This window comes from Leptosomus discolor, chromosome 21, assembly GCF_034619465.1.
Source record: "Leptosomus discolor isolate bLepDis1 chromosome 21, bLepDis1.hap2, whole genome shotgun sequence".
Lineage (NCBI taxonomy): Eukaryota > Metazoa > Chordata > Aves > Leptosomiformes > Leptosomidae > Leptosomus > Leptosomus discolor.
In genome coordinates, this window is record NC_141411.1 from 4452211 (window position 1) to 4522178 (window position 69968).

Sequence of the window (69968 nt, forward strand, 5' to 3'; positions counted from 1 at the left end):
TCACTCAGGCTCAGAGGTGGGAATACAGAGGCACCTTCAGGTCAAGAGGAACACATGCAAAAGGACGGGGAGACATCCAGCACCCTCGTTGCCTCTGAGAGGTCAGGCTACCGCCGCCAGCTCCAGCGCTTTTGCTCAACACCTAAAGCAACAACCTGCCCAAAAGCCGAAGGCAGCCCATCTTTCTGGGGCAGGCAGCAGTACCTTCCTCTCCTGCTTTCCCCACGTCCTATCTGCTTTCCAGAAGAAAGCTTGGACCGTCCTCTCCTTGCCCAGCGGTAAACAAGCACAACCACCTCCTTATCCCAGATCACAGGGACAGAGGTACCAGCAGGAAACCCACCAAACCTCCCCAAAACAGGCAAAAACCAAGCCTCTTCAAAGAGCCACCTACCTTGCACACCAGGCTGTGCTGTCCCAAGGGGGAGGCTGGAGCCAGGGAGAAGAACCCTCCTTGCAGGAAGGGCAGAGCTGCTTTTGTTAGCTGGCAGCTCCCTAATTAGCCCAGGTTGGTCTTGATGGGGAGGGTGGAGCTGGCCCTGCCTCTGAAGGGGGAGGAAGCCCTGCAAATTCCCTTCCTTTCTGCTGCATCCCTCCAGCCTCAGTCCGCACCTTCTGGAAGAGCAAACGAGGAGGAATCAGCCCTTTCTGGCCCGGATCCTGCCCCAACCCCTGAGCATCGGTGCAGCCTGTGCCCCAATGCACTGTGCCAGGGTGATGCTGAGCTCTCCTCTCCCTGTCCCATCCCGTCTCACAAGGACCCCGTTTGCAGCAGGATGGCCTGAAGAGGAAGGACACCAAGCCCTGTGCTGTCCTGGAGCATTTGGCCACCCAAAACCTTCCCCATCAGCCAAAACCAAGTCACCTGCTGGAGCCTGGAACGAACAGTCACCAAGAGACAGCAAACGCTGAGTGCAAAACCATGGTCTTTTATTAGAAATCTCCTTGTATAAAAATGATCATGCTCTACACAGTCATCGAATAATTCATAAACATCCAGGCACTGAACTTTGTTTTTTTTGTGTGTTTTTGTTTTTTGACTGGTCAGTACATAAAGCAGACATATTTCAATCCATATGGTCATCACATACATTAATTAACCACCTATAGAAATCAGCACTTTGAACACAGTCTAGGTTTTATTTTATTTTATTTTGTTGTCTTTTTTATTTAAATTTTATGTATTTTTATTTATTTTTCCTTTCTGCAACATAGAGAATTTGGTAGGATACGGGAGAGAGAGTGAAGAGGGACGGAGGAAGACGGAGGAACGAAAGAAAATGGAGGATTAAAAAAAAAAAAAGAAGAAAGAGAAAACAGAAGGTTCTGCACAACCACAAACAATCTCACAAATTCCAGAAAAGGGAAAATGTTGGGTGTCTTTTTTTTTTTTTTTTGCCAAGATACAGAAAAAAACCCCAAAGACTTGCCGAAGTCCGTCACCTCTTCTCCATAGTACGTCCCCCCCTGCTCAACTGTTCCTCTTCCTCCATGGGGAGGCATGCATTGTCACGGTGGTCGGTGGTTTGGTTTTATTGTTTCTTTATTTATTTTTTTTTTTTGCTGCTGTTGATTGCCATCTTCCCCAGGGGCTCTGCCCAGCAGCCCCACCAGCAGCGTGTGTCCCCCCCTGCTGCCACCTCCCCGTCCCGTCCAGCTCCCCCTCCAGCGTCCTGCGACGAGCGGTGCGGCTCAGCTCCCTCCCGTGTCGTGGCATCCGCAGGCTCCCTCTGTGCCAGGCAGTTGCGATCGGTGGAGCTAAATCGCGTGGTTGCTATAGCTGACGTAGGTCTGTTTGGTAGCCAGTGCTGGAAAGAGAGACAAACCTCACATGGATCATTAATGAAGGCCACCCTCCCTTTCTGGCTCTTGTCCTGTCACCCTGACCCAACAATCCTGCCAGGAGATGCTGGCGGGGATGTGACATGGAGTTTGCTCACGGGTCCAGCCAGCGCTGGTGCTCAGGATCATTCCCTGAGAGGGCACTGAGCCGTGGCAGAGGGGCTGAGCCCCACAGCAGCTCCTGGGGGTTCTCTAAAGACAGTTCATCCCAAAGAGAGACCTTGGGACATGACATGAGCCATGAGGAATGTGCTCCTGGGCTCCCATTCACTTCCCCTTTCTTACAGACACACCCACGGGTGCTCCACATTCCCAAAAGCTCTGCTTGCCCCAGCCCTGCAAGAGCACAATTTGGGGTCCAAGCTGGGCACCCCGCACCCCTGCATGCCGCTCCACGGTAGCTGAGCAGCAAGTCCCTCCATGAGGATCCCTGTGTCCCTGCTCAGGTGCCGGAGAAGCAGGGCACATACGCTGCTGCCACCTTCCAGCTTTCCCAGATGCACCAGCCCCTGATTTTTGGGACAACACCTTGAGATGGGGTCGAACACATTGAGGAGAGGAGGCAGCAACAGCTACAAAGCCACCACGGGTCCCAGACGGACACCAGGGAAGCCGCAGCAAGGCCCAGCACCAGGAAAATGCCAGACAGCAATAAATCCTCCTGCTCCCCGCAGGGCTGCACCGCTGCCTTCGGGCTCGGAGGCTGCAGCACGTCACTTGCTTTTAGCAGCAGCCACAGCTCAGGGAGAGGTGGAAGCAGCAGCTTGCAACGCCCCGGCTTGTCTCCGCGCTTTGGCCAGGCGTGATGCTCTGCCGAGATCCCACCATGAGGTTCCCAAGTGCCACAGGGCTCAGCAGACACACGGACGCCCTCCAGCCAAGGACACGGATGAGCGCCGGGACACAGAGCAAAGCCCGAGACACCACAAGCAGCACAAACGTGTCCTCTGCGAGAAACCGGCACCACACAGAGCGGCCGGGACGCCCGGCAGCTCTCCCTCCATCTCGGTGCCTCGCTGACAAATGAACCTTGCTGCAGACTTCAGACTGGTATTCCCAGATAACAATTAGATAGGCCATAAGAAATTAGAGCTGACAGAGCTATTTGTTAGCTGCAATGTTTTCATAGCCAATCTGCCCATATCAAAGCCCTGTGAATTATTTATTCTGTTGTTTATTTAAGGATACGTGACCTGCCAGTGACAGAGTGAAAAACAGCCCCTCGGTCCTGCGCTGACAACCCTGCCGTGCCCCCTGCCCCCAGCACTGATGCCGTGCCCGACTCCCCGCCTTGGCACACCTCGGAGCGTGCTGCCAGCCCCGTTCACACCGAGCTCCTGTATTCCCCCTGCGAGACACATCGGAGCAGGAGATGCGGCAGACGGGAGGCTCAGCTCTCCCTGCTCCCGGCACGTAGGATCCTCAGAGGCTCCTGCTGTGAGTCCCACGGGGGACAAGGATGCTCAGCGCAGCCAAGAACATATGGGAATGTTTGGGTTCAGGTCCCAGATGAGGTGATGGCTGCATCTGGGCCTCTGAGCCCCACCACGAGGGGATATTGGCCCTTTGTGCCAGCAAAGCCCCAGCCAGGAGAGGCTGCAGAGAGACATGGTCACATATGCACGGTGTCACAGCCTGTGACACCAATGCCATGGGGAGTCTGGCACCAGGCGGCTCCCCAGTGCTCCCAGCAAGCCTTTACCATAGGGAGCCCACAGATACCCCCAGCCTTACATGGAGCATCTCTTGCACAGACAAAGTGGGAGCGACAGAGAGATCCGCATCTCCTGCCGCGTTGGGGTAGGGCCATGGACCACACAGATCTGTGATGGCAGCTGACAAAAGCCACCTCCAGCACAGGCAGCGAGGGGGGTCTGACCGTGCAGCTGCCCTTCACAATGCAGATAGGTAGATGAAAGAGTCGATTATGCAGAGAGCCTGCCTACGGAGAGACATCGCGTGCAGAGCTACCCTCAGCGAGAGCCATTACTCAGAGCGACGTGGATACAGCGGTTATACAGAGATGCCAAGGGGTATTAAATAGCTCAGGCTGGAAAGAGAGCAAGTGTGGGATTACAAAGACAATCACGGCTTTCCATGGAAATGCTGTTTGGTCTCCATCCCACTGACGCTGGAACGCAGAAACTCTGCTGGTACGTGAGGAACATTCGTATTTCCACGGGGTTTTCTTCAGATTTAGCCCAAATGGGATTTCCCTTCTCAAAGGACCCCAGCAGCATTGGCTCCAACCATTTCTTCCTCCTGCAAGGCTCTGGTTTTGGAAACCCAAGCACAGAACAGGCACGCACCCACTTTCCCAGGGTTTCCTGAGCTCCCAGCATCTCTTCCCAGGGCAGACCGGTGGCTCTGGCCCTGTGTCAGCCTTAGCTCCAGCCTGGCCCCTGGGTGGGCTGACATTAGGATCCTTCTCCAGATGTTTGAGCAGATTTCCATGTGCCCCAGAGGGCACCTCACCTAGCAGCAGTATGAGCGTGTCTCCAGCATTATTTCCCTTGCCACCCACCCAGCAATTCCCATGGGATAATGCAAACCGGCCTGCGGAGCGATGGGAGCACCAGAAGCGATCCCGATCAGCGGGAGGCAGGACACGTCCTGTCTCAGCTATGTGGCTGTGGTGATGGAAAGCCACGTTTCTTGGGTGGGAATAAATTAACAAAGGGGGAATCTCCCCTGCCTGCAGACAGGAGATGATGCTGTCCCCTTGCCAAGAGCCAGGAATGCCTGCTTGTGCCCCAGCTGGAGCACAGGTAACTGGAGCAAACCTCCCTCCCTGAGGTGGCTTTGGGCACGGCAGGGAGCAGAGTGGCCCCCAGCCTGTGAGATGCATCCCTTCCCATGCTGCCCTCGCTCCTGGAGCGTGGTGAGCCAAGCCGTGGAGCAGGAGGGAGCCGAGATGTCCCTTTGCCGAGGAGCAGCACTGCCCACATTGCTTGCGCCCACTAAGGACAGCACGGCTACAGCCCACCAGTGAGCCAGGGCTTCGGGCTTCCCAGTACCAGCTCGGTCCCCAGCAGGACCAGCTCCCCAACCCCGTGGAGAGTCACATTACCTTGTGTTTCCAGATTTTCGCAGAGCTCTGATTTGGCCTCTCCATTGGGGCGGAAACCTCCCTTCTGAGAGAACTTGTTGGACATGGTGGCCGCTGTCACCACGGCCTTGAGGCTCCGCTTGCGCTTGGGGACGTTCTGCTCCGGGTGGAAGAGGATGATGTAGACCTTGGGCATGTAGAGCATGCCCAGGGACACCGAGGCACTCAGACTCACGGAGATGGTGAGCGTCGTGGTCTGGATGTACATCTGCAAGACACAAGGGTGCGAGCTGAGACCCACCACGGCTCTGTAGGATGCAAGAAGGGTCAGCTGGGAAAGGAGGAGAGTAAACAGGGGAGCATGGAAACATTAGGGTTAAATAAATGAAGGGATGGGGAGCCAGGGTTGGAAACATTGGCGGTATTGGACCTTAAAACATCAGACTCGACTTTTTGCATGGGTCAAGGTGCACCCAGAGAGGCCTTCAGCTCACTTTTGCTGTTTCCCCACCTGCAAACATGGGGAGGCAGTGCCATTGCCCTGACCCACGTTTCGGGGCCCTGGCACAGCCTGCCTGTGCCCAGCCCCCCCCCCCCCCCCCAGCACTCACACATGCTCCAGCAGCAACCTGCCAGCACCCCAACTCAGAAGCATCACCAAAGACGGAGCCCCTGTGCCCTCTCCGCCCTCCCTCTCTCCTCCCCAGCACTCGCAGCAAGCTCCACCAGCCGCAGGGCAGGAGCTCTGATGCTTCAGTGATGGGTGCAGCAAGGACACCCACTGCCAGGGCCTGGCCCGGGGCACCCCCCGCTCCCCCATCTCCCTTCAACAGGTAATTCCCATTCCCCAGCTGGATCCCTGGGCCGTTGTCATGTAAGTCACATATTACACACCGACGTTGCCTTTCTGCAGTCAAAACTAATTTCACGCTCACTGTCCAGGACTAACAGTGACAGATGTTTTGCAAAATGAAAGCCCATTAATCTGACTGTAGAATAATCCATTTTTCTATGAAAAGCGTTTGGCAGGCTCCTCACAAGCCGGGGGCATCCGAAGCAGGAGGCAACGGGAGGCAAAGAGACCCCCTCCCTCCGCCCATCCCCACCTCTCATCCCCGAGCAACACGGGAGGCCGGGCATACAAGTCCCTCCTTGAGCATCCCTGCTCTGTCAGCATCCCTGCTCCTGGCACAAGGCTCTGTCCTCTCCAGCAACCTCTCCTCTACCACGTAGCTCACGTGCCGGGTCTCTCCAGGTTGAGCAGGGAGGGGGCTCTGGGCCTTCAGGTGCCTTTGGACGCACCTTTTTTTTCTTTTCCAGCTGTGCTCAGATGTCAAGGCTCTTTTGCAGGCTGCTAACAAGGATTTAGAAGGAGGCTTAAGGCAGTTTATGAACTTTATCCCATGCCTCAGTCACGGTGTGGCGTCCAGGGTTTCTTCTGCAGTTGTTTCCCATGTGGGATTTGGTGCCCTGCAAGGTGGCAGGACCTGGAGGAGCCAGGGGAAGCCCAGGGGCTGCAGCATCAGCGAGGGCAGGGGGTCCCCTTCTCCCCAGCTGCACACACTTAACCTGGGGGATCGTTTTCTGGAGGCAGTAGAGCAAAAAGGTGACTGAGGACAGAGGCTGAGCACAGGGGCTCTGCACTGCTCCCTGGGGAGAAGGTGCATAGAGGCAGCTCCATCCCACCAGTGAGAGCTGGTGGGAGGCAACAGCTCCCAGCCAGGGCTGTCATCCCACCCCAGGACCTGCAGGTCCCAGGTGCGACCATGCAAAGAAACATTTCGCTCTGTTCTCCTGCTTCAGAAACAAACACACAGGCCCAAAAGCGTTTCAACTCAACCCAAAAGAAAAAAAAAAGCAACAAAGCTTGCTCTGAGTCAACTGAAAAGTTTCGTTTGTCCCCAGAATAAAACCTATTGCTGTCACATGCGCTGGTTTGTTTGTTCCACCTTCTCTCTATATGCATGCAGAGTCAATCTAGGCAGTTTTTGGAAATAAAAATGTCATTTCATCAAGGAAAGTCAAAACATAGCTCTGTGCCAGAATATCTGCGCTTTTTTTTTTTTTTTCCCCTTCCTTTTTTTTCCTTGCTTGCCCCTCCCCCCCCCCCCCCCCCACTGAAACTCTCCAGACACTGCCACAAGTGTCCTGGACCACAAGGACGAGACTTCCCAGGAATGAGGGCAGCCCTGGGACCCCAGGCACCCCAACCCTTGTCCCGGGGACCGGCGCAACGCTGCTCAGCACCAGCGTGACACCCCGTGGGACACAACTGAGGCTGAGCAGCCCTTCACCTCCCCACCCTCCTGGTCCTCAGCAGATGCCTTTTGGTGGAGCCTCACTTTTCAATCCAGCAATTTCCATATTTCCTGCCTCCCACCCGTGCCTCGGGACTCGGAGGCGTTTTAGTGAAGAGGGAGAGAGCAGCTGAGCTTAAGCTCAGACAAGACGTCTCCGTGCACGCTTCCCCCTACATGCCTGGGTCAGGGCTCCATTTCCCAGCACTGTTGGGGACAACCTTCCACCAAGACCCCAGGTGGCACCATCTCCAGGCTCCTCGTGCTCCCTCCTGTCTCTTAGCCCTCCTCAAACCCCTGCCGCACTTTTGGGGTCTCAGAGGGTGGCCGTGGCCACCTTCACCCTAACGATGCGTTTCCCAGAAAGAGCCCCATGTTCTGCAGCCCGCACTAACCTCAGCGGCTTCGCACCGCGCCGCAGCAAGCCCCTTTTCAGCTCAGAGAGAAATATTTTTAGCCTGGAGCCTAAACACAGCCATGAAGCGCGGCACAGTTAACCTTTTGCCACATCAAAAAACGACCATTTCTCACGATTTTGGTTCCTGCTCTCTATAATTGGTTTCCAACACAGGACTCCACTTTGCCCCTCCGTTAATGACACTTGAGGTTCCTCCAGAGCCCTTGGAGGTGTGCGCTGCAGTTATCAAAGAAGTTACAGCTCCCGGTTCAGCAGCATCCGCTGCTTCGTGGGTAGGATCAAACACAGCCTGTCTCTGACTCCGGACGATGACGCTGCGCCAAGGGACTGCAGTAACCCAAAATGACCCAGCACAAGTCCCCAAGCCCAGCGCTGTGCTCAGCCTTTGCCCCAGGGCTGGATGAGCCCATGCTGCCCCCAGGGAGCAGCCCAGGCTCAAGGCACAGCCGTGCACAGCTTGTGATTGTCCCAAAGCAAATCTCTGCCATTAATTGGCAACCCCCACCTCTAAATCCACATTTCGCCCGGCTATGAGAGATTTCGCCCTGCCATGGGTGCCAGGGAAGGGAAAACCTGCTCAACCCTCATCCGGCACTGCTGAACAAACCACTGGACAGTCCTTCTCATTCCTTCTTCTTTTCCCTCGCTGAAAGCAAATGTGATAAACAGAGAACCAGACAATGACACCACTGTTCAGCTGCCGCCTTATCAGTGCAGGAAATTGTCTCTTTCTTTAGATCCTCTGTTATTGCTATTTCTGTAATCCGCTGGGATCGGCAGGGATAAGAGGTTCTTTTCAGAAAAGGCTTGGGGGACTTGTTATAATAATACGCCACCTCCATGCAAAGTTGTAGGCACGAGGTAAAGCAAAATAAAATAAAAATGGAAATTTTTATCCAGCTCCTCCGGACCACCTTGGCTGTAGGCTTCGGACCACCTTGGCTGTAGGCTCAGACGGGGTTGGGACAGAGATGCCGAGCGGAGTTTGGAAGCGTGGGTCTGCCCCTTGGCATCCTCAGGACTCAAGCGAAACTCCGGCCGTCCTCTATGGGGAGAAAAACAGGCCAGCTGATGCTCCGGGCTTTCGTTTTCCCAGGTGCTGACCCTTCATGGAGTCCAACAGGGCCTCAATCCCAGCAGCATCAGGGTGAAGGCAAGGAGATCCCTCCCTGCAGCAGCCTGGGGATGCCCCACCAAGCATCCCAGGCAGGACCGGCACCACCATGGGGTGATGCCAATGCCAACACCCTCAGTTTTCATCCTGAGGACATGCTCAGAGCCAGATCCTCTGTGCAGGCTGAGTAACAACACCTTTTCAGCCTTTTTCTCCCCAAGACTGCAAACCAGCAGCTAAAGCATCGAGGCAGTACCAAGCACCTGATTCCTCTGGCTGCCTCTGAGCGCATCCATCGCCCTTCAGCCACAGCCTGGAGATGCTCAGAGCTCACATCCCACGGCGGCACGGCCGAGCACCAAGCTGGAACGCCACAGACCCCTCCCCAGGACGGCTCAGCAGACGCCGTGGCAGCGGCAGGCTTTGAGAAAGAGAGCTGCGTCCAAGGGGAGTTGGGAACATCACTTTTTCCGCCTCTAATCAGCTTGTTAGCAGCCTAATAACAGAGAAGCCCTGCACGTTACAAGCCCCCGAAGTGAGGCACAGCCTATTGTCGAATTGCTGCTTGACAGCCAGCTTTCGGCAGCCCTAAATTATCCCATGACAAGCTGCAGTGAAGAGGTGAGCAACCTTGCGCATAATCTACAATCATTATCATTTCCATCTTTATTACCCACAGTATGCCGAGCACATTAAGGAGGCTTTAAGGGAGCTTTTGTTTTGCAATAATTTCTTAAAAAACCTGCTTTCTTGTTAGTATCTCCCCTGCCATCTCATCAAAATGGAAATGCTGCAAAAGGCTCCATTTATTTCCTTTAATTCTCCTTCACACTTCCAGCCAGCGCGGGCTAGCTTGGTAGAGACTTTTTGGTTGAGTCAAGGTTAAAGCTGCCTGTGCAGACCCAGCGTCCTCGAGCTCTGGGGTTTGATGCTCTGAGCAGAAACAACTCTCCAGGACAGATCTGAAACGGGTGTCCACAGCAAAAGATCTCTCAGCAAACCACCCCTGGCCCTTTTGCAATAGGTGTTTCCAAAAGCTGCAGCGTCAGCAGCTCAGCCTCACGGGGGACACACTTGGGGGAAATTATTGCAGTCGTGATGGGTCCGGAGAGGGAATCCAGGCAGTGGGTCACCCCGAGGATTTCCAGGGAACAGCAACACTGAGGTTTATTTGTCACAGGCAGTTCCGGGCTGGCAGGCGTGAGCTGTTTGCATTTAACATAAATGCAATTCTTGTTTTGGCTGGCAGGCAAAGAGGATTTGGGTCTCATTCATGAGATTTTTCTTCTTTGTTCTCACTCCCTCTCACTTGAGCACGGAGCTTCATCCAGGCTGGCCTCAGTCCCACGGGTACCAGCATGGGGACCACCCTCCAGGAGCCGAGGAGAGGGAGGAGGACAGACAGACGGGTTGTTTCACAGCACAAATCCACCTCTGGGATTATCTTGCCTGGCCTCCTCTACGCCGTGTGCGAAGTCACGTTCCGAGTCACAGGGGATGCTCGCTCCCCAAACCCCTCAGCGAGACGGAGCCGCTCCGCTCCCCCTCACAGCCCTGTGCCACCCTGCCCGCCGCAGCCCGGCCGAGCAACTTGTTGTCGGTGCCGTGTTGCCAAACACACAGGTGTTAATTAAAAGCACAGCGGAACGGTAATCGAGTGAGAAGCCACAAGGTGCCGCATGCCCCGGCGAGGGAGGGGATGCGCTGAGGGGTTGCTCTGCTCCCTCTCCTTTGCCCTTGCTCTCTGCTGCTTCCAGCTCTTGGGGATTTCGGAGGGCAGGCGCATCTCTTCAGCCTCCATCACTGACTCAGCACTGGGAAAAGGAGCCGGATGGGCAGTGCTCGGTCACTTTTCCACACAGAAATGGTTCTCGTGACACCACGGACGTGGATCTGCCCTGGGGACTCATCCTCCCCCCGCTGCCCACAGCTGCCCTGTCCAGAGAGGGGCAGCGGAGCCAACAGGGCACAGAAAAAGAGAGGGCAAGGGAGGAGTGAAAGAGGGAAGGGCAGAGCGAGGGAAACCGCAAAAAAATGGGGAAAGGAAAACGGGGTTGGAGGCAGTGGACTCTCTGCTCCCCAGTAGAGCGAGAGGTTTGCAAACCAACTCATCCCACCACGATTCCCAAGCTGGCAGGACCGCAGAGAAGCACCCCTTGCTTAGGACACGTCAGCCTCTCTCAGCCCCCTTTCCTTGCAGCCCACAGGGCCACCAGCCAGACCTCTCCCCTTCTCCCTTACCTTTTCCGCCGACTGCGACGTCCCAAAAAATATAGGGATGAAGGCTAACCACACAATGCAAGTAGTGTACATGGTGAACCCGATGGGTTTGGCTTCGTTAAAGGTCTCCGGGACCCCGCGGGTCTTAATAGCGTACACAGTGCAGGTGACCATGAGAAGCATGCTGTACCCGAGCAAACAGATGAGGGAGAGGTCCGAAATGTCACATTTGAGGATGCCCCGGGCAAAGTGGGGGTTTGTAGTCCGCTGGTCCTCGTAGTCAATGACAGAGTGGGACGGGTCCACGATGAACCAGATGCAGACGCCCACGAGCTGCAGCGAGATGAGGCTGAAGGTGATGACCAGCTGGGAAGCGGGGCTGATGAACCGGGGGGCACTCACCGACTTCTTGCCCTGCTCGAAGATGCGGTAGATGCGGTTCGTCTTGGTGAGCAGGGCGGCGTAGCTGATGCTCATGCCGAGCCCGAGGAAGATGCGCCGCAAGGAACACGTGCTCAAGTCGGGCTCGGCGATCATGAGGAAGGTGGTGGCGTAGCAGAGGAAGATGCCCGTCAGCAGGACGTAGCTCAGCTCCCGCCCCGACGCCTTGACGATGGGCGTATCGTTGTAGCGCACGAAGGTGACCACCACAAAGAGGGTGGCGATGATGCCCACGATGGCGATGAAAACAGGCACCACGGCCCAGGGCGAGCTCCACTCCAGCTTGATGATGGGGATGGGGGTGCAGCTGGTGTGGTTCTCGTTGGGCCGCTCGTTGAAGTGGCACCGCTTGCAGTGGAACTCGTCGAGCTGGTACTGGTAGCCGTCGCAGCGCTCGCAGTGCCAGCAGCAGGGAATGCCCTTCACCAACTTCTTCCTCTCACCCGGCTTGCAGGGCAGGCTGCAGATGGAGCTGGGGAGCTGGCTCCCACCCCCCGGCCACAGCATGCTCTCCACCTGCGGGACGAGATGGCACCAGTCCCACTGATGCTTGAGCTGGGCATCTGTCAAGCATCTCTGGGGCACAGGGGGATGCCCTGCCTCTGCTCATGGATCCAGCACATCCCGTGAAGGACCCCAGCCCTACCCAGCATGGGGACAAGGAGGCGGTGAAGCTCTCCGTTGGCCTTTTGGGAAGATTCAACACCAGAAACCCAAAACAAAGTTCCTCCTTCCCTGGGAAAACCCCCTCTGCTCTGTTCTGACTTCTTCCCTTATCAGAGCTACGAAGTTGGATGCCCAGAGCCCGTGGCATATGGTCACACGTGCTGATGGTGTGTCACCACGGTTGAAACATACGTGCGCAGTCAGGGGACACCCTCCCCTCTGAGCCCCCCAAGTTTGGCTGCCTAACTTTGTACCCATGGGCTCCCTAGCCCCCAGCCAGGTTTCCTACACCCAACATGGCCTCAATGGGCACAGGAGAAATCTGCAGGACCCTCCCCTGGGCACAGACCGTGCATGGCCACACTGCAGGCACCAGCCAGCCCCCAGTCTTACTTTTAGGTGGAGGTGGTCAGTCCATTGCCCAATGACTTTGTACTCGGGAGTGGAGTTCCTGATCTGGTACTGGTAGATGTCATAACGCCCCGGCGCGTCACCGTTCTCGTTGAACGTCACGGGAGTCCCAGCGATGCCTGCAAGAGAGGGAGGGCTCAGCACCCGCAGCACCCAGCAGCACGGGGTGCCCTGGGTGACCATGTTGAAGGGGGCTCTGGTTTGATGCTTCCCCCTTGGCCTGGGGTTTTTCACACTGCTGGGAGTGCAGCAAGCTGCCAGGACGATGCCAGCTTGGCATCAGGGTGGAGGAAGCAATTGGGGAAAAGAAAAACAACCCCAAACCCAAGTGCTTATGTTATCAACCCACCAACCCCTCCAGGAGCTGGAGCTCACTGAGCAATGCCAGGCACCAAGTGCTGTTACACCAACCGGTTTACTGCTTCTTTTAAGGAGGAAAAAGTAGCTTTAAAGTTAAATCAAGTCAACTGTGCAGATAAACACTAATGAAAGGAAGGAAAAGAAAAATCAAGCAAGAGGGAAAAATAAATAAAAGAGACACTGCAGAGGAGATCACAGAGTGGAGATAAATAGAAGTAATAAGGAGGACAAGACAGAAAATGTTTATTAAGGAGATAAAGCAGAGGAAAAGATGCATTTCCAGAGGAGATCTGAAGACATGGCAGCGTGATTCAGCGGGACCTCTGCCAACCGTGATGTGAGGAGGCAGGAGGGGGGAGAGGGCAAGGGGAGAGGCCAGGCAGGCAGAGCAGCAGGGTGAGGGCAGGGTTGCTGCCGGGTTACTCTCCACAGGCTCCCAGGAGATGGGGAAGCTCAGACCTCCCCGTCTGCTGATCTGCTGCAAAACTACCCCGTCTCTGCACCCAGCATTTGCAGTGTGGTGGGTGCCAAACGGTAACATAAATAAATTATGGGTGCCGCAAGGGACAACTCAACCCAACCCCACGGGGCCGTTCCTCCCCACCACCCCGGGGACGGACAGACCTGAGAAGTTGACGTTGCGGATGTACTTGAGCAGCTCCACGCCGTCCACCGGGTCCATCCTGGGGCACAGCCCCACCTTGCCAGGGCACAGGTTCTTGTGCATGTTGTGCAGAGCGTGCCCCATGGCGTAGACAGCATCGATGACAAACTGAACCTTCCCCTCCTGCTCGTACGAGGAGTCCTGGCCGATTCGTTCTCGGTCTGTAGGCACACGTAAAGCAGGGCTGCCATCTTCCTGCCGTCCCAGCCATTTCCCCACAGGGACATTTCTGCTGCAGCCAAACCTTTACAAACAAGCTCGCTCTGGACAGAAGCACTTGGAAACTCCAACCCCATTCCCAGCCCACCAGCCAGCCAGGGCACCTCTTTGCCATCGGGAAGCTTATGCCTCCTAGACACGGCCCAGGAAGGAGCAGCAGGGGCAGAAATGCACCTCAAACACCACCAAACTCTTCCCAAAACAAACCCCACATAGCAGATGTAATTTGCAGTGCCAGCCCAAGGCATCGGCTGGGTCTGCACTGTCAGGGCTCAAGGCTCAAGCCTCTCCACCAGCTAAGTCCTGCTGTCACCTGCATGTCTCTTGTCCTCAGGGGTCAGGAGGGACAGCTGGGGAGGATGCTGTGGCTCTCATCCCAGCCCCTGCAAAGGTTTGGGGTACACGGCCTGGCCTCTGCAGGCAGGAGGAGGGTGACGTGCAACCAAGAAACATATTCACTGGGGAAACACCCAACCAACCTCCCTGTAATGTAGTTCTGAACACGTGGGTGCTGGCACACAGCTGTGCTTCCAAGAGCCCTTGGAATGTCACATCCCAGCGCCATGGGACATCCCCGTACTCCCAGGTCCCCCAGCGGGGTGCGGGCTGGGCTGTGATCGACGCCACATCCTCACCCCCACGGGCTGACCTCCTTTATCACGCAGGATATTAGGAGCTCCCACCAGCTCAGTCTATCAGCGGCATCAAGGGACCGCCCAGGGAACATCCATCACTGGCTGCCTGTCCTCCATCTCATTCCTGAAGCCCCCTGTCACCCTGCTCCCCTCATCACCCCCTGCCACCCTCCCACCCCACTGACCCCACAGCCCTTTGCAGCCTCCCCGGCCATCCTGGCTTGCAGGATCCTGCAAGGATCTGGTAATTACCAGCGACAGCTGCCTGCCTCTCCTGTCATAACCGCCTTTAATGGGACTAGAAACATGTTAATCATTTCGTAAAAGACACCGATTTATGTAGCACGCTGTTAATTACAGCTACGAAAGCGTCTCCCGTGAGGCGCCGCCGCAACGGAGAGCCACGGCCTCTGCACCTCCATCACCGCCTCTTCGGCACGGCCAGGCACCCCACCAGGCCACAGCTCCTTCGGCAACAGCGAGTGGTTCTCGGGGAGCCGAAGGCACGGCCTCCACCCTCCGGAGAGGCAGCAGCATCCTAGAAAGCCATCCAAGGGTGTCCAAAATTAATTCTGGCTCCACCATGCACGGTTGCTCCCTGATGCAAGGTGGGGATTCACGGCGACTGTGAGGGACCAGGGCATACAGCCTGTGCAGATGGGGACAGAAAAGGCACAAGCAAGCAGCAGTTGCTGATCTCCTCCTTCCCTGCTGCGGGAAATGGGACAAAGCCAGCACGGGATGCGGAGCAAATCTCCATCGAGTCGGGACGGCTCCGAGAGCCGTGCGCCCGGAGGTCCCTGTGCCGGGACAGAGAGTGAAACGTGCTGCTGACAAGACACTAAAGCAAATTGATAGCAAACTGACCGACAAGAAAAGATGATATCAAGGAGGAGAATTTATAGCCCATCCTTCAAAGTTATAAAAATGCTTTTGGACTACATGGGGATTACTCATGCGAAACCCGTCAAGTTATCCTTTCTTCCACATTATTGACAAGAGCTATTCATCTTCTCCCTCAACTTCGGGCCTTTCCCCGCATTCATCCCTCAAGGCGCAGTCAAGCCACTCTATCTTGTCAAGATAATTATCCATTAAAAAAAAAAAAGGTGTAATAGACTGTTCAGGGGAGCTGAGCCTGTGGGGATGTCCCAGCCCCGCTGCCACCCCTGGCACTGTCCTGCCACCCCGCAGAGGCTGCTGAGCTCAGGGACACACAGGATGCAGGACTCGTCCCTTCCCAGCTTCTCAGCAGGCACCTTGAATCCCACACAGGTCCCAGCAAGTAAAATACAACCTGCCGTGATAATACAGGCTGCAGAGCCTGCATATTCCTCCCAAACATCCCTCTGGCTCGCAGCGAACAGCATCAGCCTGGCGTGGTGGGGAAAAAACAGCTCCAGTGCCAAAGCTGAGCCGCTGCAGATAAGCAGAGGTCTCCGGGCTGTCCGTCGGGCACCTTGCCCCAGGCCCCAGATGGTTTTTGCAGACAGGAATTAGTCTCGTGCACAGAGAGGGCAACATGGAGCAGAAAGCCGAGGCTCATTCCCGACATGGAGACAATAAATCTCTGACAAATTCGCAGTATATTAGGGCCGCAAAAGGGATGTGACCCCGCTGATTATAATAGCAGGGTCGTGCATCGTTCTACAGGGCCGCTAATTAATTTTCAAGTGCGTGATGAGCCTCCGCGGGCACCTCTCGGAGGACGGACGCAGCTATCTTCTCAAGCGGTGGATGAGACAGGATTAGCATCAATTCCCATCACATCGCCGGGGCCGGCTTTCGGCAGGAGTTAATCAAAATCGCTCACAGTGCTGCTCCAGAGAGCTGGGGGATGGTGTTGCCTCTGAATCTCTGTATCTCGTGCACCCAGCACAGTGTTTTCAGGCTGGGTGAGCCCCGCTGGGGAGCAGGGACTGTCCCCCCACGAGGGACGCTCGCTGCAAACACCTCTCTGCAACCAGGGCTTGAGCTGCCCTCGCAGCGAGGCGGGCAGTGCCCGTTTGCCCAGCCGGTGGATCTGAAGGAAAGCCGAGCAGAGAGGCATTGCCAGGACACCCCTGCCTGCCCAGACCCGGCCTCGATCAACAAGAAGCTTTTATCATTTTAACTACCAGGCGAGCAGAGCAAATCCTCCCCCCCCTTGGCCTGGCTGGGGCACACTGTGCTGGAAAACAGCCAGCACCACAAAAAAAAAAAAACAACTTCCATATTAAGAAGAGACTGGAGAGAAGCAAAACAGAAAGGGAAAAGATTATGAGGAATCACAAATAAAGAAGGAAAATCAAATAAAACTCCTCTCCCCCCCGCCCACGTCGCTGCTCTGCATCTATCCGCAGCCTGGTTGGGCGGAGGTGAGCACGCAGAGAAATCCCCAGCCCTGCTTCAAAGCAGAGTTACCATCCAGCCCTGCCAAACGAAGGCCATTAATTAGCTCTCCTGGAAAAAAAAAAAAAGAGTAGCCCGTAGGGTCTGGGAGCATCCTGCAGTCCCCCTGCGGGTGGCAGGTGGGGGGACGCAGCCCCAAGCCGTGCCTTGTCCTCCTGCCCTCGCCACCCCACCGGCCCAGTCAACCCAGCACTGCCATCGGCTCCTCTGTCTCCGCTCGCAGCACCCCAGCACCTCCCCATCTGCATCCGCACGTGTGCGAATTATTAACAAAGCAGCAGCCGGCAGGATCCTTTCCAGCCCGGCTTGGCTGGGTGCGAGCAGGGGCTGGGTCCCCTGCAGGAGCCTGCCCAACGCGGGAGGGTCAGGGATGCAGCCCGCCAGAGGGAGCTTGGAGGTGGGGAAGGATGCTGAGGAGATCCTACTGCAAAAGCAGCTGGGAGATGGGTCCTGCCCTGATCCCAGTCCCAGCAGGACAGCCTGGCGATGGGGTGCGCAGGTCCTGATGGGTGCTAGGGCTGGCTTTGGGGAAAACACGAGCAGCTGCCAGCAGGAATCACCCCAAAACCTGGTGCCCACCCCAGCCCTCGCCCCTCACCTTCCTCCCAGTTCTCCCATAACGCGATCAAGAGTCATAAGCCATCCTGTTTCGGGGGGGGACACCCTTCGGTTTGGTCTTTGAGATGCAAAAGCAAGCAAGGCTGGCATTTCTCTGTGCATGTTGAGCTCTACCCCCACCTGAAGCTCATGGGGAGAGTCAGTACAATTCCCTCTAGAAAACAGCCCCGAACAGGACATTTGCATAAGCCATGCAAAGCAGGAGCACATGGATCTGCACAGGCAGGTTATTTGCTTCATCGTACATTATTTCCCCTCTCCGTTTATCTGCCAAGCAAACGTTCAGGAGACAATTTATTTGCTGACAAATTCAGATAATTTAAAGACAGTTCCTAGGACATTTGCCATGTCGTGGTTTCAGCTGCCTCCACTAATACCCTGGCCCTGAAATATCGCTTCTTTAAATGCTACATTACTATGAAGAGGAAGAGATCAGCGGTTTGCAGGACCTGCTCATGCATTTCCTGGTGCTGGGGATTTCTTGATGCTCTCGGCTACCCAAGGCCATGGCCACGGGCAAGTTTTCTTGCATGCCCTGGCCGCTTACCAAGCTCACACCTATGCATTATCCACAAGACTACTTGTGGAAGCTCCAGCACTGGAAAGACCTTGTGGGGGCAGAGAAGTGTCCCCAAATCATCAGCTGCCTGCAAGGACGAGGACATGGAAGCACCATCACCCTCATCACCCTCATCCTCAGCGCTGAAAGCCAGAGGAAAAAAAAAAAAAAACAACAACTTTCATGATCAAACTTTCCAAGCGCAGCCAGGTCCGTCTGCCTGCCAGCACACCACGGCTTCCACAGACATCCCTCCCAAGGGGACGGGGGGGACACACAAATGTCCCCAAGCCCTGCCACGTCGCAGCCTGTGAGCCGCCACGTTGTTATCTGTCTTCAGCCAGTGCCAGGCAAGCAGTAAATCTCTCCCATCTCTCAGTAAACATGTCACCTCCTTGAGCCTCCAACCATCACCTTGGCAGCAGTGCTGTCAGCAAGACAGATCCCCTGGTTGCCTTGTTTACTGCATTAATCCCTACAAGTCTCTTTTAGCTGAAAATGGCTAAAAAAGCACAGTGAGGGGCGAGGAGGGGGCCTGGGATTGGGCTCTGCCAGGACGAAGTTCCCTGCCTGGAGTGGCCAAGGGGGACACCAGCGGAGACACGGGCAAACGCCGCTCCAGCACGTGCCGCGGGGCGATCAGCTCCTCTCGGGGCACTCCTGCACCCTCCCGCGGGGCGCCCGGCAGCACCCTCCCTGCGGGCATGGGCACGAGGTGGCTGCAGCCTCAGTGCTGGCTAAGCAAGAGCCGGATCCCGACCCTGCGCCATCAATCGGCCGCATTTCTCTGCAACCAGCCCAGCTTTTAGCCCGCTCAGGGGAGGTAGGAGCTGCTTGCAAGGGAGCAAGGACGCACCGGTGGCTTCATGCCTTACACGGGACTATGGTACTTCTGCCAAGCACACAATGTGAAAGAGGCAGTTGTCCAACTGCTGCTGGCTGATGCAGAATTCAGCCCCAAATCCCCCCAATCTGGGAGGTTTTGTACCCGCAGAAGATGGAGCCAAGGGAAGGGAGATGGGCAAGAAGCGTGCGCGAGAGGGAGCAGCCCTGGGAGCTCCGCGCGGGGACTGTGCCTTCACACACAGAAAGCAAGCAGGCTCCACGCTTCCCTGGATCACACACAGCACACCAGGATGCAAGAAAGTATTTTTGTACAACGCTTCTGTCCAACACTCCTGTCCGCTTTCAAATGAGCCACTGCCATCACGAGCCCAGAGGACACCAAGTACCCACACAGGCGAGCAGCTCTGCATCACCCCCATTCCCCACGCTGCAGAAGCACCAGCTTTTCTCCAGCCTCCCCCAAATCCCCAACTGGTTTTGATGCTCTGTCCAAAAAAACCATGCCCACAACCAAGACCACCATGCACAGAGCATTAATTGCCACGTAGTTGCCTTGAGCTGGGCTGGCAGCTCTGGAGCAACAAGGACACGGATGAGCTAAAAGGCCATAAGGGGAAAGCAAGGGAAGCCTTTCTGACGCCTGCCCTAGGCTCTCTGCCATTGTTTTCACGTCCCCATCCACCCTGTGCGATACAGCACCACGTGCCCACAAGCCTCTGCTTGCCCGCAGCATCCCCACAGCTCTTACTGGTGCACTTCTTGATGCTGCTGCCCTTCTTCAGCGCGTGCCGGCTCAGCTTACAGTGGAAATTTTCCTCCCAAAACTCAGCAAACCAGATGTTTCGGCGGTTGTTGTCCAGCGTCCTGCTGGAGAAGTAGCGGTCGAAACCTGCCCAGGGAAAAAGGGGATAGAGGGAATAAACCTCTGGAATGGCAGGAAGATGTTTCACATGGCCCAAAACTCCCCAGCCAGAGGGGAAGGAGTGTCTCGTGAGCGATGGGGTCTAGGGACACATAAGAACGTGGAGGGTTTGTTTCCGAGATGCCGCTTGGGCAAAGCTGGAGGCTGGAAAAGCCACTCAGGGAAGACCCGCTGCAAAACACAGAGTCTTCCACAGCCAAAACCTTGCAGTTAAGGGGACACCACTGCAGGGGACAGCTGACCCGGGGGGAGCTGAGGGAACCCCCTGAGCACAGCCCCTTACCTTTGACAGAGACCCGCTTGGGCAGGATGGTGACAGAGCCCTCGGCCACCTCCTCCAGGTGCAGGACCGGGGAGATTTTGGAGCCCCAGCTGTCCGAGCCCATCCAGATGAAGTGTCCCGTCTGGTTCGCCCTCTTGGCCGCCTCCAGCACCCTTCTGTGGAGAGACCCAACAGGCGCTGGCACTTGGTGGCACCGCGGGGCCGGGGCACCAGCTTCACGTCCAGCCTCGTGGAAGCGGGGACGCTGGCACGGGGCAGGACTCAGCGCTGTTTGCATCTCTGCACCAGACGCTCAGTCGGCACCAGGCACCGTGCACGACCCGGTGCACATGGATACGTGAGAGCAAACCGCTCTGCTCAGCTCCCGCACCCTCCGTCCGCCCCAGCCCAGGCACACAGGCTGCTTCTCCCACCTCATTTGCATATTTGCTGACTGATAACTGAATTTCCCCCTTAATTACCCAACATTAGGAAAAATAAAATCAGGTTATGCCGCAGCAGGCAGGAAAAGCAGCAGCGCTGGGGAGCGCGCGTGCGCTCTCAGCTCCGATCAGCATCGCAAGCCACGGGAGAGAGCCAGCCAGGGCTGCCAGTGCCCAGGCTAGAGCTAAACTGGGCTCTGCTGGGCTCAACTGGGCAGCTGAGCAGAAGTGGGGAGCCAAAGGTGCCACCCGTCCTGCCGAGCATTGTGGCCAGACACTCAGCCACACACGCTTGCATGCTCCACCAGCGCCAGCCAGTTCCGTTAGCAGGTGGATGGGAGCTTTCCTAGATCCAACTCTCCAGGCTCCTTTTTTCCCAGGGCTCGTTGTCCCCTTGGGGGCTTGCGTGAGTCTCCAGACCCATGGGAGCGGGGCCCAGGGCAGCTCCGTCTCCTTGTACAGCGAGGAGGCAGGTTTGTGACTCACCCCCCGCCAACGGGAGCCGATCAGTTCAAGTCCAGATGGTGTTTGAAACATAATAAGGAAAAAAAAAAAAAACATACAAATTGAGCCAAGTGGAGACAAGAGGAGAAGAAGCAGGCTCCGAGCACAAGCAGCATCTCCAGCTGCCCGCGGTCCTCATGCGGGGCAGGATCTCCCCGGGGCAAACCAAGGACGTCCCTGTGAGATCGGTGATTTACGCAGATTTACTTTACATCTGAGCCAGGCAGAAATTCGAGCAACAACCGTCTCCAGACCATCTTGCTCGGCAGCGTGGCCCCACATAGCTCAGGAGAGGCAGCACACCATCCTTCCAGGCTCCGCAGCCCAAGCTGGCACGAGGGTCGGGACACGGCAGTCTGCAAGCCCGGGCTAAACCCACGCTTACCCGGCACGAGGTGGGTGTGTGTAAACGGCTGTTCATGGGACGTAATCCTGTTTGGATGGGTAAATGTTTACAAACCCCAGTTAATGGGGCTTGCCATTTACACAGCGAGGTAAATCCCCCGTTTCTCACCACACACCCGCATAAATGTCAAGTTTGCAGACATTTCTATTAAGGAAGGAAAAAAGAAACTCGGAGCGTTTGCACATCTGATGTAAACTGATTTAAAATCACAGTTTACCCACATTTACATAATGTTTGCTGATTAATAAATTAGATACTTAGGAAATCAGGGGTAGTTCCATGTGAATCATTCTGCTCCATAAACAACAGGAGCTGCAAGACATCGCTTCGCCTGCAGAGCAGCTCATCGCCTCGAAGCATGGTTGAGTCCCCAGCCCTGCCGGGCAGGCAAGGCAGCAAGGGGGAGTCCCCAAAAGGCCCCCGCTGGATCTGTTCCTCTTCCATGCTGGGGGCTGAGGCTGCACAGCAAAGCAGAACCGGAGCCTGGATCCTGCACGGCCGGTGCTCGGCGAGGCCCCACGCCAGCTCTGACCCAGCCCATGAGCAGCGTGAAGCAGCCGGGTCGTGACAGCGGGGGTTGCCAAAGCCAACAGAAAGTGGATTTGTCCTTCTTTGAGCTCCGTGTTGCTGTGGTTTGACGACAGCAATATGCCAGGCGGCCACTCTGAAGTCAGCTCTGGTGGGTCCCTGCTGCAGACACGTCCCTGCCACGCTCCAAGGTGCATCGTCTCCCCGTTGGAGACACGTCCCTGCCACGCTCCAAGGTGCATCGTCTCCCCATTGCAGACACGTCCCTGCCACGCTCCAAGGTGCATCGTCTCCCCATTGCAGACACGTCCCTGCCACGCTCCAAGGTGCATCGTCGCCCCGTTGCAGACACATCCCCGCCACGCTGCAAAGGCAGCTGCGCAGGCACAACCCGCTCCATGTTGCGGACACCACGTTGCACACCACAGGCACGGTTGGCTCCCGTTGCAGTGCCCAGCTCCTGCCATTGGCATCCCGCACGCCCCGGCCAGCAGCACGCACTGAGAACATGTCAGGCTCGGTGCGGGTGCCCTGAAGTGCATTCCCCCCCCCAGCCTCCCCTCCCAGCCAGGCCAGCCCCTCCGCACCTGATATCGTCTTCGTTAGCGAAGATGATGACAGCCCTCGCATGGGAGGTCTCCAGGAGGCGGCGGATGATCTTGTCGAACTCTCCCGGCTTGGGCTCCCGTGGGATCTTGACAGACTGGGCCACGCACACCCCTCCTGTGGCAGAGAGAGCCCCAGCACTGAGACACCCCTGGGGGTCCCCAGCCCCTGGGGACAACCCCTCTCCCGTGGCTCCTCAGCCAGCCCCACAACAGGCAAACAGGGGTCTCCCCAGCTCACCTGCACCCCAGCCACAGTGAGGGGCTCAGCACTGCACCATCTCCTCAGCCCACCACCTCCAGAGCCCCCTGGCCCCGACCCAGCCCCCCAGGACACGTACCCAAGCCCTCCCCTGACGCCTCCTCTGCCAGGTCGCTGCCTTCACCCTCCTCTCCCTCACAGCTCAGCCCTTCTGCGCCGCCTTCCCTCCCATCCCGCATCTCCGTAGCTCCTCTCTGCCTTCCACCCACTCCTCTTAGTACCTGTCACTTCAAGCCACAACCACATCACGCCCCATCCCCCTGACAAACACACGGTCCCATCCCAGTGGCTCATGGAGGTTTTCCAGCCAGACCAGGGCTGGGTTTTGCAAAGGGCTTTGCACACGCAATGGTCAAATACTGGCAAAAACAGCCTGTGGGAAGAGAAGACAATAGGCTGCAGCCCCAGCATGAGCCCTTCACCCCTGACACGGCAGCCTGGCCCTGCAAAGGGTTTTATTCCCATCCCTGCGGCACCAACTAAGCTCCCAGCCCAGCTTTCCACAGGGCGATTGCAAAAGCAGTTAATTAAAATTAAAAGAGACAAGGGGAAGCTGGCAATTGGAAGCGTCCCCACACACGGCTGCTGGGCTCCCAGCCTCCGGCTCCGAAGAGCCAGAGCCCTCCTGCTCCTGCATTTTTGCAGATGCCAATAAAAAGAGAGATCGGAGAGAAAATTAAACATTGCAGGACCTTCTGGATGTAATTGATGGTCTCAATTTGCATAGTAAATGACACGGCTGATACCTTGCCTGCCACTAAAAGATCCCCGCTTAAGCAAAGGTCAGAGTAATTAGCACACGGTGGCAGGGAGAGATTTCCCAGCTTACAGCCCTGGAGAGGAGCAGGGGGAGGATGGGATGGGGACAGGCACCGAGGCGGAGGCCTCTGGGATGGGAGAGTTCACTCCCTTCCACAGGGCTGGAGGAAAATTGGCGTAATTTTGCCCCATGCAGCCAAAGAGGGGAGGGGGGGATCTGATGATCTGATGGGTGCTGAGCACGCAGCAAGGGATGGGGGTAACAGCATCCCCCAGCAAATACCCGCTGGCCAGGGGAGCCTTGCCCCAGCCCAGCCTGAAAACAGGGCTTTTCAGGGAATTTTTTTTTTTTTTCCCCCCTAAAACCCTTTCAGGGATTTTCCTTCCTAGTAGGAAGAAATTGGGCCAATTTGCTGTTTGTTTCCCATCTGGGGAGCCAGATGGATGGAGAGGAGGGAGTGGGATAAACAGAGTCCCGGACAGACAGATCAGCCAGGCAAGACGGGCAGCAGCAGGCAGGGCTGGCAGGACAGGCACATCCCTGCCTGGGGGGCACTCGACCCTGGTCACCACTGAGCCCCCGGCCAGGCCAGGGTGGCACCAGCTGTGCCACCAAAGACAGCGGCTCAAGCTAAGGAGCTGGTGCAGCTTAATTACAGTTTCCATGGCAATAAAAGGAGAAAATCCAACAAAAGCAGCGGTTTGCAAACACCTGAACCTTCCAAAAGGCCCAGCGCAGAGTCGAGCGGGTGCGTGCACACGCGTGTGACAGCTCAGGGCTGGCACAAGCACACACCCGTGTGCCACCAGGCACCAACATCGCGAGGCTCCCGTGCTGCGTGTGCTCTGCTCCGGGCTCGCGTGAGCGCGGGAAGGCACACACCGTGACACGCACCCCTCAACATGCGTGCACACACGAGTGTGCAACGCAGGGACACGGGGATTCCAGGCGTGCGCATGGCAGCTGCAGCACTGGCCCTTTCCCAGCACAGCCAGACCAAACCCAGCTTCAAGATTTCCCTGGGACAGCAGCAAGGCTTTGCATTGGGGTCCTCCACGAGTGTTTTATTCCCCTCGCCCCAAGCAGCAGCTCTGAGCATCGCCAGGATCCCGTGGCACTTGCAGGAGCAGCAAGTGGCGTTGGGTGAACTTGTGGCAGGGACTGTCTTCTTGTACGCATGGGAAGAGAAGGTGGCAGAGGAGACGGGCCCATAAATAAATAAGAAAGGAAACTAAATCGATGGCAATTCAGAAATGACCACATTACTCGGCAGCTCTGTTAAATCAAACTAACAAGGAATGTAACAAAAAAGGGATACGGGCAATTAGGACGTAATGAGGACCTTATTAACGCAGCGGCTGGAGAGCACAGAACATGTGAGAAGGACGTGGCCAGGCCAGCAGGAAGGGAAAGTGGGGATGGGGACCCAAAAAAGCAGCTGGATGCCAGGAGAAAACTGCCCCAAGGATGGACACAGATGTCTGCAAGCCCTGGCTGCACTCCCCGGGCCCTACACTTTACTACAGCTCTTCAGGGCTCTCCCAGCTTAAAAAGAACACAAACCCAGCCCAGGTAAAAGCCCCCGGTGGGTCTGGGAGCCCCACATTCCCGCAGCACCCTCCTCCAGCCCGTACACTGACAACACTTCTTAACGTTTTTATCTTCTCAATTAACAAAATCTTCTTAATAATGAAGAAAAGAGGTCGGGGGGTCAGGGGAAGGTGGCTGGGGTGGGCAGAGCTGTGTGTTTTGGGGCAGCCCTGCTCACCTCCAGCAGCCCTGGCTCTCAGCGCCTGCATTATTCATTGCCCCCGGGCACCGCAGTGGGCAGGGGGATTTGCCGAGCGATGCTCCTACTGTCTTCACACAAAAATCCATTTAGTCAAAACACTCCTTTAAAGCAAGAAATCAAAGTGAGGAGGCGGCTGCTCTCCCTCCTCCGGAGCGACAGCGCAGCATTGCTCCCTGACTTGGGCCACGGTCTGACTCTGGGAGAAGGCGGGATGTGAAGAATGGAGACCCCTTTCCTCCTCCAGCTTTGGGAAAGGACTAAAAAGAAGCAGGAACAGTGGAGAAAGCCTCCAGGACCAGGGCAGCATCCCACAGCCAGCTGCTGGAGACAACTTAGAGACAGGCACCCGATTGAAAGACACTCAGATGAGATCCCATGCATGCCATCACTGATGGATGGCAGCGTGGGATGAAGGGCGTTTGCAGCAAGAAACAGCCTTGAAAACCCAACTTGAGCCCATTCCCAAACCTCCCGCAGGCTGGGGCAGCAACCAGGCACCCAGAGCTGCAGCCCCAGGGTCCAGGAGCACCTGGACCTGCTTTTGGCTGCTGGCCCAAGCCCCCACAGCCCGGTCGCGTGGTGGCAGAGCCAGCAGCTTCGCAGGGAGGCTGCTGGGAAGAGCCGAGGATGAAATATTCAGCAGCTTGCATCTGGGAAAGGGGAGACCAACAGGGAGAGTGAAATGGTGGGGACATAAGCATGCCCGGCGCTGCACTTGCAGCCCTTGCTCTGCCAGAGCTCGCTGTAACAAGCCCACCCCAGTTAATAAGCAGCGGCTGCCCCGTCCCACCCAGGCGGGTGGCTCGACACCGATGCTCGTCAGGGCAAGAGGGGAAAATCTCCCGTGCAAAACTGGGACGTGCAGCCAGAGCAGCTCTGCAAAGGGAATGGTTTGCTGCAGGGCTCGTCCTCCAGCAAACAACCCACCCTTCTGCCAGGAGAGCCAGGCCCGCGGGGACGTGTCTGCACCACCCAACAGCCCCATGCACCCATCCCAGCCGTGCAAAGCTTGCCTGGGAGAGTATCACCCCCCACCCCGGGCAGGGCAAAGCCCTCCGGGAGCAAACCCTTGCCTGCACCATCCCCAAGGATGTGGCCGTGTCCCTCCCACCCGCATCACCCCCAGCCTGGTGGGATTTCAGCTTCCCCCAGCGCCACCGCGGCTCTGCCGGGAGCCTCGGGGACTCGGCTCATTAAGGTGGGGTTAACGCGTGTTGTCAAACACAGGTCAGGGTTTAATCTCCACCATTATGGGCTCGGTGGGAGCGCAGCTGCTCCGGGAAGCTCGATGCTGAAGTGCCCTCTTGATTGCAGGTAGATAATAAGCTTTTGCTGTCGCTAACGTACACCATCAATCAGGGAGCGCTCTGCCGGGGCTCCCCGCAGAGCCGGCGGCTGCCAAGCGCTGGGCAAGCACGGGCCTGGCTCCACTGTGCTGGGAACAGTGATGTGCATGTCCCCCACCCCAGCACGACATGCTCCCCGAGCAGCCCTGGGCACCCCGAGGAGGGGATCGGGCTCTGCACAGCCCGGCAGCGGTGGCCTCCGCTTCCTAACCCCAGCCGTTTAAATGAGATTCCCAAGCCCAGAGCCTTAATTGGGGAGCAGCAGGCTGCTCCCCTGCCCCAGGATTCATTATTCATGCCACTTCAAAGCCTCCAGGAACCGACTCATTAGAGGAGAAGTCATTAGGGACACGGCTCTGTGCCCTGGCGGAGGCAAAGCTCCTGTGCCATCGTGAGACTGGGATGCTTTGGTCTGACCACGGAGCACGGGATGCCCTGCGCAGGGCGAGGGCTTGCATCATCCGTCCGTCGTCAACACTGCAGGAACACGCAGCTTTGCAATTTGGGGAAGGCTCCCTACATCCCATGGGTACCCACCCACCCACAAGCCAGGCTGGGGAGAGCGGTGTGATGGGGAAAGGGCCCTGTGCCATGGGTTAACGGCAGCGCCGGCGAGCCACCCCGGGTCCCATCACGTGTGCCTGTAATCTCTCCTTTGCTGTGGTGGAGCCCTAACGACAGCGATACCTGGATTTTCCAGCATGGATGCTGCAATATCCCATGAATCCCAGTCCCACTGCTGGCAAAGCACCTCCATTACCAGCTCAGGTGTGCTTGGGGACACCAACCTGCCTTTGCCACACAAAACCAGTCCCAACGTGGCCCCTGGTGTAGCCAGATCTCAGCTCGTAGACTCCTGCACTCGACTGCAAGGTGGGAATCTTGTCCCTTCCCTCCTGGGGATGCAAAGCAGGGAGCGATGGCAGCTCCCTGGGCCCCACGTTTCTGCAGCCTGGTCCCACTTTGGGGATGGCAGGTCCCTCCTTGTGTGTGTGTCCTGGGCTCTGCATCACACGTCCCCGTTGCTGGGGGCTCCTGGCGTTTGCTGCCTGTCTCATCCCTGGAACCGGCTCAAATGCTGCTCTTCAGTGTTTTGAAATCTCATCAGACATTACGAATCTGAGCCATCTGAGCCTGCTTTTCAACTGCCTGCATTGCTGGGCTAAATCAATAATTAATGAATTTGCAATGGGGAAAAGAAGAGGGGGGAAAAAAAGTGATTCTTCAGCTCAAACTTAGGGCCCTGGGCAGGACAGCGGGGAGCAAAATATTCAGGTTTCTCATGTAGGTAATAACACCATCCTCTGTGTCCACAGGAAGGATCTTCTGCTAAAGACCTAATCAGGGATGCAGGTGAGTCGGAGCCCCCCCAGCTCCTGCAGCCCCCCTGCAATCGAGCCGCCCCTTGGGCTGAGTCTCCTTCCCCCTCACCCTGCTCCAGCCCTGAACTGGGAAGAGCCAGGAGACTGTGGGATTTTGGGGGAGATTTGTAGCAAGATTTCACAGTCTTTTCCCCCGTCTACTGCTCTGCAAAGGAAGCATCACTCTGCAGTCGGAGGCTTGAGTTTATTCTCTGCAGCAGAGACCCCCCACCCACCACATGACACCAGGAGCTGGGGCTTGAGGTGCCAGATGAGTCCTGAAAGCAAAGACAGCTTTTCCCTTCATTTATCATCATCATTTATCTCATCCCTCCAAACCTAAGCCCACATCACAGAAAACACCCACAGTCTCCACTTCACGGATCCCCCTGGGCTGCATCTCACATCTCACCCCATCTCAGACCGGACCTTGCCGGGAGCTCCACGGAGCCACCAGCGTTTTCCTGGCACGACCCAGTGCTGGGGCACCCCCTAACACGGACCGAAAATGTCAAAGAGCAGGAGATCGACTCGGGCTGCCTCCAAAGCCCAGGTTTGGGCTGCAAGCCAGCCTCGACCACAACTAATAGCTCCTCTTCGTCCGACTCCGCTCGCCTCCCTCCCCACTTCCACCGCACAACGGGAGCGCCGCGAGACGTGAAAACAAGGAGTGGAGTTAAGAGGCAACAGCAGCGGTGCCCAGTAGCTCCAGTCCATCTCTGGCTCTCCCCAGTCCCAGCCTGCTGGACAATTTGTATCCACCAGCAAACAGTTTGAAGGCAGGGAAGGTTTCTAGGTGGGGAAACTGAGGCATGTCTCCCTTCAGGTTGTACTGGGGTACACAGTGTTGAGAGTAGCAAAAAGAAAATAAGCTGGGGGGTGAAAGAAAGAGGAAAATAACCCAGAAAACATGGTGTTTGCCTCTGAGGAGCCTGTAAGAGTTTCAGCATCCAAAGCAGCGATGGCAGCAGAGCCTCGGTGACCAGACCTGTCCCTCCAGCTGCCCCACCCGGCACACAGAGGATTCGCATCTGGCAAGAGCTGGGGCTAATTTTTGGGCAGGGGTTAGGACGATAGAGACCAGCACAGAAACTTGGGGACTGCTATAAACATGACCTGTCAGAGATGCTCCATTCCAGTCCTGGAGGTGACAGAGATGTCACCAGCCTTGGTGTTATCAGCCAGAAAAAAAAACCTGTGGGAAAAGATTCCCCCAAAACCCAGCCTTCCCGCAGAGCGGGGACCCTTCAGGCTCTCGGCACCATGCCACAAAAAAAGTCAAGTTTTTTGCTGGCTGCTGAATGAGATGATCTGGCTGGGGAGCAGAGACGCCGGCAGCAAATAACAGCCCTCCGGTGAGCCGCGGTAACCGAGTGCTGATGGCACCAGAACGGCTGTCCTCGGGGCTGAAAGGGAGCTGGATCGCCAGCCCTGCTCTGCTGCTCATCACACCTCGCTGTCACGGGGCTGAAGGTCACTCGCTTGAACTCCTTTGCTTTGCTGCAGGAGTTTCCCCAGCTCCAGTGGCAGGTACCCACCAGCATCGTCCTCCAGTCCATCCCAGCTGTCCCATGGGGACAGCACCCACGGGACCCAGAACAGGGAACTCCCTGGGGCCAGCGAATACCAAGGATTAGCAGCCTCTGGGACTGCATATGCAGATCCACCGTGAAGTCGTATTCTATGCTTGCTTATGCCTTAAGACTCGAGAGCGGCTTTTTGGGGGTGACATCCTGATGCATCAACCAAAAGTAATGAACCCGGCTAAAACCAGAAAGAGACAGCCACGAATGTCACATGGGGATGAACAAATGCATCACAAATATATATCAGCCTCTTAACTAAAAATATAGAAAATTCAGTGAAGGATAAAACAACAGAGGGGGGAAATGACAGTGTAAAATTGATCCAGACACATGACTAAGGAGTCTTGCATTTGGCTGGAAATATTACCCTCTTCACAAAGCCGAGCGCTGCACATTACGACGCGTGGCATAACATGCCGTGCTCACCAGCTAAATTACATAAATATAAATCTAATATTTCATCTCCAAGAGCTCGGCGACAGCGGAGATGTCAACGCACGCAGAGCCGAAGGGCTGCGGACGGGTCTGTCCGTCCACCAAAACAATGCCACGGATCAGGGTCATGGGGAGATGCTGTACAAGAGGAGCTGGAGATGGGGACACTGAGGACGCCCCGGTGCTGGCCCTGCCTCGCACCTTGGTGCCAAATGTGAAGGTAGCTGACACCCGCTGCCTTTGCAGGATGCTTTGGGGGAGCAGGGTGCTTTGGGAGAGGACTTAAAACACTTAAATTTCCAAAGAAAAGTCATCCTTTGCAGGCATAACATCTCTGCAAAGCTAGCACCCAAAAAAACATCACTCTATTGAATAAAGACTGTCCAGCCGTTGGTGCAACCACCAGCAATGGCCAGGGGCCAACAGCATAATTGCCAGAGTAATTGCAATATGTAAGGTATAACGGCCCACCCAGGGTCAGCCTGTCTCAGTAGCCCAGGGCCAGCCCCAGCTGCAAGAATAACTTGTCCCCAGGGTGAGAGGGTCAGTTTGTGCCTTGAGCAGAAACGCTTTCCGCTGCGACAGAGAAGGCTTTAACGTGAGGCTTTGCTAAAAATTGAAACTGAAGGTCAAGTTGATAATGCATCAGAAAGCAAACAGCTTGAATGCTAACTGCTAACTACAGCAATGAGCATTATTGCCTGATGGAAATAAAAAATGACTCTGAAGACTCAGACTTGGCATGAAAAAGAAAGCAAAGCACTGTTCGGGAGGAGAGCGAGGAGATGCTCACCCTGATCCTGGGGTCAGGTGAGAAACCCCCGGGCAGAGCCAGCGGGGCAGAGGCTGGCTTTTTCCCCTGGCATAAACAGCCCCACATGGGTAAACTCCACGGCTTGACAAACGGCTGGCAAGCCCTCGGCAGAGGCCAGATCCTCAGTCAACCGACAGCCCTTCTACATCACTTTGACGGGCTGGAGGCACCTTGAAGCAGCAATAAATCGCAGGACCCTTTACGCTGCCGGAGAAGTGCAAATGAGAGGCAGGCATATACAAACAGTCTATAAAAGACGGGACGGATCCTTCACCCATTCCCCGCGGCTCTGCGCTGGTGTAAAGGTATTTGGTGTCAGCAGAGCCATGGGGGAAGACAGAAAGGCTATGCAGGCACAGCCTGGCTTTTCCTCCAGCTTTGCAGTTGCCACCACAGGGGGCAAGGCTGAGGGATTTTCGAATTAAAAAAAAAAATTAAAGGGGAAAAAAAGAAAAAGCGTGTTCTTGGTCCAACCTCACCATTATTCACGGCTGGGGAGCTGTCATCCATGGGCAAAGCAGTGAGGCTGACCCCCCCGGCGCTCCCTCCCAGGGGAGATGCTTTAGGGAGCCGCTCGGAGCCCATCCAGGCTCCAAAGCAAGAGCTGCTTTCCCGGAGCCCAGCACATGGGCTGTAACCGATGGCTCTTATAAATAAACGTATTCCTGCAGCGCGAGCAGGGAAGCGGCGTTACTGCTGATAACACACGGGCTGCACTTACGCCGCCGTTATACCGCAATTACAGTGGAATTATGCTTTTTGATAACTAAATTATCACTAATGCACATAATCGTTGGGTTATGTGGATACACAAATTACAGGACTGCCTCAGCCCTGGATTAATACATGTGCATTTCGACTCCATGTACACTCGTTTACTCTGCAATTACACTGTCATATCATTAACCATCTGGTTATAGGAATTCGCTGTAACCACAGGTTATCTCAAAGAAGAAGTGCTTGTGCTGCAGTGGGACCACCAGTCATGACAACTGCTCCTTACTGGTGCTTAATGGGTTCAAATCACGCCTGTGCATCAACCCGCTCCTCCTGGCCATGTGCAGCCCGGGACCCGGACCCCCCAGGGGAGCAGAGGCTGTGGACGGGGTGGCAGAGCATCCCCCGGCTGCGCTTGCTGCAGGACAAGGGCACAACAGGGCCAGGCAGGGGATAACGAAGCTGCTTTAACCCCGTATTGCTGTCACCTCCCTGTGTCAGCCAGCAGTGCCATCAGCCCTGCCTGGGGCACTCCACGGGACAGGACCTACCAGCCCAAGGCAAGCCAGGAAACTCTCCTTTTTGGGCGGAAAAATGCTTACAATAACATAAAATGCCCCCCACAAAAAGGCTGCTTTCCCTTATTCCTCCTGTAGTCAGATGAGAGTCTCATTATCCCCGCTAGCCAGATGGGGCTGCTGTTAGCCTTTCCAAATCCCAGCAGGGTTAGCGGCGAAGCTCTTAACAGAGCCATAAACACAGCCCTGTGCTCACAGCCCTCCCCTGGGGCACCCCATCCCGTGGGGCACCCCCAGACCTGCCGGGCACCACACACACACACCCGCCGGCACCTTTGCCTCCGCAGATCCCCGTATCCCTTGCAGCGACTCGCCATCACACCCGGCTGCCTGCAGACCCAACCCCAGCTCAGCACAGCATCCCCCAGCACCGCTCACACCCGCATCCCCATCACGGGGCACGCAGGCAGCACGCCCCCACGCCCAGCCGTACCACCAGCATCGCACCCGCCTACTCCAAAGCATCCCCACGCGCTCCTCCTCGCAAAACCGCAGCCCCGTGAAAATATTCTGCTTTTCAAGTTAAAAAATCCTGAAGAGCAGTTTCCAGGTTGAATCCCCAGATGGGTTTCTCGGCGTATTAAAAGCACAGCCGGCTCCCAGTGCCAGGGCGCGCGCGCGAGACGGAATTAACGCTGTTCCTATTTATAGGGCTTTGATTAGGAGCTCGTCACCTAGAAGTTTTTATTCCCTTTATCCATTTATAAGGCCATAACACAGTTTGACTAGCTCCAGATAGGCTGGTGTCCCACCGATTTTGCCAGAACTTAATGTGCCATTCAGATACAGTTAAGCCAGTAATAGGCAGCTGCCTGCGCGCTGCAGGGTTTTAACTGCCTTGGAAAACACTCTTTAGCTCCCGTCTCGCCCCGCGCACGTGATGCTGCAAAGGCAAAGCGATGCCAGAGCAAGGAGGGACCCCAAGTGCTGTGCCAGTCCCTCCGCAGGGTCTCAGGGCAGCTTTGGGTTCATGGTAATAGCACCCACGACAGCAACACCCAGGGGTCCTCACTATCCCAGCTGGTCCTGGGATTGATGCTTGGCCACCAACGGGTACCCATGAGCTCCTCTCTGCGGCTCCCAAGGCTGCTAATCCCCCCTAAGTATCCCAGCGCTCCTGTCAGCAAAACGCTTTCTGACTCCAGACAAATCCTCCCAAAGAGTTTTGCTGAGCACAGACTTTCTGCCTGGCCAAAGCCTATAGACAAGTTAAAGCACCTGCCCTCAGGGATAATTCCACTAAAATTGGGTGAAGCGCGTGTTGGTGCCAACTTTATTTTCTGTTAAAACCTCAGAGCATTTGTGAAAGTCTTTCCTTCTGGAACACGCCCAGTGCTGTGGCTCAGCTGCGGAGGGAGGGGGTCAGACCAGTTTGGCAGATCCAAGGTCTCCTGGTGAGCAGGGAACAGGATCTCGAGATGCTTTCCGAAAGGAGACAGCAGAATAAAGCAGCCTGCCCTGCAGAGCAGAGGCAGGTTGGGATTGCTGGTCCCGATCCTTGCTGGAGAGCCTGGATCCTTGCTGGCCACTGCGTTGTCTTTGCAATCAGCAGGGCAGCCCCAAAACCCGCACCACCCTGGGGTTGTCCCCCAAACCGTGCCATCCGCTCCTGCTCACGCACCACAACCGCATCCCAGCTCAGGCCAAGAAGCCCAACCAGATGCCTTCCTCCATTCCCCTCCATCGCCCTTTCTCCTCCAGCCCCAGCTGCTCCACAGCCTACACTGAGCTCCCATCCTGGGAGAAACCCACTCACCATCCTCCCTGGACTTCTGGATGAAGGCCTCCACGCCGCTTTCACCATAGCTGCCCTCAGAGGCCAAGGTGGAGACGTAGTTCCACTTGAGGGCCTTGACGATGTCCACCATGGCTTGGGCCTGGTAGGTGTCAGACGGGACGACGCGGGAGAAGAAGTCATAGCGGCTGTTGTCGCTCAGGTCTGGCGCAGTGGAGGCATAGCTGATCTGGGGGATCTGGGACAGAAAAAGACAAAGCATCAGGAGAAAGAGGTGATCTCCACCCCACTGCGATGCCCTTACCTTGCCCATGCTCTCAAAGCCCTGCTCTGCAGGACAGGGAAGTGGAGATCAAGGAAAACTATGGGTCAGGTGGGAGCACGTGCCACCAGACAGACATGGGATGCTCCACAGCATCCACGACCAGCAACTCATGGAGGGGAGACCACAAAGCGAAGGGTGATCAGCTCTGATGGCTCTGGGGAGCAACCCAAAGGCTTTGATCAGATGATTTCCATCCATAACTTGGTACAGGAAACGCAAAACCATCCCAACCCGTGCCAGGACACACATCTCCTCTGCGCCCTCCAGACTGGTAGAAACCCACACACACCAACGTCTGGGAAGGGTGAAAATAAAACCATCAGAAAGCCCAGAGCTGCTGCTTTACATCTCTGCCCACAGAAGGGCCTCGCTGGGCAGAGCCCAGCAGGTCAGGAGGATTCCAGGATCTCACAAGCAAGAACAGAAACCAGCCCCAGGGCACAGCAACCACCAGTAAGTCCCTTCAAGGTCCACCAAGGCGCTGGGCAGCCCTGAGCTTGGCAGGGAAAGGTTCAGACCGTCCCAAACTTTCATTTCTGCATCTACCTGCCTACTTTGATCTCCCCTCTGTGCGCCCCAGGTGCCGGCCAGAACAAGAGCTGTGGGTGCTGCCTGGACAAAGGGGACCAGCACCATCCGAGGAAAGCTGGTACCCAGCCTTGGCCACACAGGCTGGCCCAGCCCCTGGACATGTCAGGTCTCTGGGACCACCTGAAGCACAGGGACACCCAGCACGGACCCCAGAAGGGTTTCCCAAGTATTGGATATGCCCAGAATGGAAAAGGCCAAAGAGAAAACCTTGCTCCTGCCCTGGACAGCACTGCTAAGGTCTCCCTTTGGCTTCCTGCCCCAAGAAGGACAGATCTGACCCCACCCTGCCAGGCCCTGTCCACCCAAGCCATAAATAAGCCCTTTAAACGACCCAGATCCGCCGCACCTCGCACAGCACATTAGCATGATTTAGCACCGCAGGATCACGCAACGCTTAACACTTACACAGCACTTTACATCTCCAAAACGCACCACAGATGTTAATTTATCTTAAAGATGGAAAACACTTATTAAATTATCAAGCTCAGGTTCTCCCCACTAGCACGAAGCTCCCTCCCAAAGATGTACCGAATACCCAGACAGCCCCATCCATCATCCCCTCGTCCCGCACCCAGGCAGGCACCACACACCTCTCCCGGGTGCAGCCCGACACCTCCCTGGCACATTGCAAGGGCCGGCAGAGCCCTGCCCAAAGCCTGAGCAAGGTTTTTAATTCAGCAGCGATATAATGGCAGGGGCTGGAGCTCAGCCAGCCACTACCTGGCTACAGGGCAGGGAGATGGTGACAGCCCTACCTGGAGCTGCCACAGCCCAGGGAAGGGTCCGGCCACACACTGCCCTCTCCCCTTTACTGCCAGGACAGAGCAAACAGAGGAGGAACAGCCCAGGGTATCGCCGAACCCAAGCCACCCCATGCCTTGGGGGCAAGCAGGTGCAGAGCAGCAATCCATGGCTCTTAGAAGCCTTTCCCCCTGTCCTGCTCCCTCTAATCGAGTTTAGGAATAATTCAGTAATCACCGCTTGCAGGAGCACAAATGCTGCTGGAGCCACGGCGGGCTACAATGGATCCCAGTAATCCCCCAGGCTCAGCAGGCACCTGAGTTGTGCTGGATGCCCAAATCAGCTCAGGCTGCCTTTGGCCTCACCCATCGCCACTCCCATCAAGCAATTAGCCAATTCCCAGCAGCAGAGACACCCGGGTGGGCTTGGAGGGAACGGGCAGAGGTTTGGGGTCTGTAGGAATCCTAGTTCGTGCTGTAAGATCAAGCCACCTTGCCAGGAGCCCGGCTGGGTAGCAGCAGCCCAAGGGTGGGGAGATTTGCACCGGAGCCACCCCACAGACCCTCCCAGGTCTCCCAACCTTCCGGGCCCCCACAACCCACTCCATCGCCCTCCACTCCTGCTTCCAGGCTGCATCTCACAGTTTCTTCTTTGTTTCTCTGTTATTTTCCCCTCTTCCACTCCTGTCTCTCTTTCTCTATTAAATGCGATACCAGCGTTATAAGCCCACGACTCCACCTGAATGCTAAAAGACTCCTGGAAAGGAGCAGCCACCCTTCTACCTACCTGCAAAATACAAGATGAAAAAAGGGAGAGGTGGAGAAGGAGAGGGAGAGGGAAAGGAAGAATCTTTATCAAGGCACAAATAGGATTACTCGCTGTGACAATCTGCTTTGTGCTCCTTTCCGAGGGGCTGTGATCTGCTCGTTGGGTATCTGTGACCGGGAGCCGGTACATGAGACTCGATTAAAATTCTGCTCAGCAGACAAGGCGCTCGTCTGGCAATCATTCATCCTGGGGAGGGAACGGAGAGGGAGGGGGGGCTGCTCCTCGCCTGCTCTCCCTGCCTCGCCTGCAGCGGTGCTGGCCAAAGGATGGACAAGGGGGCTTGGGATGGAGGCGATGCACTCAGCGGGCCCACGCGACGAGGGCAAGTGGGCGTGGAAACCAGTGGTGCCCCCATCAAAGGAGATTTGGGGCAGGGATGCAACCCTGACTTTCCAAAGGAACCTTTCCCGATGATTTTTTGGTCCACACAGTGGTGTGAAGGATCCCTGCCTCCTCAGCAGGGTGCTGGTGATGGAGACATCCCAGCTATTCCCCCCGAGTCACCAAACATCCCATCCAAGCTGAGGTGGCCAGGCCACGTCTGGGTTTAACCTCCGGGCTGCCCATCCCCTGCTGGAAAACAAAGTCTAAAAAAATACCTGTTGATCTACAGGCTGTGAACTGGAAGCCGTATTTTAATAAACAAATGGGAAGAGCTTTTCTCTCTCACTCCTCTGCTTTGAATGGAAGTGAAAATAAAATACCAGTTCCCAAATGACCGTTCTTCTGCCTTTTTCCCCCTCTGCCTTTTTGATCTCCTGGTCTGCAATAGCCCAGCTCCTGGCACCAGCTATTTTCTCAGATAAAAGACAAAAGTCCTTTTAGGTCTATAAAAGCAAAACGCAGGCAGGGAATTCGAGGTTCTTAGAAAGAAGAAGGATGCGATGGGGAGGGGGAGCTGGAAACGTATCTCAGCTGCAGATTTGGGCACCGGTGATAACTCAGCTGCATATTTGGGCACAGGTGATACCTTGCCTGGCGTCTCTCCAGGCTGGGATAAATACCAGGCAGGGGAAAACATGTAGGACCAGCTCTCCTGGACCCCAAGGTTCCCTTGTCCCATCAAGAGTGGGAAGTAACCCCAGGGCAGGGGATAAAACCTCTTTCCTCCCTTTTTTTGAACTGAAAACCACAACTCAGCTCATCCAGAAGCACCCCCAACCTGCAGAAATGTCTCTCAGGGTAAGACAGCAGGCAGGAGCTGGGGCTGGGGGTGTCATCCTGTTCCCCCCCCGGCCCCCTGGGTCAATGGACTGGTGTGATCGACCCCAAACGCACTGCAAAAGCACCCCCTGGGATGTCATTCCCATTTCATTAACGCTGGCTTACAAGCTGGTGCAACATCCTCTCTGCCGGCAGCGGGCAGAACCCCTCCAGATTGGGGACGATTAGGCAAAGGTGGTGATTTCAGTGCACCCAACCAAGGCTTCAACCATCAAATGAACATCAGCCTGAGCAGCCAGGAGGGAAGGAGCCAAAAAACAAACGGGCCACTGCGCAGCCAGAGCCACGCACACCAGTCAGGAGCATCCCCAGGAGAAGGGGCTCCTGCACCGACCCCGCTGCTCCTGGCACCAGCTCCCCCCCCACGCCAGAAACAGGGTCGGGAGCAGCTAATTCCCTAACTGTAATTATTAATTTCATGCATATCTTATGCAAACCTCTGGTTCACCGACAAGATGGAATTGATTTAATTAGAATTTCCGTCATCGAGCCATTTGGACGGCAGCTTTTAATTAGGGAGAGCGTAAAGCACCGCAGGGGCTGGAGGAGCGAGGAGGCTGAGCGGGGATGGTCGGCCCTTGTCACGGGAACAGAGTGAGCTGCAGCCCCCACGCCGCTGCCCCTTCCCCAGGGCTGCGGGACCAGACCCAGTGCCAAGGCAGGATCCATTCCTCAGCATCTCCTCAGAAAGCGATAAAGATCCCGCACCCCACAGACCCTGGGCTTCTTATCAGGTCTCTGTGCCTCAGTTTCCCCAGCTGAAAAGAAGGGTGGGAGCTGCTCCTACTGCACAGGGCAGGTAAATCACTCAGGGTTCACGATGTGCCGACACAACGCAGATACTATAACAAATTCCTCCATTTCCCAGCTCCCGTGTCACCAAAAGGCAGCCGCTCCGGGGTGACACATGACAGCCGTGCTCGAGGGGACGCAGCTCGGGGCAGGCAGCGACAGACTCGCCGACCTGCCCGCTCCTTTGCCACGACCTGTTAAACCAAGCGTGTAAATCAGACAGCTCTGACGCCGGGGCTGACACCAGCCGGGCACGGGCTGCTCGGTCCCCTGCAATAAATCCGGCTCTTGTCAAGAAATAAAGCCCCGGGAAGCTCAGCAGCTGCAGGAGGATCTCCCGGCCAGCCCTGGCACGGGCTTACACCGAAAGGAGACGGCTCATCTGGGGGTGCCAGCGGCAGATGTAAAACCAGGGATGAGAAAGAAAACTTCTTAATAGCCCGTGGACCCGGGTTTCACCCCCCGGAGGCAACTCCAGCAAAAAAAACTGGTGCTGCCAGAGGGTGGTGGCATCTCTTTTTGGAAAAAAACAACTCCCATCCCAGCTGAGAGCAAAGCACGGGGCGCAGAGAGCCGCGGATGCTGCTCCTCACCAGACCTGCCACCCCCTCTGCCTTCGGTCTCCCACTCCTCCTCGCCAAGCTGTGCCCAGGGACAGAGAGTGGAGCCACCGTGGCTGAGGGCTTGCAGGACCAGGGCAGCCCAGGGAAGCCAGGCGGCTGCAATTTGTTTTAATAAACCCAGCGAAGAACAAAGAAATGAAGTGCCAGGCTCGGGTGATTAATCAGAGCGTCCCCCGGCTGATTTCCACCTTCCCAGTTTCATGAAGGTTATTTACCCACTAAGTGGGGAAACGCGGTGCCGAAGGCAGCATCCCTCCCGTCCCACCGACCCCAAAGCCTTGGGGCAGCCCCCGTAGTGCGGAGCAGACACAAGCCTGGGGGGCTCAGCACTGGGGGCCTGATGCAGCTCTGCTCCCTGCCCCCGGCTGCAGCAACCCAGTCCCAGGCAGCAAAACCTCAAGTTGCTGCAGGTGCTGAGCACCCCCAGCTCCTGCAACGGACATCCTCCTCCGTTAGGTGAATTATTCATGCTGTACAACACCCCTGCGCTAAAAAAGAGCTGCTGCACTCGCTGCCGTGGAAAAAACAAGCACCTCAAAGTGTCCAGCATGTGTCGAGTCCGTCCTGTAGCCAGGGATGCTCCTCACCCCAGCCAAGTGCTTGAGCTTCATCATGTCCCAGCTCTTTCTGGGTGGGGTTAAAAAATGCACCCCCAGACCCTGACGCAGCTCTTGGGGGATCTCATTTGCAGGGGATGGACCCGGTTCCTTTTTTACATCATCATCGCTGTGGTGGTTCAGGAATAAGTGGGTAGAGCTGGGGCTGGAAAGCTAGCGGAAAGGGGTGGGAAGGAGCTGGAGCGTGCCAGAACGCTCTCGCAGTGACGCCAGAGAGATGCTATCACAGGGAGCCGAGACCGGGGATTTGGGGGAAGGTTTTTCTGCAGGCAGAGCTATGAGGAGTGATGAAACCAGCTTGGACGGAGGATGCCGCATCTGCAAGTTGTTCCACTGATGTACAGCTTTAATTAGGCGGTGGCATCTAACGAAGGACACGTTATTTATTTATTATTTATGTAGCGCGCGCGCACGGGAGCGACAAAACCGCTGGCAGGGAGGGGCAAGGCTCGCCGCTGGTGGGGGAGGGCTGGTGGGCTGTGCAGGAGGGGAGCATGGGATGGGGTGAGGGAGGACAGAGTGGGTCAGCATCATCCAGGGGCTGGATGCAGATCATCAGAGGTAGAGAAGGGGCTCCTCCAAGCGCCCGGGGATAAGGTGGGGGGGTCTCTGTGACCCCCCTCCCAGCGAGGGCTCTGCAGCCCGGCACCGTGGGATGCTGCTGCAACCCACCTACCGCTGCTGGAGCAGGGCAAGGGGAAGCCGCGGTCGAAACGCTGGTTTGCAAAGGGGAAGGGACGGCTCCTGCCCGCAATCCCATGGGCGCAGGGGTGGGAGCGCACACCCAGGCGCTGGGGCGGGCAGGGCAGGGGGGGGAAGCTGTTTGCTCCTCACCTCGTTGGACTTTCTGATTGATTTTGTGCCACTTGCTGGATGTGCTCCAACCCGCCCCAGCTGCCTGCAGGGAGGGGGCACCCAGCCCCACCCAGGGCAAGCATCCCCACGGTCAGGAGCGGGTCCCGCTGTTTCGGCTCCCAGCACTTCACACCAGCATCCCCTTGCTGGGGGAGCACCGAGGGGTTCTGGCACAGGTGCCGAGGGGGACAGGAGCAGTACCTGCCTCATGCCATGCTCCTGCTGTGGCATCCGGAGCTCCGGCAAGTGTCATTCCCAAGGGAATGGGCAAAGGGAACAACTGCCTGCGCAGCGGCGCCCGGGAAGGCAAATGCTTTGCTGAACCTCAGAGCGGAGTCACCCGCGCTTAAAGGTCAGCAGCGGCGTGAAATGGAAGTTGCCTTATTTTCATTTTAGGCATGTCCCTGCCATAAACCCACTATTTGAATAACAAAGAGCGGCAGCAGCTCTCAGGTCATGGCGGGGCGGGGGAGGACGACATGACACACAGCCTGCTTGAGCCCCTCCAGCTGTTCCCAGACCCCCCCATCCCGTGGGAACGATGGCGCTGTGCTGGGCACCGCTGGGGAGTGCGCCCACTCTGCACCCCTCACCCACACACAGGGATGCGCGGCTGTCTAGGAAGGGTTGAGCTCGCCCTGCATCCTCCCTTCCTTGGGGGTTTTGAGGTCTCCATCCTCTCCCTGCCTGTCCACCGCCTTGCATTTCCTCACCCTCACGTTGGGCTGAGATGAACACTGGATTTCAAAGCTGCTGGGGACACCCAGGGGTTCAGACGTGCCCCCCACCAGGCAGCACGGGCACGAGGCTGGGGCATGGGTGCATCGGAGCTCGGTGACATCCTCCCTGCACGGGTCATGGCTGCTTTGCCCAAGGATCAAAACTGGAGGAGAAGGGGGAGGGAAAAAAAAAACCAAAACAACCTAGGAAGGATGTAAGTACCCCCCACTCCTCTGACTGTCACACTCCTGCCTCCTTTCCAGCTGCCTGCCTCCCTCCTCCTCTCTGAGGCAAGCATTCAATCTTTTTTGTCTCAGCAAATAGCTTTTAAGTTCCCCCCGCTCCCTCTAATTTATATTATTTTAATTATTGAATAGCCCTCTCACTCGTCGCCGGGAACATTAACACGTTTTAAAAAAAAGGGGACCCAGAAAAATCAAACTCCATCAGCGATCTGGTTTTTCCGTCTTCGCTAACAGCTTCCAGCCCTCCCAAGAGGGCAGCCGGCACTCTCAGCACCCGCGGAGGAAGAGTGGAGGGGGAAAGAGAAAAAGGAAAACGGCATCAGCCCTGCAGAACCGAGGGGTTTCGGGGTGCTGGGAGGGGTGGCAGAGCTGGGACCTCGCTCCGGGGGTAGCACAGGGCTCCCACCGCTGCTGGGTGTGCGGAGAGTTTACATTTCTCCCTGCCATATGCTGCGGAGGGGGTTCTTGTTCGAACACTCTCTCTAGCCCAGAGACGTTGCTGCAGATAAATAAATGCACAGTGAGGAGAAAAGTAATTATAAACTCCTCGGCTTTCCTGCGGCTGGCACAGAGAGCAAGAGGGAGAGCCAGCCCTCGTCCCACCGCAGCCCTAAGTGCCCTGTTCCCCCCCTGCATGCTGGGAGCCAGCGGCACAGTGACAAGTGTCCCCAGCCTGGCTGATGTCCCCTGGCCTGGAGCAGAGAGCGGTCACAGCCGTCCTTGCACCCCGTCGGTGACGGCCGCCTCCATCCCAGCAGTGAGCGCAGCAACCCTGCGGCTCCCCAGGCATTTGGCTACGGTGTGGCCTTACATTTTGGGGGTATAACCCACACCCCCTTATCGAGCCATCCCAAATAACCGGTGTCAGGGTGGGGTATATTGAAAAATATATATCCAGCTGCTTGCAGGCAGGAGAGTCCAGAGCGTTAGTCTATAGGTGACAGCCACAGGCAGGGAGGTGCCCGACGTGTCTTATACGATGGCAAAGGGTATCTTACACCCAGGAGGCTGAGCAAGACGGCCAGGGTCCCCCCAGACTGACCCCTCCGGGTGACACTGCTCCTGCAGACTGGCCAAGCCCCCTCAGGTAACAGCCAGGGAGCGGGGGGGGGGGAAGGGCTGCACCCCAGAACGCCTCAGGGAGCTCCCCCTGGGCTCTCTCCAGCCTCAGAGGTTTTCAAGACCCACCACGACCAAGCCCTGAGCAACCTGGTCTGACCCCAGAGTGGGCACTGTGGGGTGCAGGCGGTCAGCTGAGCCCCCCCACGGTCCCTTCCAGCTGGAGTTATCCCACCCCACGCCCATCCTCAGCCCACCTCCCCATCCACCCCCTGCAAGGTGACCTCCCTCCTGCAGCCCCACTGACGCCAGGAGCACCAGCATCCCCCCGTCGCCACAAAGCCGGGGGAGAAGAGATAAAAATCCTCCTGCTAAAAGTGTCGTCACTGGAGGGGGATGGAGGAAGGGATCCCTGGGGACCTGGGGGAGGCAGGAGAAGGGTTTTAAAGACACCGGCTCCTGCCTACCCCCCAGCACTGCAGAAACACCCGCGGTGGTTTCGCCGAGGGGTCATTTTTTACCCTCGCCAAGCCCTACCTTGAAGAGCCGCAGGATGTTGGCCACCATGATGGAGACGGAGCTGCCCGAGGCGCCGATGACGCCGACCACCCGCTCCGGCTTGGTGATGATGGGGGGGCCGCCGTTGACGCAGCGCACCTCGGTGCTGTCCTTCTCGATGAGGGCTTGCACGAAGGTCAGCGACTGCTCCAGGGCGTGCGTGTCCCGCGAGCACGTGTCCAGGATGCGGGCGCCCAGGGTGATATTGGGGAGCAGGTCGGGGTCGTTGTTGATGCGGTCCAGGGCGAAGAGCATGGCCTCCAGGCGATGGATGCCCTTCTCCTTCTTCAGCTCCCCGCAGGCTTTGCCCTCCGCGCCCCGGCCGTGCACGGGGAAGAGCCCCCCGAGCGTGATGTCCCCGTCGATTCGGATGGAGTTCATGTGCGGGTAGCCCTGGCCCTTGGGCTTGGCGGCACCCCCAGGCGCCCACCCCCAGCTCCAGGCACTCAGGAGGAGGCAGAAGGAGAGACGCTCCATGCAAAAATAACCCCCGCTCATCGCCAAAGCCGTGCTGGGGCAGAGCTCGCAGCCCGAAACCCGGCGGCGGTCAGGGAGCGAGGCTGGCACAGGCGGGCGGCATGGCTCCCGGCGAGCTCCCGCTCGCGGCACGGTCAGCGGCTCCCACCGGTGATGCCGACCCCCGGGGAGCAGCGGGCGGCCGGGCTGCGGGAGGGCACCGGGGTCTGCATGGCTACGCCGGGGCGAAGAGGTGGCGGCAGATATGTGAGCCCAAGTAAAGCTTCGGGTCCTTCCTCTGGAGCCCTTGAGAGGGGCGGGGGGGGGTGGGGTGGGGGGAGGAGGGAGGGAGAGAGAGAGAAAATTAAGCAGAAGCATGAAGAGGACATCAGCTATTCCAGGCTTTCATCACGGAGCCCGGCAGAAATTAGCACTGGGGGTTATTGCAAAAAATAGATTTGGGATTTGGTTGATTTTTGATTCACACCAGCAGCTTTGGCTCAGCCCAATTGCATCCAGGCAGAGGGATGAGTGCTGGGGCCCCCGGCTCCCTCTGCCCCAAGGAGCAGGACCAGGATAGTGGCCAGCTTGAGGCTGGAGGGATGCCCTGGGACCCCATCCCATCCCCAATTCAGGGAGCTGCTGGGTGGGACAGGCCCCAAGACAGTGCTCAGAGAAGGGGGCAAACCCCACCTGCACCCACAGCCCTGGTCCCTGCCTGCCCTAGAGCATCCCTCCTGCCCCAGGGCACAGCCGGGCAGCCAAGCAGCCACCTTAAAGCTGAGCTTGATTTGAACCCTGAGCTGAGCTCTTTAACCAGATCCTCTATCGAGCAGCGAGCCCCCTCCTCTCCTGAGCACCCCTTGCTGCACCCACCTCCCCTTCCTCGTCCCCATCGAGGGCCCAGCCAGACATAACCTCCTGCCCCCAGCAAAGCAGCCTGAGGCTGAACATCTTCCCAAGCCTCTTCCCAGGTCTTGGTGGGGGTCAGGGACACGAGCCATCCCCCATCCCCTGCACCAGCGAGCTCAAGCAAGCCAGAGGACCTGGGGGCTGTCTCCCAACGAGGGCTTTTCAATCGCTTGCCACGAGTCCCCACGTCTCGAGCGCCGCGCTGCAAACGGAGCGGACCGGGAGCCGATGCGCGTCTTAAGCGAGAGCCAACGCAGCCAGGCACTGCCGAACCCCGGCGTCACGGATCTGAATCGCTACCCTGAGCGCTGCTGCTCCTGCCGCTCTTCCTTCGGGCCACTGATTTCTGAACTGGCAGCTGCTTCCTTGCAAGCGTCCGTTATCGACAGCTGCCAGCAGCAAATATCGACAGCACCGAGGGTCACCTGAGCTGCGGGGGGAGTTTGGCTCTCTGGCTATCCCAGGCAAGGAACCCGAGGGTCTGCTCAAATCGAAAGCAGCAAGGATCGATGATCGGCCATGTGCCAAGAGCGCCGGGCTGCAACACCCATCAGACCCCAAGCTGGGTGCCTGCAGGGGAGGAAGGAGGGAGCAAAGGATCCCTCGGGAAACTGGGGGCAAAACCGGTGAGGAAGGCACTGGGAGCAGCGCCTGGGTGATGCCCACGGGCACACGCTGCATCCCAACACCTCCCCGAGGGCCACGGGGCATTGGCAGCCCCGGCACCAAGGACAGCCCGTGGGGAGGATTTTGGCGTTGCCGGCTGCTCTCCCCCTGAGAAACAGCAACCGAAGAGCAGCGCTGCCCAGTGCAGGAAGGAGGCACCCCTGGGTCCCAATCAACCATCCAACAGCGCGGCGTGAGATTCGGTCCTTTTACCAGGTGGAAAAAACCCACCCGCTCTTGCTAAGTGCCCTCCTGCCCCGCTGCCCCAGCACACCGATGCCCACGCTGTATCTGGGAGGTGCCAGCTCCTCCTCAGCCCCCCCTCCAGCCGCTCCATCCCAGCCCCACACCCTCACTAGAACCTCCCGGGGGGGGGGGGGGGTGTCTTACCTCTCACCATCCTTCCACAACTCCCTGAGCCCTCAGCTTGTCCCTTTTGCTTTCACCACTGAGCCCCTCGAATGGGCGCAGGGTGCTGCCACAGTCATGCTGCACGACATCCCTTCGTCCCCCTCCCTGCACCCGGAGCTGCGCCTGCCCAAGCAGCACGGCCCCCTGCCTCAGTTTCCCCTCTGGGGGAAGGCTCTCCCCTGCCACCCGTCCCTGCCGTCTCCAAGCAGCTGCTGATGGATGCTTCAAGGGCAGCGCATGATTAATGCAAGGCACCAAAAAGCAGAGGAGAGCCGAGCAGGCAAATGCATTCCCCAAGCAGGACGGGCTGCAACAGCGAAGAAACCGCTTAAATTAATCTCAGTTCAAGCGCAGAGCCCAGCATCCGAGCCCACACCTGCCGGGCCAGATCCTCAGCCGGCCCTGAGGGGTGCTGCCCGCTGGAGCCAGCCGTGCCAAGCCCCTTTACACCGCGGAGGAGGTTCCCAGCTCCACAGCCACCCCAGCCAGGATGGCCCTTGCCTCAACTCGGCTCCATAAATTATGCACATCCCTGCCTGTCGGAGCCACTTGAAGGCCCATCTCCAAAGCGTTTCTGACAGCCGGGGCTTTTAAGCAACCAGAATTACCCGGTGCCAAGCTCTTTGCTTCAAAAAGGCAGGAGCTCGGGAGGGCTGCGGCACGACACCCACCCGCCCCAGCCCACCCTGCCGCTGGGAGAGCCCCCATGAGCGCGGCCCCGCTCAGACGGGGATCAGGGACAGAGATCAACCCTCCGCATGATCCCGTCTCCTTTGCAAGAACCATCATCCACTGCAGCAGGAGCAGAGCAGGGGAAAGCAGCTCCTGCTACAGCCTGGAAGCAGGTCAGGCTCTGCTGGTGGTGAGGAGGCAGATGATGGGGAGACCCAGAGATGCTCGAACACCACAGCACCCCACCCCACCCACCCCCCCCGCATGCAGCCCCACACCAGAAATCAGGTCATTTCTCACACCCTCACCCCTGGAGCCGCGACATTTCTGCCCATCGGAGAAGGTGCGATGGGTCACCACGTAGACCCGCTCCCGGGAATATCTTCCGAGCCCATGGCAGCTCCCGTGGAGCTGGCAGTGCCCCCAGAGCCCACAGCCTCTCCCTTTCTTCGTTTAAGCTTTTTCCTCTCTGTTCTCTCCCCTTTGTGCCTCCTTTGATCATATAATCTGAACGAACTGAAGGTAAAAATATCACGGCAGGCAAGAAGAAAGCACAAATAATGGGGAGGGGAGGGGGGAGATGGTTTGTATCCCTCGCTGAATCAGTAGGGGAGATGCAGCCTGAATTACCTGATGAGCCTGTGCTGCGAATGGCCTGAGTGCTCATCAGGAAGAAGGGCCAGGAGACGAGCATCCCCTTCCCCCTGTCATCCTCCACCTGCCTCGAGCATCTCCATGGCCGCACACAAGCCACTGCTCCTCACACAGCCCAAATCTTGGTCCCACCCAAGCCGGGGATGCACCCAGCCTTGGGGTACTGCCCAGAGGGGTGGGCAAGCAGGCAGGAGCCCAGGTCTTAAAGCTCAAGGGCAAGAAGGAGGGAAATCCAACCCTCCTCCAAGGTGTGGGACCAGCCTGTGCCTCCCCAGCGAGCCCAGCTCCTGCACTACCCTAAAGCAGCCCTTCTGCCGCGAGACTGGTCCTGCACATCTGGAGGGAGATGCACATCTGGAGGGAGATGCCTGCCTACACCAGGGAACAGCCCTACCCACGTGCTATGGGCAGCCGCCCTCCTGCCCCTTCTGCACAGCTCTGCGGGGGCACCACCGCCCCGAGGGAAGAAATATTTGCAGATTTGCAACAAGTCAGGTGCAGGTACGCGCCCCCGAGGGTGGTGAGAAACGGGGTGGGATAAATGCCCAGCGTGGCATTTTATCACAGCACCAAAGGAAGGAGCAATGCTGCTTCCTCCTGCTTCCCACAAACAAATCATCGGTGAGGAACGAGCCTTTCCGTCGCCTTCATCCCGGCCATGCAACAGTCAGATCCACCACCCGGAAAGCAACGAAAGGACTAACCAAACCGAGCGCATCTCCAGACCCCAGGCACTGTTCGCAGCTCGACCTGACCCAAACGGATCTAACAAGCGCCAGGAGCTGCAGAAGCGGGTGCTGGGGCTGCTGCCACCCCGGGACAGGGAGAGCCAAGGGGGCCACGGGCAGCGCTGAGCTCCCAGGCTGTACCCCTGCCCTGCGGGTCCCCAGCACCCCAGGACACGGGGCCGGTCCTGCACGGTGGCATCCTGCCCCCCTCTAGTGGTGGCCGTGCCACCGAGCCACCGGCCAGCACCAGCGTCGCCATCCCCGAAGGCCCCTGGATGGGGCAGAGCGAGGGCTCAGCTGGGCAGGAGAAATCAAGCGCTGATTGAAAATTCCCCTGCGCCGCACACAGCTCCTGCTGCAGAACTATCTCCAGTGCCCGGAGGAGGGACCATGTCCTGGCTGCAGGGATCGACCATCCCAGGCTTCACCTCCGCAGCTCCTTCCCACAGCTCCTTCCATGCAGCTCCTTCCATGCAGCTCCTTCCATGCAGCTCCTTCCATGCAGCTCCTTCCATGCAGCCCTGCAAGCACCCCACCAGCCGGGGCTGCTGTGAGACACAATCCAGGCTCGCTGCATCCCACAGACCCCGGAGGTGCTCGCAGGCGCTGGGACGCATCCCCAGCTGCATGGCCACCGCTCACACAGCCCGTCCTGCCGCGGGGGTCTGCACCCCAGGGCTTCGGAGCCAAGGCGAGGGCTCAGGGCTGCTCGCTGGGGCTGGCGCATCTCTAGGAGAGGCAGCCGGAACCCCCGCCGCACGCATCGCGTGGGTTTTGGCTGCAAAATTTCCCTGCCTCAGCCCGGTGCTGCGGCAGCCCCAGGAAGAGGCAGCCCAGAGGGACCCCCGAATTGCACCGACCGATCCCGAGAGCACTAGCCCTGCGGCCAGAGGAGACTTGGCCAGTCACGGCTGCACAGCACAGGGTGGGTCTTTGCTGGAGCTCCCCAGACCTGCTCCTCGACGCAGCGATTTTGCAGCGAAGAAAAATCTCCTTCGGGCGTGGGGGGCAAATAAATAAATAAGGAAGGAAGGAAATGGCCCATTTCTCTCCCTCACTCCGCTGCCTGCAGGACTCCCAGTCAAGACCAAGTAATTTTACTGCCAGTAGCTCCATGGAGCCCATGCCGCTGCAGGCAGGCAAGCTCACATCTCACATGCCATCAACCCAAGCGCTGGCTAAGCGCTAATCACCGCGGCTTTATCACCGCCGGCAGCAGGCAAAGCCAAGAGGCAAGTTATTCCAACCCCAGCCAGGGCTTCTCGCAGGGCAGCCCGAGCATCCCACCCCTCTCCAAGCCGACCCTGCTCCCACAGACCACAGAGCTCTGCCTGCAGTGGGACCGGGCTCCTTCAGCTGTGCAGGACCTGTTGGCTCCCAGTTCAGAGCCAGGGCACTCACTGGTTTTGTGCTGAGCCCACACAGTTGCATTGGGGCTTGTTAAACCAGGCAAAGGCTGAGCCGGTGACACGGTTCAGGAGATGCAGGAATCAGTGGTCAAGAGCCACAAGCACCCCATCCCCAGCTGCCAAGGAGCCAACCACCCATCGGCCCACCACCAAGGAGACCTCCCCACCCCAGCCCCAGCACTGGGAGGGCTGTGCTGGCTTCTGCCACGCTGGCTGCGAGGAGCTCGCCGGCATCTTTTTGAAAATCAAGGCCGTTTCTTTCCCCACCTGCTATTCCTTCGGCAAGCGGGGCCAGCCGGCGCGCAGCACAATATCCCAATTAGCGCACACTCACTCTTCCCCACTTGCAAGCGATTACAGGGAACTTCACTTTGGCTCCTGCTTTTTTTTTAATTGCAAAAGCTCCGTGAAGTACAGCAGAATTTAGACACGGAGGGAGGGGATGCCAGGTTAAGTTCTCTCTCGACAGGCAAAACCTTAAGTATTCAGGTCAAGTACCCCAGCGTTCACTTGGAGGAAAAGCAAGGCCACAGCTCAGCAGGCAGCGGTGAGCAGAGACCCCAGGTTTTACCATCAAAACCCACCCCGTGCGCTCCAAGATGCAGCCCCCCCCCCCCCCCCCAGCAAATCTTCAATCGACGCACAAACCAACATCACAACGCTTGCATAAGCCCCAGCCCATCGCCAGGGTGCCCACTCAACCTCTCTGCCACCGGGTCTTGCCAGCACCCAGCTCAGAGCCCCACCGGGGGGAAAAAAAACGGGTATTGCCACCCTCCTTGCTGCCCCGGAGCATCCCCCAAAGGATGCTGAAGTCGAAAGAAAAATGCTCCCACTGGGCGCGGATCAGAACCAGGGAATATTCATCACGCGATATACATCCATCCTGAACTGCAGGCAAGCTCTCTCCTTCCCCCTCCCTCCCCGCTGCCAAGCAGGCCAGGGCTAATCCCTCACTTTGAAGGATCGGATCGCGCAGCGAGGGGCAGGCGAGCAGGATCGGGCCGCGGAGCGGGCGGAGATCGCGGCAGCTCACCTTGCGGGAGGCGGCGCGGGGTCTCTGCTGGCAGCCAACGTGCACAGAGCTCCAGCCGGGAGAGGCCGGAGGGAGGGAAGGAGCCGGCGCTCATCCCCGCTCCTGCCACGTGCAGCAAAATCCCACAATTAATTTTTGATCACCTTCTGCAAATTGGGACGGCGCTGGCTCGGAGCAAGAGCGCAGCCTGACTGCCAGTCCCCAGCGGTGCCCGTGACACCCCACGGCGTTTCTGGTCCCCATCACACCTACGCCCCAAGACCCCGGTCTGGCAGCACGAGCCCCTGCCTGTACCCAGACCGGGAAAGCCCCGGCGGGGGCAGAGACCCCCATCCTGAGCCGGACTTTGTGCAGGGCCATCCACAGCCCAGGGGCACGGGGAACCGGACCACCCCGCAGAGGAAACCCCTCCACTAGATGCGAAGCCCGAGAGGAAGAGACGGTGCCCGCAGTGGGCACGAAGCTGGGGAGGGCGGCAGGAGCGGGTTCGCGTATGTTATAATTAGGACCTGCCACATCTTCAAGCCGTTGCCTTTCTGGGAAGAGCTGGAAGGGGGTGGCTGAGCTGACAAATCCATCCTCCTCCTGCCTGATGCCAAAGTTGAAGCACGTGACGCTCTTTTTTGGGGAGCCGGCAGGCTCCTCCGCAGGGCGATACTGGCCCCTGGGGTGCGGGGCCGGGCCATGGCTGTACCCGAGCTTCGGTTCTGGCTGTAAAATCCCCTCGAAGCTCCCCCTCAACACCTCGGGGTGCAGCTCAGCACCACCAGCCAAGCGCCTGCTGCCCCCCCCCCAAAATGGGCTTGCCTGAGCCCCCCCCTCAATCCGGGGCAGCTGGAGCCCGCTGCTGCCCATGGGGGCTCACCACCCTTCCAAAGACAGACCACCCTCACCACAGCCCCCGGCACTGCATCCCCCCTCCCCAGCTCGGCCAGGCTGACCAAAATCAGTCAGGATTTCTGCACATCCCATCGGACCACAGCTCTCGGCACGGAGGCAGCAGGTCAGAGGGAGGAGGGTCTCACCCCAGCTCTCCCCCCCAGCCGCAGCCATGCCCAGCACGTACCCCCATGCCCCCCGGTGCGGATAAAACCCTGCTTACGGAGAGCGAAGGGAGGGAAGGAAACAAGCGTTTTCTTTTGGCACTTCTCTTGGCATTTTCTCATCGCATTCAACAGATCAGCTCAGTTCGCTCCCTCCCCGGGCCCTGCCTCGGGCGAGCGGCCAGTGCCGGTGAGCTCCTCCGGTCACCCCAGCCCGGCTTCGTGCCACCCACCCTGCCAAGCCCCGAGACACAGGTCACCCGGCGGCAGCGATGGCAATGACTCACTCCGCAGCTTCTCCGTCGCAGCCACCGCTGAAGGCAGCGGGCATCCCCCCGCAAAGCCTGAAGCAGCCCACAGAAAAATAACCCGGCTGGCAGAGCACGGCAAACTCATCACACCAGGAGGAGGAGGAAGAGGAGGGAGGGCGGCAGGTCTGTGCCCAGGCAGGTGGTGGGAGACTTCTCTGTGGTTTTGTTTTTTTTCCCCACGGCTGCCAAGTTCCCCAGCAGCTCCCGAAGCCACACAGATCCGCTCTCCCAAAAAGCATCGAGGAGCAGGGAGAGCGCTCGGGAGAGGAAAACAAACCTGGGAGCGTGGGTCTGCACAGAGAGCGAGGGCTCCCTGCCCAGAACCGGGGAAGCCTTCGTGGGGTCACCCCAGCTCCAGGGAAGGGTTTTACCCTCCAAAAACCCCCCCAAGCTCGAACGGGCAGCCCCTTCCCCGCTGACCTGGGCAAAGCACCGGTTCTCTCTCCCCCTGCCCTGCCCTGCGGCGGGCTCTGCGGGCCCTGCCCGCTGCGGCGAGGCGAGGCGGGGGCTGCCACCCGCCTGCGGCTCGGCCCCAGCCCCCAGCCCCTGCCCGCTGCCTCCTGCCCCAACCCCCTTCCCAGCCCCCTCCAGCCGGACGAGTGCCCCCCCCAGCTCCCTTCCCGCAGCCCATGCCGGGGCGACGGGCATCTCTGGGGACAAAGGTGGCAGGTTTGGGGACTGGGGTAGGGGGTGTCCCCCCCCGTGTCCGTCCCCCCCCCCCCCCCCCGGGCGGGATGCAGCGGGGAGGCGAGGGGCAGCGCTCCGCAGCCCCACGACTATGAATAGGGCAATGAGTGGGAGAAGGGGGAGCGTGGGGGGCAGGCTGGGGCTGGGGGGGCTCCCTGCTGCAGCCTCCGCTGTCGCAGCGCCCCAAAAAACAAAAACAAACAAAAAAAAACCCACACAAAAAAAAAAAAAAAAGGAAAGAAAGGCGGAAAATTTGCTGGAGCGTTGCGGAGGGGGGGGGGGGAGCAGCAGGGCTGCAGGGAGGATGAGGAGGGGGCACCGCAGCCCCTTGGGGAAGGTTGAGGTGGGGGGGACGACACACACACCGGGCGTCCCGGGGATGCTCCGCGCCCCTCCCGCACCGCCCCGCACTTACCCGCGGGGTGCGCGAAGTTGGCGGCGCCGCCGACCCCGTCTCCGCCCTCCGCCCGCTGCCGCGATCCGCCTCCGGCCCCGGCGGGGAGCGGGAACCCCGGGGGGGCCCTGCGGCATGCGGCGGGGGGCAGCCCGCAGCGCCCCCCCCCCCCCCCTCCCCCCCGGCCCCGGCCCGGGGAGCCGAGCGAGCCGCAGCCGGGCGGGACCCGCCGCGCTCCGCAGCCGCGACGAGGAGGAGGAGGAGGAGGAGGAGGAGGAGAAGGAGGAGGAAGAGGAGGAGGAGGAGGAGGAGAGCCGGGGCCGGGGGAAGTTTTACATGAAGAGGAGCTGGGAAGCCCGCCGCCGGCTTTGCCAGCCTTTTAAAGCACTAGCGCACCGCGGCGGGGGACCCCCGCACCAGCCACCGGCAGCCCCCCGGCTCCCGAAGTGGGGGGGGGGGGGGGGGTGGGGGGGGCTGTAGCCTTGCAAGCCCCCTCTGCCGAGCAGCACCGGGGACGAAGGGTTGCAAAAGCTCCGGCCGGCGGGAGGAGGGATGGACCTGGCCCCTCTCATGCCCTGCTGCCCCCAGCACCTCTCCCCTCCTGGTCCTTAGCATCGAGGCATATTTTGCTCGTACTTGTCCTTCTATTCCTGCCCATCACCTACAGCCATCATCGCAGCCATCAACCCAGCAGCAGGACTGACAGGAATCCGGCCCTCCAGACCCCACGGGCAGAGCTTCCCGCAGGTCACATCCTCGAATTTCTACGTGCGCAGAAGCAGAGGCCCACGGCAGCTCCCACGGGTGTGAGCGCGCCGGCCTTTGCCGAACCCTGCAAGACCCTGCAAGGTGCACAGCGAGGGCACGGGAGGGGGGGTCTCCTGTGCCAGGCTACTTTGAGAGCTCCCACTGAGTGCATTAACAGCCATCCCCAAATTTCCCCTCCCCATGGTGGGAGCAGCTCCACGGGACAGCGACGAGGCTCTCACGGGAGTCCCGTCACCCCAAACCATTGCCCTTCTCTTCAGCCTCCCATAAAACGATGCCAACACCCCACTCTGCACGCGTGACCGTGGTGCACGGCTCGTGCATCGCCTTCTTTCGCTATCAAACCACCCCCCCCAGTCCCCAGCAGCTCCGAGGAGCCTGTTGTGGTGTGTCAATTCATTAATCCAGAGAAAACACAGCCCCCTAGTAATGGCCATTGACACATTAACTGCTCCAATCCATCATGGTAATGACTGCAAGATAATCGGTAACCGGAGCGATTAGGGAGTACACCTGCCGGCGTGCCGGGGCTGCGAGAGCACCCAGCCCGTGCACGGACCCCTGTCCGTGCACACAAAGCAGGGGTCTGGGTGCATGGAGGGCTCTCTGCAGCTCCACCTGCCCCTCCAAGCACCAAAAAGCAAAGCACGGCCCTTCCAACGTGCCTTTCCAGCCTCATCTTCCCTGAGGGTTCGTGTTGCTTGCTTGGAATAGCAAAACACCAGCCCTGGTGTGGGGTCAGCCAGGTCCCGGGCAGGCAGGGTGCTGCTGCAAAGGGCTCAGCGCTGGCGATCGCAGCCCTGTCACCCGGATCCTGTTCAGGAGACTGGAGACGAGATGCTTTTCCAGAGGCATTCAGGACCACCCGCCTCCCAGCACAATGCCCCGGCCAGGCCTTTGAAGGAGCTATGTGCTCTCCAGCAAGATATACTTGCCTGAAAAGCTGGCCAGCTGCCCTCCTGCCATTAAAATAAGTGGCGGTATTCCCATGGATTCGGATGCTCACGGGATCATGCCCAGAGCGCTGTCTCCTGCAGAGAGACCAGGCTGTTGCAGGGATTTCATTTACAGCGAGAGCCGGAGCAGTTCTTGTTGTTATTCTGCTCTGGTGCAGGGGAGGGCAGCCCCAGGAGGGGGACAGCCCCGTCCAACCCCGCCATGCGTGCACACACGGCGTGCAACCCTCACCCACGCCAGCGCCCATGCCACTTACTCCCAAAAGGCTCTCAGGGGGGCGAGGACTCACCCAGGTCCCTCTGAGCGGGGAGCAGAGCAGCCAGTGGGGGGGTCCAAAAGTCAAGAAGCCACCTTGTCCCCACCACAGAAGCAGCTGAAACACTGCAATGGGTTTGGGAGACCCCCCCCACGGGACCCAACCAAGGACCCACAACTGGGATCACCTGATGACCCGAGGGGGCTATTTGGACTGACATGATGTAGGGCAAAGAGTCATGGACAGGAGGGGGGACTGCACCCAGCAGTGTTCAGGACCACCAAGCCCCTGGGAGGAGAGGAGAGGACCCCCCCTGTCTGCCCCAAGCCCCAAAAAGCCTCAGGACACACGAGAGGCACCAGCCAGTGCTCCAAGCTCGTGGGTCACCCACAAGCCAGGGCTGAGGTGGCTCCAGCCACCACAGGCTAAGCCGGGCACAAATCCCTTCACCCAAAGCAGCCCTCGGAGGCACCCTGAGGTCGAGCTCTCTGCACCGGGTCCGGTGAAGCCCTCAGCTCCCAGGGGTTTTCTAGGACACATGCTCTGCCTTCGAGGAGAAATGGGGGCATCCCACTCACAGCCTGGGGTCTCGCAGCACTGGGGCAGGGCACGAGGACATCAGGCCAGCCTGCTCTGCTTTGCCCAGGTCCTGAAGAATCGCTAGGGGAAGGTGTCTGGCCTAAATTACGCAGAGATTTGGGCTGAAACATCACCTGAAGTGCTCCAGCAGCCTGCTCACCCAGGGGTGCTTGATGCTCGCATCTCCCCTGCCTCTGATGGAAAACAATCATCATCCAACCCCCCCACCCAGTCTTGGGGACCTGCATCCCAGGGATTTGGGGGATGCTCCTGCCACCATGGCTGCAGCTGGCAGTGTCTCTCTTCTTTTCTCAGAGCCTCATGGACCGCACGTCTCCCCTTCTCACACCCCTCTCCCTGCCATCAGCCAAAATATCATCACAGCGCTCGTGTCACCATCAAGAACGTCAAAACACAATTAACATTTGGAAACCCGGCTCAGGCCAGTGCTGCCGAGCTTCCCCCGGCACGACGGGAAAAGCCATGCTGTGGTGGTTGAGCGGGATGGGTAGGAGGGCACGGGGATGGGTGGGAGATGCCCCAGCGATACTGGGGAAACAGCCTGTGCCTGGGGTTACCCCTCGAGTGGTTCAGCAAACCCCACGAAGGTCGCTGCTGCTGCAGCCAGGGCTCCTCCTCGGCACGTGGGTCAAAAGATGATCAAATGCTCCAGGAGAGTTCGATCCCGTCAGCAAATGGATGCAGCGCCGTCCTCCGCAGGATCAATACGGCTTCATCAGGCTCAAAACCAAGAGGAACTGAACAAGTCGCTGTCTCTCCTCATCCCGGAGGCAGGTTTGCAGGGGCGCACCCTGAGCCAATTCCCAGCTCCCCGTTCATGTCCATCCAAGGACTCCAGGGTCTTCCAGCACCTCCAGGGCTCCCAGAAGCCTTTCCCTGAACCTCCAGGGCTTGCAAACCCCCGGGGCAGAAGGCTCTGGCATGCCTTGAGCCCGCTCAGCCCACGGCTGTGTCCCAGACAGGCACAGCATCCAACCTCCCACTGCCCTGGCCCCTGTCCAGCAAGGAAGGTCACCGTGTCCACTGCCAAAGCCACCGAGCACCACCACGGAGACGTGCTGCTTGCAGGTTTGTTGTTTTTTTTTTTTGATATAGGAAAACATGAAACCACATCTTATGGACTGGACATTCCGACTCAGCTCTGCAAAAGGGCTTTGAATAATTTATGGCCAAGCCACCGCCCCCTTCCTCCTCTTCATGGGTCACTCACGTCAAAGAGATGGGAACTCAGGAATCACACAGAGTCCTTTTCATCTGTGGGTTGCGTTGCCAGAATCCTGCAGTTGCCTTGGGTGTGGATTTAATTCCCTCCTGGATAGAAGGGTGGGGAAAATAAATCTTTAATTCAAAGTGAAATATTAATAGAACTGTAATTAGCTGCAATATCTACACAATTAAAAAGCAGGAGTCCCAGCAAGAGCTATTTTCATGTGTATTTAAAGAAAAATAAGTTTGCAGGGTAAGGGCGGGGGGGGGGGGGGAGCTGGGGATGTTTTCCTGGTGTCCCACTTGGCTGGGGGAGAAACGTGGCCGGGAGGAGCAGCAGCAGAGGGACACGAGCTCCGGCAGGTCAAGGGCTCCCGGCCGGTGTCAATGACGCAGGAGAAAGCAAAAGGCCGGTTTGCAAGAAAAGAAAAGAGAAGGAAAAGGATTTAAGAGGGGAAAAGAAAGAAAGAAGAACACGTCGACACTTTTGTCCTGCTCCTTGGGGGGTTTTTGGCAGCAAAGGGAAGGTTTTCACTGACGTCAGGCAGAGAAGAGCCTTAGCAAGAGGGCAACGGGAAAAGTCTCTGCGGGAAATTTGCAGGGTGTCTCAGGCTGGGAATCAAGCGGGATGACCCGGGCTCAGCCCCCCGTAGCCATTTGCCAGCCAAAATTGCATGAGCTGCTTGCAAAAAAGCCATCGAGTTAATCCTGCGTTGGGCAGTTAGAGCCAGAGATGGGAGTTACCGAAGGAATAAACAAAATCGCAAAACAAAACCAAGCAACAAAATAATTTGGCTTGCCCCAAAAAAATACCTAAATAACAGGCCCAAGGCGGGGGGGGGGGGGGGGAATACCACAAACCAAACAGCCTTGGATTTCTTTCCACAAGAAAGAGACTCCTACACACAAACAGCACATGAATATGGGTAATAGATACGGATATTTCAGAGAGCAAAAATGGTACTGACTGCGTTCTTATTGGATCAACATGCACACATCGAGTCCATGTTTCTCTCGAGGAGTGAGGATAATGGGATGCCGAATGTCAGACCATTTTAAATATACATAAAACTCATTATACGCTTCATGACTAACCAGATTTTGATGGGAAGAGTTGCATTTTAAAGAAATGGGGGGAAAAAAAGCCCATCCGGGCTTGAGGGGAGGAATTAGCGCTAAAAGAAGGATGATTCGGCTGCAGGCTGTGAGCAGTTTCAACTCCTCCTCCTCCTCGCAAGGAAGGCTGCTGAGGCCGTGCCGGCTCCCTGGCAGCTCCCCTGGTTGCCCCTTGACCACGCTGGGGGCTACCAAGCCCCACCAGTGGTAGCTCGAAGTCCTGCCTGCATCCCACCGGGCTGACACAGGACTCCCAGCAAAACCCTGGCTGAGGCTGAGCAGCCAGACCTGCCTCTTGGAAGCCACCAAGGAGGGGACTTTCTCTGGGCTTGTCCCCCCCCAAAAAAGCCCCATGCCAGCACTGGGGGGGATGGAGCGAGCGCTGGGGATCCGGCCCCGCTCGGCTGCAAGCGGCCGAGGGCGGCATCAGGCACCGCTGCTCCGTGGCGATACCCATCCCTGACCAAACCTCCTCCAGCTGCAATGTCAGAGCCTCTCGGCAGGGATTTATTCCTCTCTCCTGGGTGTATCCAGCCTAAAAATTCCCCTTTGTACCTCACCGCCTCCATGCCTCAGGAGGACAAAGGACTCTCGCTGCTCTCCGAGCCCGCGGCCGGGCAGCATCAGCGCTCTTCTCCTCTACAACACTTCCACCTAACGGCAAGAGCGCCGGCAAGGAGACAGCCCTGGGCACCGGGGCCACCCGCCCCACGGCACCCCCATCGCACCCCCGGGCGCTGCGCAGAGGCCGGCACAGCTCAGTGCACTGATGGATCCAGCCAAGCTCAGACCTCAGTAAAGAAAAAGCTGCCGGCTTTGCCCTCCCAGGACTGACCTTGCCGGCATGTACTGGAGGCTCCAGCAATGGGGAGTTTTGCTCGATTAAATACAGGAGGCAGCTCTGGGATAGAAACACGCTCATCTGGCACAGGCTGCCGGGGCGGTGGCACAAAAAGCAGGACAGGCTGGGACACCTCCAGGCAGAGAGTGTCAGAGTTGTCCATGGACACACAGGCAAATGCTTCGACAAAACACATTGATTTAATTTTTCTCCCTCCTCCCTACCAGGATCCGCAGCGGCGCAAGATGCCAGCCCTCCCCCAGAGGCAGAGAAAACTCGAAGTGGACCCAACTCTCCTCTCAAGTTGCTTCCACGCTCCTGAGAAAGCTGACAGGGAAGAGAAGGGAAAAGGGAGAAGGCAGTTTTCTTGTCCCAGGAGCAGCTCTCCACAGCAGGATCCGGCCCTGGCACGCAAAGTCATCGACGCTTCTCCGGCTAATGCCCCACAGCACCATCCTGCTCTCGCTTCCTGCTGATATCCAGCCATCCCTCTTCAACGCTAAAACTCTTTCATGAGTCTTTAAAAACAAAATAGCCGTGACAGATTCGATGGATCCGGAGGAGCTGCTCCCTGTCGGAGCACACGGGCTCACGTGGCGCAGGCCCAGGGACGCGGCTGAGCAGCGAGAGGCTATTTTGGGCAAGCGATTACTCAGGATTTTGGGTCTAAACAATACGGAAACATGAAAAGCTGAGGCACAATGTTACATTGGAAATCTCTCACTGTGCACTTTCAGCACCGTTTTTTTTTGCTGGTGCCCCAGAGAGCGCAGGACCTACCCCTGAAGCGGCACAGAAACGGCTCAAGCTCATCACGCCCGTGCTCAGATCACGCCATGTCCCGCAGGAGCGCAGGTTTGGGGATGCTGGCGATGCAGCTCTGGCTGAAGTTGCCAACCTGCTGCCACCACCGGCAACACTGGCCACGCTAGTGTCCCTAGTGCAGCCCTGTGTTTTGGGCTAAATACTGCACCAAGCAGGAGCCACTTCCACCTGTGTTTGAAGCAGAGCTGGGGCAACAAGGGGGGGCTTTTATTCCCATCTTATTTTTAAAGCTTCGTCTGGCATGGCACAGAAGTCACACCACAACCACACACACACACATCCCCCCCCGAGGTACCCTCAGAGGCACCAGCATCCCAGTGATGCTGCCCCGCTCCCCCGGACCAACCTTCCTTTTCTCCCCCTCAATTTTCTCTTTAAAGCTAGACGTGTCACCCTGTCCCCAGTGCAACATCCTGGGGACACAGTCCTGTCCCCCAACCCCAGCATAGGGGGGTTTGCCATGGAAAAGGGGGCAGGCAGCCCTATCTGCATTTCCATTTGGATGCAGGAGGGGGTTTCCCACCCGCAGGGCTCATGGGCAGCTGTAAATGCTTTCTTTAAAGGGAAAAAGGAGAAAAAAGGAAGGAGAGAGCACATTTGGTGGTAAAATTAACTGTGATGGCCAGAAAGCACATCCTCCTTCTGCACCAACAGGACAATTAGAGGAAAATCTTTACGTATTAACTAACACAAAAGCCACTGACGGTGTGGAGAGTTTATCCCCTCGTCCTTCCCAGCCAGTGTGCTGGACCAGAGCAGCAGCAGCTCCTGGGACACAGGACATCAGCAGGGGACAAGGCTGACGGGATTGCAGCACATCACCAGCTCCCAGCCAGAAACCACCACGAGCCATCGGGGAGGGACCAGCACTGGAAAGCTGTGGATTGCTGGATGGGCCCAGCACCGAGCATCGGCATCTCGAGCACGCAGCCAGGCACGAGGACACCCAGAAGATGGGGGAAAGCAAGGAGGAGAGCATGGAGCAGGCCAACGAGGCCGCCATCACCTTGCTTCTCCCCTCCAAGCACCCTAACCCTCTCAAAGGCCTCCAAGCCAGCAGCTGAGGCACTCATTCTGCGTCCGACCCCGTGCAAAAATTGCCCCCATTCACTCTGCATGCAGCAACCTGCTCTGCTGGAAAGCAAACTGCCCCGAATTGCGATGGATTTGCACCAAGGGCTCCTCCAGCACACCCTGCCTGCTGCTGCAGTGGGGGGGAGAGGGGCAGACTTTGCCCCCCACCCAGGGAAAGGGACCCTGGGGCAAGTGAAGCCCCGTGGCGCCAGGGCAGCCTGCACCACGGAGCCAACCCCGTTGAAACAACACCCGTCTTCTCCTCCCAACTTTTCCATAATTCATGCAACAACCTCCTGAAAGAAATATCCTCCTCGGGAATAAAATATTCATGGCCTCGTACTTTGCAAGGAAACACTGTCTTCCTTGGAGCACGACCAAGCAGTCAAGGCCAGCATGGATTTGCCTTCGCAAGAGGAATTATGTTCCTCATCGATCGGGTGCTGCAACGAGAGGGGCTGCGCTGCGAAGGGCCCCCTCAGCCGGTATCAAGTGTGTCCCCACGCAGGAAAGCAGCTTTTGGAAGAGGCATAAAAGGGCTTGGGAAGAGGTGGGATGGACCTGCACCGTGAAGTGGCATCCCAAGAGATTCCCCATCCTCACGGCTGCAGCTCTTTGCACCAGCAAAGCCACCCCAGAAGGGACCATCACCCTGAATCCCACCCAGCCCCATCCCAGTCACGTCCACCGCCCCTCGCACACGCAGCCCCACGTGCCTGCCATCACACGCCTGCCACCAGCAGCACACCCCCCACCCCCCCCCAGCCCCTTTCTGCCCACAATTTGTATACTGGTCTGTTAAGAGCTCCTCCGTATTTCACTTCATTTGCAGAGTTCAGCAGAGGGCCCTGGCCCTGTTCAGCTGCACAATATTCAAACTCTTTATTATTATTATTATTATTATTATTGCTTGTTTTTTCTCTTTCCCAGCGCAAGCAGCACCACAAGCTCAGGTCACAAAAGCCCAGGAGGGTCTGGGATGCTGGGGTTGTGCTACAGAGGGAGCAGCCGGCCATGAAGGAGCTCACTTCTGAGCAGCCTTTCGAGGCAGCGAGCGTCCCGTGTCCCCAGCCCAGGACCCCACTCACAGCATCACCTCCCGCTGGCTCCGGTGCTCAGCCTGAAGTGCTTTTTTCTCCTTTGCTTTCGTCAGCTCAGCAGGAGCCGCTGGCGATGGCTTTGCTGAAGCAACAGTAGATGAAGCCTCAGCCCTCGCAGGGCGCTCAGCGGCGCTGCACCCGGAAATTTAGGGGTGGCACCATCAGCTGAAGGTTCTTTTATTGCCAAGAGAACGGCTTCCCGCTGAGAAACTGCCCTGACCTAGCTATTAAAATTAACTAATAAAAAATTCTCACCCGTAACCCGACCAGTCCCCAGGCAATAAGCCAAGCCCCTGCTCAGGCCAGGCTCCTGTGGGAAGTTCTGGCACCCAGATGTACTCAGCAGCTGCTGGGCACCGAACCCCCCAGGGTAGGTGGGTCTGGGGACCACTGGCATGGAGGGGACTTCTCCCCAGCCGCTGGCAGCGTGCTCTGAGGCACATGGGGACACCCACAGCGAAGCAGAGCCCCCAGCCTGGTGACAGAGGTGTCCTTTAGCCACCACCGCTCAGGGACAAGCCCACGCTCGAGCAGGGCTGAGCAGCAGCATGCATTTAATTACTCCCATCTTGTCCGGTGCAATATGCACTGTAATAAAACACAGCCCAGATTTCACGGTTCCTTACACCATAAGCCAATTTAAAACAACAACAACAACAAAAAGCCTTTGCCACCAAGCCTGCCTTCAGCAGCCAAACCTCCCCTGAGCTGGGTGCTCCGGCTGTGCCAGGGTGGCACAGCTCCCTGCACCCTGGGCGAGGGGTCCCAGGGGGTTCTCCTGTGCACTGGCTATAGCAAGGTCCAGCAAAACCCCTAGGATGAGGGGGGAGACAAATGTGGGTGCATTGCTCAGCTCCAAGGGGGCTCGGCAGCGAGGAAGGAGAGGAGGGGGCTGCGGGGTCCCAAGGGGAGAGGGCACCCCAGCAGCAGGGGATGGGGTTTATAAGGATGGGGGCTCAGCATAGCAGGTGGGTTTTCACTGAGCGATGAAAAACGATGTGGAGAAATCAAAAGGATCAAAAGCCAGCCTTGCCCAGGGCTGGCAGCGGTGACAAACGGGTCCCACGGGAGAGCTGCCAGCTCCTGGGACACACACACACCCCACACACACACACACCCCACGCAGGCTGCCGCATACCCCAGCCCACCCTCCCCGCACCAGCACTCAGGTCCCAAATCTGGACTCAGCATCTCACATCCCCGGATTTCCAGCAAAAGCCACCAGTGCCTTCCTGTGGCAGCCGTCTTCACTGCAGCCGTGTGGTGGGATGGATCCAGCCACGCCAGGCTCCTTCCAGGCCCGGGGGGGAATGGAGGAAGGTTTTGGGGGTGATTCGCTGGTCTAACACCCCATGCACACACGGCTGAATTGGGGACTGTCCCCTCCTGCCCCATGGGCAAAGGGTCTTGCCCCGTAGCATGCAGCTCCCATGCAACCAGTCTCCTGTCACCCTTGTGCAGCGGGTGAAAAAGTCATGTCCTCAACACACCCCTCCCCAGGAGCCTCCCCTAAATCTTCAGGGGACACCCCCCCCCCCCAGCCAATGCACCCCAAGTGCTCTCCCCTAGGACGCAGTGGAGCCGAGACCCTCCAGGCAGCCACCAAATACAGCCTTCTATTTAAGGGTGGCGTGTGGGTGCTGGCGAGGAGTGGGCTGGTTCAGGGGGGCTTCTCCCTCCTCAGGGACCTTGGGGCCTCCCGTTGGGAACGGGAATGCTGCTGTCCTCCCCCGGCTTCGAGTCACGCTGAGCCACCCCCCACCCCGCGCCGTCGTGACGCTCCCCTCCGAGGGGAGACACGCGTGTGCCTCTTTGGGCTCCAGCACCCACGTACAGATTAGCAGTTGCTAAGAGAGCAATTAATCAGGCCCAGGAGCTGGCTGGGAAGGTGGGTGACGGCCTCGCAAACTCCCACCGAGCTGCTCTGGTGATGGATGGAGGGGGACAGGAGCACACGAGAAGACTCCTGCCCTCCCCCCCCTCCCTCGCCCCTTTCCCCGTAATGAAACCACGAAGGTGGCAGGCGCCGTGTGGAACCCCCCCCTCCCAGGCAGGGACCATGGGTGTCACCGCAGCCCGCTGTGGGTTTGGGGGTATGGAGGGGTGGGAGGCTCAGCCCCATGGGGTCTTCCAGCCTTGTGAGACATCCCCCCCCAGTCCCTCACCCCTTCCCTTTGTGCCCCCCCCCATAGCTCCCCTCCCGGTGTGTCTGTGCCATCTGAAAGATGACCCCCTGGCATCGCCGGGCAGCGCTCGGGCCAGGCGTCCAGTAACCAGAGCTGGGAACGACCAGTGACCACCGGGCCCGTTATAGCTGGTCCTAATCCCCTGGCCGGGCTAGATGTCACGTCTCCCCCAGGGATAGGTGAGCCGCATCGCAGGGTCAGGGACACGCCACGCGCCTGGGTGTTCCCTGGTACAGTGACAAACACGCTGCCTCTGCGGTCCTTGGGGGACAAAGTAAGCAGCCTGGGGAGGGCTCAGCCCTGCAGCCTGGGTCACCAGCATCCCCCTGTCCATCCCCTCCCCAGGGGACGAAGCGAGCCCCCATGGGGACTGCCACTGGCAGGCTGCCTGCTGGGAGAGGCAGGGATGTGTTCCAGCCTGGCCTGGCACCGCTTTGCCCTGAGCTCACCCCAGCACCATCCTGCTCCCCAGTGAGAGATGCTGAGACTCACCACAGGGACGGGCAGATGCTGCCCGCGAGCAGGAGAAGGATGCAAAGCCCTGCAGGACAAGGGGCAGGGCAAGTCCTAGCCAGGGCCAGCTCCCGCCTTTAAGAAGCAGGGACCAGTTGCCCCAGTTCACACCTCCGTGGGCTCCCAGCTGGGCTCAATCTGTTGCTCCCTCAGCCCCAGCCCCAAGGTGGGTGCAGCTGACCCAGCCGGAGGGTGCCCAGCAGCACCCACACATGAGCTGGGACGAGCACTAGGACACCCGGGTCCGTCTCTAGCCGCAGTGCAACCAGCCCCTTGCGTGCCTCAGTTTCCCCTTCACGGCAGAACGACTTGTCCCCCAACTCCATAGCTCCAAGGTGATGCTCCCTTTGCTCCGGCGTGTCCCACCGGCTGCACGGAGGATGCACCCCTCGGGTGATCTGCACCCCACGGCACCGTGCGCCCACCCCACGGGGAAGGAGAGGCTCCGGGGAAGGGTTTCCCCCTCCTCCAAGCCCACCCGGCTGCCGGGAGGCTTCTCCCCGTTAGGTGGCAGCAGGGACCCGCAGTGCCACCGCCGGGCTGGCACCGCACACCGGCAGCGGCCCCTGGATGCTGGGGGGGGACACGCCTCGATCCGACCCCCGCAACCCTCCGGCCCAGGGGGGACGAGGCCGGATCCTGCCCACTGGCGCTGGGGCCACCAGCTCGATGGGCACCCAGGTTTTTCTTCCTCCAGAAAACAGTTTTCTAGCCTCAAAATCCCGCTTTGGCAAGGTGGGGAGCGCGTTCCTCCTGGGAAAACCTGCCGGTTGCATCTCAGGACGCCCTGTCCCACCCAGCCCTGCTGCCTCTCGGGTCGTTTACTGACCCTTAGGGTGCTGCACCCACTGCCCACCATCACCCATCTCCCTCAAAGCCCGTTAATTAAACACCTCAGCCCGTGGAGGGGGACACGAGTCACAGCATCCGCAGCAGTGGCTGCTCCAACTCCCGGTTCCCTCCTTTACACCAGCAGCCAGCTTGGCCCTGTCCCCCACCCCATCACCTCCAGCATCGCCTCCTCCTCCCATTACCCTGCCTCTGTGGTCACCCCAGGCCCCCACATGCCTCCGGAGCAGGGGTCACCGCCAGCAGCTGAGTCACGGGTGACCACCACCTGAGTCACCAGGACCGAGGGAAGTCCCTTGGTCCCCGACGCTTTTCCAACCGGAGCTGAGTAAAAAGGAAAGTGTCAAGGAATTTGGCTGGGAAATGTGTTTTCTTGGAGCCCAAACAAGGAGCAGCCTCTGTGGCATGTCCCCTTTGCCACAGTGAACTTGGGGTCACTGGCAGTGAGCACAACCCTGGGCAAACAAGTACGCGGTGCCTGCATCCACACACCCGCCGTGCCTGGGGGGCAGTGCCGGGAACACCCCTCGGGCAGGAGAGATGTGGAAGCGACAGGGAGTGGCAGCAGCTCTGGCCACAACCGTCCCCTGAGCTGGGTCTCCTGTCCCGGAGGTACCGGGGGGGATGCGGCTGATGGGTGACCCCTGGGGTGCTGCCCCGGGTGGGAGGATGAGCACAGGACGTGACCCTGCACAAAATGGGGTGCCCACTGGGAACAGCTCGGGGTGCTCTTCGCGTGTGGGACAGTGGAGCTGCCAGCTGCGAGCAGTGCGGGGCTCCCTCACCATCACACGGGGCCTGCGGAGACTCCAGGGGCCCAAGGAGCCAGCCCTTCAACTGGGAAGGGCAGGAAAAACCAGTCCCCTGCCCCATGCACTGCGTGTCCCCCATCTCCTTGCACCACACATCCTCCAGCCCCCTGCAAGCCCCTTGCAGTGCATCCCCCCGCCCCTTGCAGCATGTGCCCCCCACCCCTTGCAGCACCTCCTTCCCACGCTGCCCCTGCCCTCCCCGCTTGGATGCTGCCGGCTACCACCCGCTTCTGTGCTGCCCTGTTTAGTTTTGATGTGCCACTTGCAATAAAATGCCTTGATTAAAAAAAAATAAGGCAGCCAGACTCCCCTGCGAGCCCGATAGCAAGTCCTCAACTAATGACCCTTCGCATTCTCCTCCACCGTGTCCCCTGTTAATGATTTACAGGTTCCTCCCGGGCCTTGTTACCCCCCTTTGTTAGCCCCCAGCCCCGGGGCAGGCTGGGTTGGGGCTGCAGAGGGAGAGGGGGGTCCAGGGAGCACCCACGGGTGTTTTCTCACCCACAACATGTGCCCTGGGTGCCCCCGGGGAGGACTGGGTGGGGAGCTCTTGGTCTGCTGAGGATGAGGAGCCCAAGGGTGAGGAAGGTGCTGGAACCCCCACCATGGGTCGGCCGCGTACGCGCATGGAGGTTCCCGGGGGCACAGGGATGGCACATGGCTCCGATCCTGGTGGTCCCCTGATTTACACCACCCCCTTTCTAGCAGGACCGAGGCGACGCAGGACCCCGGCTCGGTTGGTGGCCACCCAGCACCCACCTGAGCCCCAACATACTCAGTGCATGTGTGCCGAGGCGCAGGGGGAGCCGGGAACGGGGTCAGAGCACCCCCCGCCCCAGCAACCCCAGGCTTTGTGCTCCAGCAGGCAGCCCCGAGGAGGTTTCATGTTACTGGGAAACTGGGATGGCGGGCTGCTCCCGGGGTAGCCCTGCAGACAAAAGGCCATTGTGCACCGCGGCCATGGCTGCGGCTCCAGAGCATCCCAGCTCCCCCCAGCAGGGCCAGAGCCGAGGCCACCCCAGGCCCCAGGAGGTGACGTGGCCGGTGGCTGAGGAGCACCCACCTGTGGGACACCGAGTAGCTCCCCAGAGCTAATGGGATGCTCCACCTTGGGGTGCCCGAGCCAAAGCAGCCCCCCCACCCTGCACACCCCCTGCCCCACCCCACTGGCAGCAGCACCCAAATCCATCCTCGCCCTCCCAGGAGAGGCACACGCTGGGCTCAAGCGGGTAAACCGGACCCTGCCGCGGTCGAGCAGGGGTGACAGGCAGGGACACATCCCCATGGGTGCCTGCAAGTTGGGGCATGCAGGCAGGGGGTGGCTGCCCGGGCATGGCAGGAGCTTCCCTGCCGGAGCCAGAGCCACTTTCCAGCCCCACCGGCTCGTCCTGCTCGCCCACGGCTCAGCCAGCACCCTGCGGGAGCTATACATTAGGGGATTTACGTATATATGTCTGCAATGGGGTTATAGATCTATACCAGAGCCCAGGGCAGTGAGCCCCTCCGAGCCCAGCTCCTGCTGGCAGGGGATTAAAAGCAAATCCCAATTTTGGTTTAAAGGAAGAGGGCAGGGGAGAAATTAAACCTGGCTTTTGGGACCGAGGCAGTGATGAAGCCCAAGGCCCGCAGTGTGGAAGGCAGCAGCTCGGCACCCAGAGGTGCTCAGCACCCCTGAAGCCAGGATTTTTAGAGACTGAACAGGAGGAAGGATGAGACACAGTGTGTGTGAGGACAGGGACAGGTGGTGGTCACCCTGGCTGATCAGGGGCCCACGACTGTTCCCCAGTTTCTGCCCCCCAACCCCATCAGGGATGTCGGGCCATGGGGATGGGGGTGGCTTCACCTCTGGTTCTTCTGGCACGGCCAGAGAGGCTTCATGCAGGAAACATGCTCTCCTCTAAATCACCAGCTCCTGGAGTCAGGGGATCCAGCCCCCAGTTGCAAACACAAAATGCCACGGCCGGCAGCACAGCTGGAGGGGCAGGCGGGGGCATCACCCAGCGAGCGCCTGGCAGCACTGGGAGCAGCCTTGTGACCCTCCACCCAGGCGGCCAAGCCATCCCAGGGGTGACTTCCCAGCAGAGCTTTAAAAACAAGACAGCACCTGACATGTTTGGCTTGATCCGGGCAGATTTGGCCACTTCTTTCCAGGCACAAAGGGCACCCGTGCTCTTCGTCAGCCCAGGCCCCTCAACGCTGGAGGGCTGGGACAGGCGTAAGGCATAATTTTCCCTTCCTTCTCCTCCAACTTTGCCCCAAGACAGGCTCCCAAGAGATCCAAGAACGCCCACGCCAGCCCTTCTCCCCATTTCCACTCCATTTGCCCCCCCATTTCCACCCCATTTTCCCCCCGATGCAGGTGGGGAGCAGGCGTTCAGCGACCCGCACACCTTGGCACGTACCACCCTCCGAAATCAAGCAGAGGAGCTGGCTGCCAGAAATGTCTTTTCCTGGGGGTTAATTATCGATTGCGGCGGGTAATAAATATTTCAGCAGGGATTTGCACGCCAGCTCCGAGGTAACGGCAACGGGAGGAAGGTTGGGCCTTGTGTGCCCGCTCTATACTGCCTCTCCCGCACAGGTCTGGGCAAGTCCTTCTGCTTCTTGGAGGAAGAAGTGTTTCTCCTTGTCTCCTGGAAACTCTTCAGGACACGGTGAACCTCAGGAAAGCCCTTCCTGAGGTCTGTGGGCTCAGGATGCTCCACACCGGAGATGTCCTCCCAGAAGGAGGAGTTCAGCCCTGCGGTGCCTTGAGGAAGTCAGAAACACGGAGTGTGATGAATGTGATGCTCATCATATTGCACTGGGCAAGAATTAACGAAGGCAGTTAATCATCTTGGCCCCATCTGCAGAGCCTTCCTCCTTGTGCAGCCATCACTTGCATAAAAAGAGCAAAAATGGGTGGAAATGCGGATATTTCCACTCATCCCTGCAGTGACTGGAGAGATGCTGGGTCCCGCAGTGCCATCAACGTTGGTCCCAGCCATGCAGAGCTCAGCCAACCCCTGCACTGGGAGAGACAGACACGACCAAAGCAGTAAGCCCAGACCTTGCTGCTGTTCTCCTGCCCGGCCTCGGGTACCTCCGGTGCTTGAGCTGCATTTTCCCAGCTGAGCTGTGGCCCCTCCCTGGAGACACCAGGAACATCCAAGAGGCTGTGGGGAGAGGGGCTCCTCCGTGCTGAATGCGTGCTCCCCTGCCCCCATCAACCCCCCAAGGGTGCTGGAAACGAGAACACTCGCAGAGCGAGCCCGGTCCTGCCCGTGGCTTGTTGCTTTGCGAAACCACTTGCCCAGAAGGAGGATCTTCAGCAAAAGCTCCTCACAATGCAGCTGGGGACTGGGGTGGTGCAGGGGGATGCTCCGGGCACACACTGAAACCTCCCCTGCCAGCAAAATCACGGCAATGCTGAGCAAAGGCCTCCGAGAGGGACATGGTGCAGCCTGAGAACCAGACCGGACACTAACACCGGTAAAACGTGCTCTTTACCTGGCCTCAAACTAGTCTCACCCCCTCTGATCCACACGTTTCCCCATCTGTGAAATGAGGAAAATGTCCCTGCAAGGCCCAGAACCACGCGGATTAATTAACTGTTGTTCAAGAGGGCTTTGGAGGTGACAAACACACCACGCTGTTAATTAGTCGGGTAGCCCTTCCAATTACCCAACAACCTGGACTGAGATTTTTTTTTTTTCCCAGCGCTGCCTTAGAGGATCCGGTTTCCCCTTTCCCAGGGAAATTAGCAGGAATTAGGCACCCAAATCCCGAATGCAGCTTTGTGGGGCTCAGTGGCAATCGCCAGGACGTGGGGCAGAGCTGGATGAGGTGTCCTTCCCCCGGGGCCACCCTCTGGTCCCCCACATTCCCCCCAGAGGCGGCTGCATTTCGAGGGCAGACGATCAACACCCGCAGTGTTGCAGAACTGAAGAAGCAGGGAATAATTTCAAGCACCTTCTTTTCAGGGCACCCTGCAAAGCTTTTCCCAAGCACTGGGCAACCGTTTCCCCTGAAATATTGATTAACAAAATAGAAGGATACCCAGTAATTCGTGCACGCACCCCACATCTGCAGCACATGCATCCCACAGTGCCGGCACCACTGTGTCCTGCAAACTCAGGGCTCGTGCTCTCAAAAGCAGCAGCTTTAAGCCTATAATTTATCAGGTGATTTAGGAATTTGTCCCCAGAATAGGGCTACAGGAAAATACTGCACTGGTGAGCGCTAAATCCACCCTGCCTCGGTGGGTGAGAAGGAAGGAGCTGTTTAATCAAATTAAAAAGACTGTTTCAGGGTGGGTCCGAGGCTGTTTGGCCACATGGGGCTTCATCAATGGGGTCATCGGGAAACAAAGCCGGGAGGGGAAACAAAGGCCCCGTCCCTGTCCCCATCCCCTCCCACCATGGCCAGCTGGCCCCGCAAACACCCCGACTGGGGACATCCCCTGCCTGCGTCCCAGCGGGTTCCCCAGCTGGTTGGGCTCGCCAGGACAACGTGGGGCAGCG

General features: G+C 58.2%; 1 protein-coding gene across 2 annotated transcripts; it reads right to left on the bottom strand.

The window, feature by feature from the left end:
• Positions 1-1758: 1758 nt before the first annotated feature.
• Positions 1759-43482, bottom strand: GRM4 (glutamate metabotropic receptor 4). Of its 2 annotated transcripts, XM_086476699.1 has the most exons (10): positions 42964-43482; positions 33828-34044; positions 22403-22538; positions 19956-20110; positions 19499-19639; positions 13443-13643; positions 12441-12577; positions 10962-11897; positions 4913-5159; positions 1759-1808 (listed from the first exon to the last, which is right to left on the bottom strand). In XM_086476699.1, the coding sequence occupies exons 1-10, from the start codon at positions 43480-43482 to the stop codon at positions 1759-1761; spliced, it is 2739 nt and encodes a 912-aa protein (XP_086332825.1). The 2 variants fall into 2 exon arrangements, with proteins under 2 accessions (XP_086332825.1, XP_086332826.1); XM_086476700.1 differs by lacking the exon at positions 19499-19639 and having other exon boundaries at positions 42964-43386.
• Positions 43483-69968: the final 26486 nt, after the last annotated feature.

Coding starts and splice junctions, on each gene's coding strand:
- GRM4 (XM_086476699.1), bottom strand. CDS start 43,482: ATGAGCGGGGGTTATTTTTGCATGGAGCGTCTCTCCTTCTGCCTCCTC. Junction 20,111..22,402: donor GCTAACGAAGACGATATCAG/GTGCGGAGGGGC, acceptor GTCTCTCCACAG/AAGGGTGCTGGAGGCGGCCA. Junction 12,578..13,442: donor CCGCAACGTCAACTTCTCAG/GTCTGTCCGTCC, acceptor CCTCTCTTGCAG/GCATCGCTGGGACTCCCGTG.